The sequence below is a fragment of the Miscanthus floridulus genome, chromosome 10 (assembly GCF_019320115.1).
Source record: "Miscanthus floridulus cultivar M001 chromosome 10, ASM1932011v1, whole genome shotgun sequence".
Taxonomy (NCBI): Eukaryota; Viridiplantae; Streptophyta; class Magnoliopsida; order Poales; family Poaceae; genus Miscanthus; species Miscanthus floridulus.
The window spans coordinates 113288519-113360607 of record NC_089589.1 but is presented as its reverse complement, the minus strand read 5'-3'; the positions used below and the strand labels follow the sequence as shown (position 1 = coordinate 113360607).

General features: G+C 43.0%; 2 protein-coding genes and 1 pseudogene across 2 annotated transcripts; 2 read left to right on the top strand and 1 right to left on the bottom strand.

Moving 5' to 3' along the window:
* Positions 1-487: 487 nt before the first annotated feature.
* On the bottom strand, positions 488-8109 carry LOC136489327 (agamous-like MADS-box protein AGL80; annotated as a pseudogene).
* Positions 8110-16502: 8393 nt separating this feature from the next.
* On the top strand, positions 16503-18028 carry LOC136489326 (probable WRKY transcription factor 70). Its single transcript, XM_066486006.1, has 3 exons — positions 16503-16834; positions 17188-17295; positions 17521-18028. Exons 1-3 carry the CDS (start codon positions 16503-16505, stop codon positions 18026-18028), a joined length of 948 nt encoding a protein of 315 aa, XP_066342103.1.
* A 16143-nt stretch (positions 18029-34171) lies between these two features.
* LOC136489325 (probable WRKY transcription factor 63) lies at positions 34172-35712 on the top strand. Its single transcript, XM_066486005.1, has 3 exons — positions 34172-34503; positions 34870-34977; positions 35205-35712. Exons 1-3 carry the CDS (start codon positions 34172-34174, stop codon positions 35710-35712), a joined length of 948 nt encoding a protein of 315 aa, XP_066342102.1.
* The last annotated feature ends 36377 nt before the right edge of the window (positions 35713-72089 follow it).

Genomic DNA, 72089 nt, shown 5'->3' with positions numbered 1-72089 from the left:
GACCTGATATTTGGACATCCTCCTCACAGAAGATCTGACTTAGCAAGGGGACATCCCATTGTTCAATCATCGGGATAATCAACTCATTTACCTTTGTGATTATATTTTTCATAATGGTAGAGATGTGTATTTTTTGAAAAAAAATATATATCAAATGACAATTATTGGTGATGATAATTACAAGAGCCTATTGAAGGTCAGATGTTTCTCATTTTTTAAGAATCTCTATGATTTATCTGTTTTGTCCACGCATGCGTGTCTAAGGAGGATTAACGTGCAGGCTCCGCCGTCGGATAACTTCAATTACTATTTTAGTAAAATGAACTACAACCCACACTCATTATATTCCCACATGTCTAATCCCAATCCCATAGTTTGTAGGTTGCTTGATACATATCCTAGATATGTGCAAATAGTTCCCAAAAAAAAGATATGTGCAAATAAAGCAACAATACCACGAAATTGAACCACCAGTAGTATCATTTATCTAAACAATCTGAAAGGGAATAGAGGGATGCATGCATACATATTTTTAGACATGAAAAAAAAAACATGAAGGCTAACTCGAACAATTCTGCCACGAAGCACAAGACATGGGATGCAATGGGTGACCCTAGGACAAGACTCTTAAGAGTAACAGATGTAAATGCAAACCGAAAAACATATAAGAGCTGGCCATGCACAATTGGAAAAGTGAGGTCCATGCACTACTGGTGGCCATGGGAGCCCTGAGGAAGAACCCAGATTGTAAGGCTGCATCATTTGACACCCACTGCCGCTGGGATCCTGCTGCTCCCAACAAAGCCATCATAGCACAGCACCGAGCTCCCCATAGTTTGGGGGCCAGCAGGCTTGCAAGCGGCCAGTCCTGCTGCAGCTGGTGTTCCTCTAGTGGCGCCATGATTTGCATCTCACTAACGCCAGATTCTTACAACCAGGAACGAGGTATTTTTACTTTAGGGGCGGCTGGGGTTGGAGGCGCCCCTACAGTGGGCGTCCTCGGGCCCCAGCAACCCAGCCGCCCCCTACAGATGGCACTGTAGGGGCGGCTGGTAACCTAAGCCGCCCCTACAGTTGGGGCTGATCTGTAGGGGCGGCTCAATCACCAGCCAGCCCCCCTGCAGTGCCCACTTATCTTTTTTCAAATTTCAAAATTTGAAATGTTCAAATTTAGTCAAATGACAAGATAACCAAAATAAAAGTTGTAGATCTTGATGAGTTGAACAACTTTTGTATTCATCATTTTACATATGAAATCATTTAGGGTTTGAAAATTTGGTTTGAACTTGTCAAATTTCAAATTTTAAAATGTGTAAAACATTGTCACATCAAGTTTGATCAAAACTTAAATGGTGAAGCATGATTTAGAAATTTTTAGAACAAAAACCCATCACATTTGGAGTTAGTATGAGGGAGAACAACTAGTTACAAAGTTTACCCACAGATTAAAAAAAAAATCACACTGTTCTAGATGATCCTTACATGATCATAGTGAACAGTGTGATTTCTTTTTTAATCTTTGGGTCAACTTTGTAACTAGTTTTTCTTCCTCATACTAACTCCAAATCTGATGATTTTTTTCTAAAATTTTCTAAAATCATTCTCTATCAATTTATTTTGTTGGTTTTGTCAATATATACATATGAAAAGTTTGAGCAATTTAAATTTTGAATTTCAAAAAGTGCAACTTCAGACAAAGATTTTGGTTCCCCAAATGATTTCAGTTGAAAAAGTGATAAATACCAAATTTGAATAACTCATCAAGATCTATAACTTTTGTATTGGTCATTTCTTCATATGACAAAGTGGTAATGACATTGTTCATAAATGTAACACATCTCTTATAAGATTTTATAAACTATATGAGACATGTGTAAGATTAGTAAATAATGTGTGCCAAGAATTTGTCAAATGAAGAAATGACCAAAATAAAAAGTTGTAGATATTCATGAGTTGAACAACTTTGGTATTAATTGCTTTTTATGTTGAAATCAATTTGGGTCTCAAATTTTGGTTCGAACTTGTCCGTTTTTTAAAATTTTCAATTTGAAAGGTTCAAATTTTGTCAAATGACAAGATGACTAAAATAAAAGTTGTAGATATTAATGAGTTGAACAACTTTGGTATTCATCACTTTTTATGTTGAAATCATTTTGGGTCTCAAAGTTTGGTTCGAACTCGTCATTTTTTAAAATTTCAAATTTGAAAGGTTCAAATTTTGTCAAATGACAAGATGAGCAAAATAAAAGTTGTAGATCCTGATGAGTTGAACAACTTTTGTATTCATCACTTTTACATATGAAATCATTAGGGTTTGAAAATTTGGTTTGAACTTGTCAAATTTCAAATTTTAAATTTTAAAATGTGTAAAAACATTGTCACATCCAAGTTTGATCAAACTTAAATGCTGAAGCATGATTTTAGAAATTTTTAGGAAAAAAACCATCACATTTGGAGTTAGTATGAGGGAGAACAACTAGTTATAAAGTTTACCCACAGATTAAAAAGAGAAATCACACTGTTCTAGATGATCCTTACATAATCATAGTGAACAGTGTGATTTCTTTTTTTAATCCGTGGGTCAACTTTGTAACTAGTTTTTCTTCCTCATACTAACTCCAAATCTGATGATTTTTTTCCTAATTTTTTTAAAATCATTCTCTATCAATTATTTTGTTGGTTTGTCAATATATACATATGAAAAGTTTGAGCAATTTAAATTTTGAATTTTAAAAAATGCAACTTCAGACAAGATTTTGGTTCCCCAAATGATTTCAGCTAAAAAAGTGATAAATAACAAAGTTGAATAACTCATCAGGATCTACAACTTTTGTATTGGTCATTTCTTTATATGACAAAGTGGTAATGACATTGTTCACAAATGTAACACATCTCTCATAAGATTTTATAAACTATATGAGATATGTGTAAGATTAGTAAATAATGTGTGCTAAGAATTTGTCAAATGAAGAAATGACCAAAATAAAAGCTGTAGATATTCATGAGTTGAACAACTTGATATTCAACGCTTTTTATGTTGAAATCAATTTGGGTCTCAAATTTTGGTTCGAACTTGTCGTTTTTCAAAATTTCCAATTTGAAATGTTCAAATTTTGTCAAATTACAAGATGACTAAAATAAAAGCTGTAGATATTAATGAGTTGAACAACTTTGGTATTCATCACTTTTATGTTGAAATCATGTTGGGGTCTCAAATTTTAGTTCGAACTTGTTATTTTTTAAAATTTCAAATTTGAAAGGTTCAAATTTGTCAAATGATAAGATGACCAAAATAAAAGTTGTAGATCTTCATGACCTCTACAACTTTGATGTTTATCAAATTTTTATTTGAGATCATTTGGTGTCTCGAAATTATTTTAGTAGTTTTGATTTTAATTTTTTAAATTTAAATTTTTTTCCCAAATTATTTCGACCGTTCGATCTCCACAACCGACGACACAGATCTCTTGGATCGGATTCTACCAGAAGCTGATTCTCCTGCTTCGCCTTACCTTATCCGTCTTCTGCTCAGCTTCTTTCTTGCTTCTCCCGCTTCTCGTTGGAATCCACCCAAACAAATATATACTCAGCTCGTCTTCTCCTTCACGAAGCTTCTCTTCCCCTCCTCTCTCTCTCGTGTTTGCTCTCTCTCGCTCTCCCTCTCCGACACAGGTAGGGCACCACGGCGGGCGCAAGCATCCACGCCGGCGGCTGGTGCAACGACGGCGGCCACCATCCTCCTCCTCCGTAGCCCTCCCTCGCTGCGAGGCGGCCCCCTCCCTCTCCCACATCCTGCGCGTGCAGCTCGTCAACGCTAGGTTCATCCACCACCGTTTCACTGCCTCCTCCACCGTCTCCCTGACCCCAATCGCCACCCCCCACCCCATCCACCGCCGTTCACCAGGCCACGACGGTGGCTAGGGTTTAGGATCGCTCGCCCGCGGCCGGCAGCCCGTCTCGGACCTCGACCTCGACCTCCGTCCTTGCCGGGCTAGCTAGGGTTTGGGAGCGCTCCTCGGCGTGGCCCATCCGTTTGCTCCCCCGGCGCGCAGCTAGGGTTCATCGTGCAGCTACCCCCCCGCCCCATCCTCACCATCCTCTCCGACCTCGACGCCATCTCTCTAGGGTTACTGCTCTGTTTTGCGCCATTCACCGCATATATATCCCCATCCCTGCCGTCTCCCTTCTCAGTTGCTCACCATTCGCCTCAGCTCCGGCAGCCGGTGCTCATCCCCTCTGTTCATCTTTTTCCCTTTTCCGGTGTTTGTCATTGATTCAAGCCGGCCTAATCCCCTCCCTCTGTGGTTGTTTTCTAGGCGCTATGGATCTGAGTTCTTGAACAAGCAAGTGAATCTGGTTCTCCCCATCGCCCCCTCCCTCTATTTTGTTCATCTTGTAACCCTAGGTTCTTGGGGAATAGGTCTATCCCTAATTATTTCGTCTCATACTTGATGCAGGCACAACAGATCTGCCATCCCTTGTTTGTTCATCTGCTTTTGATTGTGGTGCTATCACCACATCTGTTCGGTATAAGCAATCCTCCTCTTTTGAACCCTCCCCTCCTCCCTATTCTGATTATTGTAGTAGTACTTGATGGATGATGTCGGTGCTATCTAGATCTGTGAATGAAATATATTTTTGAGCTCATGTCCAAGTCAATGATGTTGCTATTTTTGCTCTGAGCATTTGTCCAATGCCAATGATAATTTGTCCATGCTTTTCATGATTTCTTTCAGTAAATCTGAGCACTGTCCAATGCCAAAGATTTTGTCTATGCCTTGGATGTTTGTTTTTAGTTAATCTGAGCACTTGTTCAATATCAATGATGTCTTTCATATAGTACTAAAGATTGAACAATAAGCATTGGTTGTTGTTTACCTTGTCCAGGAAATAAAACACACCCTTATTTTCATAGCTTTGTTGTGTTGTTGTGCTCATTGCACCTATGTTGCTTTGGTAGATGGCTTTGGAGGACCACAGCGACGACTGTTGATTGCTTAGGCCGCTGCTCTTATCACTACTATGTATGCACTCTTGTTTAGTAGGCTTAGAATGCAACATGATTCAAGGCCTCATATCACTTACGGTCCTTTGAGAATCATGGATGAGGAAAAGGCAAAAAAACTTGGATTTAATTTACAACTGCAATGATATAGAGTGTGTCAACATGCTTCGTATGAGAAGAGCACCTTTTTTTAAGCTGTGCCAACTGCTTAGAGAAAGGAACTTGCTCACAGATGCTACCTTCCTTGCTGATGCTACCTTCCTTGCTGATGCACTAGAGAGGGAGGATGGGTTAAGGGTTTGCACCAGGTAATCAACTACAATGGCTAACTACATAAAATCTACAAATGTATAACATTGAGGCATTGGACTTACGCTGTGATGATTTTCATGTGAAAGCAACTGCTACTATTCCAATAATGTTGAACTATGTTTTTCATGTGAATTGAGGCATTGAACAATGTGCAATGATGATTTATTTTTTATGCTACACTTGACCTGAGGCTTTGGACTTATGCTATGATGATTTTTTATGATACTACACTTGAACCGAGGCATTGGACAAATGCAATGATGATTTTTTGTGATACTACATTTGACCTGAGGCTTTGGACATGAGCAATGATGATTATTTGTTTATGTGATACTTTAACTGAGGCTGCAGGCATGTGCTATGATGTTTATTTGTTACTGTCTTAATTTACCTGAGGTTGCAGGCATGTACTATGATGTTTATTTGTTACTCTCTTAATTTACCTGAGGTTAGAGACATGTGCAATGATGTTTATTTGATCTTATTACAATCTGAGTGGGTGTGCCAACTAAATTAGGGGATGGCTGAGGAGATGAATGTTGACATGCTTGCACCCAATGAGCTTGTGTTCCCTAGGATTGGTGCTCCTACTAGGTTTGCTGCTGTTGGGCTGGTTTGCCTGCTGGGGCTGTGATGTTATTTGTTCAACCAAGGTTGAGGATTCCCACCTAGAGTTGTATGGGGCTATGATGTTCATGCTTGGATTTGCTGATGAGGCCACCTTCTTGACAACAAGCCCCAGGGTACTGCTTTTATGAACGTGAATGCAGATCATCATGTGCTGTGCTTGAGAACTTTCTTGGCCAAGCACTATTACAACTAAGCTGCTTGCTGGTCCGTTGGTTGATCCATCTTTTGTGCAGTGCCTGCCCTCTCCTGGTGGTATTTTGTATGCATGGTTTGGTGCAGTGGCTGCTCTCCTCCTAGTGGATGCATTTGGTCTTCTCTAGTGGCTTCTTTTGTGCATAACTCACTCCTGCTAGGCTTGGTTGTGCAGTCGGCTTACCCATCTCTGTGCAGTTGACATGTTCCTGCATTCTTTTGTGTAGTTAACATGCTACCCTCTACTAACTATGGCTAACTGTGGCTTATAGTTAGTGACTATATGCCACTACAAACCCTTGCATTCTTCTTTGGGTCAACCTACCTGATGCTAGTGTGTGTATTTGCCTTGGCAGTTTGATCATGTGACCTAGCCATTCATTTGAACATCTTATTGTTAACTCTTCTAAGCATATTACCTGAATTCTTCTGAGGACATGTCTGTTGCTTGTGATATATTTTCATATAACTGAGCACATGTTTGTTGCCTGTGATGTGTTTTTCATGTAACTGAGCACATGTCTGTTGCCTGTGATGTGTTTTTCATAGAACTAAGCACATGCCTCTTTGCCAATGATGCTTACACATGCCTCCTAGTGGTATTTTTGTTACTACACTTTACTTTTTGTTACTACACTTTACTTTTTCTGCAGCTATGGCATGATATGTTGTTCATCGTAGGAAGGACCTGGTGTGTACTCTAGCTGGGACAAAGCACATGCTCAAGTCGATGGCTTCCAAGGGTAATTGCTACAAAAAAATCAACTCAAGAGAGGAAGCTTTTCAAGCATTCTATGGCCAAGGACAACATGTGAATCCACCTCAGCTCGATCCTGCTGGACATGATCAGTTTCCTCTGCGGCACAATTCATTTGAAGTTAAAGATGTAATAATCGTAGTCCACTTTCATCCCCTCTTATCTTCTTTACTACCAATAATGATGGACTTTTGTGAATTATGACTTGTGATGATGTTCTAAATAATGGTCTTGTGTTTGTGGATGTATATATGTATATTTGTGGCGGTCAGATTCGAATTTGAATTATATATATATGTGGTTAGATTTGAATTTGAATTATTTATTTTTTGCTGGAAAATCCACTGTAGGGGCGGTTCTTGATTGAACCGCCCTTACAAATACACACAGCAGGGGTGGCTGGTGATACAGCCGCCCTTACAGAAGTCCACTACAGGGGCGGCTGATATTACCAGCCACCCCTACAGAGGGCACTGTAGGGGCGGCTGAAAATACTAGCTGCCCCTATAGAGGGCACTGCAGGGGCGGTCAGGAAACAGCCCCTACAGAGGCACCCTCTGTAGGAACACCCTGGGAAGGGCGGCTGGCGCAGCCGCCCCTACAAAAGCTCTAGAGCCGCCCCTACAGTTAACTTCTGTAGTAGTGTCTCGTTGTAGGTGTAGGAAGAAGCTTGTGTCTGCGACAAGGTTGGAACTGGTAGCATCACCTGCAATGGATCCGGGAGGGCTCCCTGCCCACCGACAAGCTGCTGGATCCGTGCTTTGGCTTTGCTCATCTTCATCTCCACCATCTCCCTAAGGCTAATGAGCTCGTCCTTGGTGGTGCCAACCAGGCCTGGATGATGTATATCCAAGCTTTCATGCAAGGGGACCAAGGTCTCACGCTCACGATTCTCGTGGTCCAACTTGCTCACCTGCTCATGGAGCCTCACTGTGCGACTTTGGAGGAACTCCTCTTGGCTCTGTGTCTTCTTGTAGCTGCCAACATTTGGCATGTCCTTGAATTTCTTGAGAAATTTCTTGGCCTCTGCATCAGAGGGCCACACCTCCGGCAGGGCCTTACCGTCACCATACACCACCACACACATCTTAATGCCACAAAGTGTGGTGAGCTCACTAGCCTTTTTTTCCAGGGACTGGTAGCGTCTCTTGTACATTGCACGCCGAGTAGCATTGTTGGAGATCCACTGAAGATTCACCTTCCTGCGTGCCATAGCACTGGCACCTAGTAATAACCTAGCTTGCAAGCTACTACAATTCTACAGCCTAGATGTACTGGATGCTTTGGTGTTGAGGTGAAATGAGAAGAGGGGTGGGGTTGTATATATAGATCAAAGAGGTGCTTAGAGAAACTTATACTGGTGATGATAAATCGCCTAGTCATACCACAATATTTTGGTTAGCATTTACTTACTACAAAAATATGGTGTACATATTTTGCTTCATAAATAATGCATAGACCTCAAGAAAAACATTTCATGCATACATCATGAGCATTGTGCGATAGGTTAGACAGTAGTCACATTTTTTGTTAATCACAATGGCGATAAGTTGCCTAATCATACCATGATATTATGGCTAGCATTAATTGTTACATAAATATAGTAATGATTCTTGTGTATATAGCTAATCATAGTTTTACTTATTAAATGCATCGATCACAAGGAAAACATTCCATGGGTATATATACATCATGGGCATTGCGTGATGGGCTAGCTAGACATTGGTCAAATATTGGTTCATTGCTTCCATAGAACCATAAGGAATTACCTAATATAGAATTTAATCATGACATTGTAGAAGGTTGAGCATTGCGTGATAGGCTAGCCGTTGGTCAAAATTTGTTTACTTCCTGCTATAGAACCAATATAGGGCCTGTTTGGATTGGCTAGAGCTAATTTTTAGCCAGCTAGAAGTAGAGCTAATAAATAGCTGGCTAATAATGAGCTAGTCCAAATTAGCCCATCCAAACAGTCCGACAATTTAATCATGACATTGTAGAAGGCCCATTCCTTGTAGAATGAGGCCTGTGACTTCAAAACAATGTATAGGACAATATGGGATCCGTGAGTTTGATCACAGGACTAGATCCATGTTTCAAAATACGATCACATGACCCAATCTGTGTGTTTCCAAACTCTACAGTGCATTTGTGTTTCTCAAGGAGGAAAGTATTTGAAGATATATCTTTTGAATTTGTTAGTAGCAACTTTGTTATATATCAGCGTGTTTCCAAACTCCATTTTTTCACTCTCCCACTCACTCACATGCTCCCAAATTTCTTCCAAGCATTTTCCAACAAAGTTCTAGTGCAAGAAACCTCTGAAATTTTTTAGCTCAAGCTAGTCAAACAAGTTCTCGGGTGCAAAGATTTTTCTTACTAACTTCTCCACGCCCGAGAAATTGTTTGCTGTTCGTGTTATTCTTGTTTTCACCATGGGCAGGTTCAGGAAAAGGATCGCTAGCGCCATCAAGAAGATCACGGGCTCAAGCTCAAGTTGCTCCCATGGAAGCTCAAGCGCACACTACACCGAGCCTGAGGAGAGCCCGATGCATGAAGATGAAGAAACGGTGCCAATGGAAGAAGAAGAGCAAGAGCAAGAAGAACCGATGGAGGAAGGTGATGACGATCCCCACCTTGATTTGGAGGGAGAACGGGAGATGTAGGCATACAACCTCATCAAGGACCGTGAGTTCATCCACACGCCGGCATACGACCCCAACCTCCTCGAAAAGATAGGTATGGACACCGAATTCACCACCATCTAGAAAGCCGAATGGGAGAACGTTGCTCCCATCGAGGAGCAAGGTTCTTGCCTCCTAACAATTTAGTTTTTATGCTCTTTGCGAGAAGTTGAGAATGGGATTACTTTTTGTCTTTTTGAGCAAGAATATTATCTTACATGGAGAAATCTCAGTTCTCACTTAGGCTTTAGTACAAAATACTCAATTGACTTAGATCATGCTCTCAAAGGTTTTAATCGTCATGAATTTTGGAGAGTAATTTCAGGTCAAAACGTAGTTGGCAAGTTTCAACCTCGAAATGTGAATATTCACCATCCTACTTTGAGGTTCATGCATCGATGGATTACCATGACTTTGTTTGCTAGATAAGACATAAGATCTGTTTATCATGTTGAAATGCAACTGCTCTATGCCATGCTTAAAAAGATTAAAATTACTCCTGTGAAAGAAATATTTAAATGTTGGTTAGAAACATTCAAGGCTTCCACGTCTATCTCTTGCACGTCTCTTGTAACACGTATTGCCACTAGTATTGGTGCTTTGGATGGACAAGATGTGACATACATCTCTACTCCACACATAAGTATTAATGAGCATTACTTGATGCAAGGGCATCACTTGAAAACTGATGATACAGGGAACCTTGTATTTTTCTTCCCGAGATATACAAATGAGATTCCGTTACCTAACCCGGAACTCTCTTTGTATAAGTCCTCGGAGCTAACCGTCACTCTTGCTGAGCAAGAGGAAGCACGTAGGAGTTCTGTTTCTCGTAGGTCAACACGGAGCAGGACTAGGAATGAAGCAGGCAGCTCTCAACAGCCACCGCCAACACTGACACCACTTGTGCCTCAGGCGTACCATATGGAGTGGTTTCCGGCATGCAGGTGCCTGGGTTCACACCTGGGTACCATCCGGGCTAGGATCACACCCCCGCAACAACACAAGGCAGGAGGGTCGGGATGGCAGGAGGCTGACGACGCAGCATGGCACCAAGCTCACTCCTCCGACTCTAAGGAGCTACCACCACCTGTCCATCCACGACAGTTTGTTTCAAACCATCAAGGATGGGAAGATGTCAACACCCGCCTCGGAGGATTAGAAATCCGCACAGGTGAAATACAAAATACATTTAACACTCATGTGCAGGATACGACCGAGTGGCAACTTCAGCAGCAGCAACAAATAGCACAAATGAACGCACTGCTAAAGCAACAGCACGACGCGCAGGTGGCCTATATTGACGGTCCATGGGATACAATCCCGGACAATAGGCCATGACCTAGCTTGGGGAGGACCCCCACGGAGGTACCTTGTATCCTTTTCGCATTTTTAAATTTTTGCATTTATTTTTTAAATTTATTAGCATTTAAAAAATCACAAAATTAAAAATACCAAAAAAATAAAATATGATAAAAATATGAATTCCACTCTCATATGTGTTTTAAGAATGTTTAGTTTCTCATATGTTGAAATAATGAATAGTTGCTCTGTCTATAATTCATCTGTGCCTAGGCTGTAACTTAGTATTCCCTAATATTTAAGTTTGTTGGCTAAAAAATGTCTCATCCTAAACACACGAAAACTTGTGGGTTGCAAATGCAGGCTCCTTTTCTAATTTGTTGTGAGTTATGATATGGTACAAATAGAATTTACTATGACTTTGTTCTAAGAGAAACTAGACATCCTGAGTTTTTAATTTCAAAAATGCTAAAATTCAAAGTTCCTCAATGATTATGAATACCTACCGAGGCCATATGACAAGATATACATGCAAAACCTTAGTCATATGCTACTTGTTGTTGCATTGAGCTTTGTCAAATTATTGTGACCCTTGTTGAGATTCTCGCCATGCACCCATGATCAAAAACACACGTACACCTACAAATAAACAGCTGACTCTTACACTGAGTGTTACGCAAAAACATGCTTATTTCATCCACCAAATAATTACTCCATCAATGTTTCGTGAGTCTCTCTCTCTAAAGTTTCATGCGCCAAAAGAAAATATGGGCTATGCTAAAAAAAGAGAGAGAAGAAAAATATCCATGCCAAAAGACATGAGAGAAAAAAGAAGAAGAAAGAATGCATGCCAAAGAGCACGAAGAAAAGAAAAAGAAAAAGAAAGAAAGAAATAAGATAGCCCATACTTTCAAAATAAAAGGCCATCCTACAAAAGAGAGAGAGTCATGATTTAAAGGAGTACCAAAAATACTTAGAATTAGGAAATTATAAAAATTCCACACACTAGCACGTCTTGATCAAAGTGTATGACCTGCATCACCTTGAGGTCCGGTTTTTGACTTAGCAAAATATGTGATGCAAGTATGCCTCAATTTTATACCTACCCAAAACTTCAGCAAAAAACCTTTAGAGGCAGGATGAAAAGAAGGCAAATATCAAATGTCTTGGTGAGGTTTCATACACATTGAGAGATCGAGAGAATCATTTGAGAAACTTACATTTATTTTGCAAAACTCCTAAAACCTCCAGATAAACAGTTGATCAAAGAATGAATGATTGGTGATTCTATTATAACCGTTCTATCTTGCAACCACCCAAGAACTTAGAAAAGCTATACGCCCAACAGGGATCAAGGTTAAGGGTGGATAAAAATGCTGACTTATTTGAATTGCAGAAGGATACTTTATTATAGGCATGACACTATGAAATATATTCTGCATAGTACCAACTCCTGATCAACAACCAAGTACTTAGCTATTTGCTCGGGACGAGCAAAGGTTAAGCTTGGGGGATTTGTTGGCGGTCCTTAACGACAATATCCGACAGCCAATTAATATCCAAAACAGGAGAAATAAACAAACTTTTGACACATATGTTTTTACTATTGACATATTTCCACATGTATTGGAGATTTAGTGTTTTGCATGACTTATTCATGAAATACATGGGAATATGACCAAAAGGCGCAACTTAGAAAAATGTAAAGCAGAAATGTGCAAAAGAATAAAAGGAGAAAGCCCACCTACATGCCAAACCTAGGCCGAGCACCAATGTGGAAGCTACCTAGGCCTAGCCAGAAGCCCATAAGAGCAAGGCAGTGGCAAGTGGACCAGGCTAGGGTGCGGCCGCACCCAGGTGTGGCCGCACCGCCCCCAGCGCGCCTCGGCCCCACCTCGCTCTGGCGGTTGCATGGCGGCATGCTTAGGCGGTTTTAGGTGGTTTTCTATTCCCCCCCAAACCGACCATCAACAAGTATAAATAGGGGGGTGGTGCTGTAATATAAGACACACCTCATTTGGATCCTCTGCCTCACTACCACCTCTTGTACTTTTACACTTTTTAGTAGTATTTGTGAGCAAGGCAAAGCTATCAAGGAGAGCTTGGCTCCTTGGAAGAGAGAAAGCTTGGTACAAATACAATGAGAATTTCTTCCAAAGTCTTGTTCTCACATTATCACTATAGTTGTGTTTATGAATTAGAGTATAGTCTACATGTTATAATCTTGACATATGAACTCGCATAAAGTTTGTATGTTATGAGCTCAACATGTAGAACTTTATGCTTAATCATTCATATAACTTGTATGATTAGAAGTAGAGCTAACTTGAGGTGACCGTTCGTTGTTCCTTCGGGGTTGCCCATGTCCTTGCTTGTCGATCCATAGGGTCGGAGTCCCGGGGGGATATGGGTAGTTTCCTTGTACACGAGCGTGGTGTCCGGGTGCACGGGAACCTTCGGATATGACAGTACTCCACGGTTGAGGGGTAGGCGGCAGGTGGTGATAGCCTTGTCCGTCCTTTGTAATCCCCCATGTTCGGGTATTGTGTAGGAGTCTTAAAGTCTCTCGCGCTTGCTGGCAGACCAGTGCTTGGAGATCTCCCCGTCCATCTTACACTTAGGTCTAATTCTAACCATGTAATTTGTATGATCATCAGTTGTTCTTTGCACGGCTATATTAGAACATGCCTGCTCCACTTAGGAATTTTTTTTTATTCTTTGTTTCTCTTTTATCCTTGAGGTTGGCCCAGATGTGTGTCCACTATCCTAAAAATACCAATTTTACCCCTATCATGAACTTCGGTTCACTATGCAAGTATGTAGTCTTGTTCATATCCATGCTAGACTCTTACACCATGCCTTCCTTTGGGAAAATATAAATATCGATACCCTAAATACTTCCGGGTGAAATGCTACAACGATAGATCCATGCGCTTGCGGATATCTTCTGTAATCGTTAAGAACATCGTGTGGTGTTCCTTGGCGGCGTCGCTAAAGATTTATCCAAACCTTAGTGATGGTGTTAAGAAATACCAACAGACATTTCTAGTGCCGTTGCCAGGAATGGATTCCATCTCCATACTTAGTGATTGCGCTAAGAAATGCCAATGGTGGCGGTGCATCTGGAGGAAACTCATAGATGTTGACGGTGAATGCAGACCATGGAGGAGGACCCTCATCATCATCATCAGCCAGGCATGGTGTTGCTGGCGAGAATGCACATTTCATCGCAATGTGGGGTGGTGGGACAAATGAGTGTGGACAAGAATTTGAGTTTGCCTAGGTCATGAGGACCGCGGAAGTCCAGGATTCCTAGGATCCGACGACATTGGAGGCTAGTCTCCTGCCGGAGGTGAAGCCACCCCCAACCTGGGTGTCGCCATGCTGCTTCCATCGATGGCACTCATGCCCACACGTGAGCCTAGCACGTCGCTAGTGGAGGGGTGTGCGTCCTTGGTGGCCCTTTGACATCGCCAGGTTGCTGAACATGGGCTTGACCGTGGGTCGGTGTTGATACCTGCCGAGCTATCTCTGTCTTCCAACGTTGGGCCACCCTCGTTAGACGGTTCTGAGTGGGATGTGGACCGTGATTGCACGGAATGCTCTGATAAGAAGCGTATTCACCAACCCATGGGCTCCCTTGCGCTGAATGTCGTTCAAGACTTGGTCAACACCCTCAAGCTCCCGCTTGAGCACTAAATCGCTTCACCTCCCTGGCCGCACGTCACTCTGATGTATGAGGCGAACATGGATAACCACCTTGTTCCAAGAAGTGGGCGACTCGCAGCAAAAAGAAAATACAAAGCACCAAAGCCCAAGCTTCAAGCTAGAATGGTACTAATGAAGAAGTTGGGCCTCTGGGCAGAGACTGCAGTGCTTGTTGAGGTGTCGTTCAAGGAGTTCTAGACGTCTTTTTTGGAATATTTGGAGATGCTCTTAGCTACTAGTGGAGCCAAATAGGGCTTTAATCACAGTTAGTGCCGTAATCGAAGTGGGCTTTAGAAGTAGGAGGCGATGTGGGCTGTTTTCCCATGGAGGTCGCGCTGGCATAGGTTGTCCATGCATGACGCATTAGACGATTTTGGGTGTCGTCGCTCTCTTGTGGTTCCACGGAAATGGCCAATATCTTCGTGTGGAATGTGCGTGGGCTCATTGCGCTTGCACATCGAAATGTCGCCCATGAGTGTGCGCATGCTCCTATCAGAGAGCTCCTTAGCACAAAATCGTTCTTTCATAAATCACATTGTAGCTCTCTTTCTATGGGTACACGTTTAGGTGACTTGACTGGTTGCTACTTGTTACCTATTCGATAAACACTCACACATGTTGTTGTAACACTCCTTATAAACGTGCTAATGCACGCTCTCGAAAAAGTAATAATGACAGATATGGGTAACTTAGATCCAAATCAGGGCCAGGGCTTACCCTATGTATTTTTCATAATGTATATCAAATGACTGTTGTTGGTGATGTTAATTACTAGCTACAGACGCCTATAAGGTCAGATGTTTCTCGATTTTTTAAGAATCTTTACAATTTATCCTTTTTTTTCATGCATGCGCGTCTCATATGAATTAACGTGAAGGCTCTGTTAGTCTGTAGGATACCTTCAATTGGTATTTTAATAAAACGAACTAAATCCACATTCATTATATTCCCACATGTCTAATCCCAGTCCCAAAACTTGTTCCAAACTCCATAGCCATAGTTCGTGACCGTGACCTGCAGCCCTATTCAGTAGTGTCTGGTCCTCAAATAAAAATTGCTAACCTTGTGGAGTAGGTGAAACAAGAAAATGATTAGAGTGTTTTTTTTTTGTGAAAGTTCATTTCAGTTTTCGTCCCCCTATTCCTAGCGCAATGTGTTGAGGGAGGAATGGTTGACCACTTTTCTTTTCACCAAATGCTAAGACTCCTAAGTCATAACGTGACACAACTGAAGAACCTGCTATATAATAGTACAAGTAAATAAAGTCAGAAGCAGCAAGTTGTTCTTGTTAACGGATCACACGTTCGACGACGATGTTCGCACGTGTTTTCAATCGCTTGAACTAATTAAGGATTTCAGCCTGAGATAAACAGAATTATTTCAAGCTGTTAGACTACTCATCCAGCTGCTTCTGAATTTTTATTAGACTTAGCTGGATGGGCCTAGCAGCCAATGTATGACCCTGAATGTGCTTCCTACGCTGGATCACCAGCCACTTTTGCCTGGACGTAACTATACTATATGTTTGTTTCCGCGTTTTGATGAACGATTCATAAAATTGCCTGGTAGGTAGGAGCTCCGGTCAGCCTTCAGCCGTCCATATGTTACATGTCAGCAGCTCCAACCAAAACCTTTAGCTATATGATCACTATTCACTACTGAAACCTACGAACGTAGCAACAACAGAAATCCTCATAGCTTCCAAGCATCTTCATGGTCCCATTTTAATTTCCCCACCATTAGCTATATATAGTATTAGCGCACTCACCTGCATCATTTTGTTCCAGGAGTCCATATAAATAGCCATATCAGCGGATGCATTAGAGACACCAGCAGCTTCTCTTGCCTCTCAAGTCTAGCATCCAGCTTCTGAAGATATTCCGCAGCTTGCTAGGCGAAGTAGCCACACCACATGGATTGTGTGCCGGATCACGAGTTTGCCATGAGAGAAGTAGCACAGGCATACGAGCTCATCAAGAGCCAGCAGCCTCTCCTGCAGTTCTGCGACGAGCAGCCATCTTCGGCTGCGACCACCAATCTGTTGCAGAGGCTCCTCAACGAGGCGCTGCAAGGGTTGCGCCTTGCCTTGTCAGTCATGGACCCACAGCTTCCTGCTGCTGTAACAGGTCATCATTCAAGCTCAACCACAGCCAACAGGCCTCATCTCTTACGGCAGAAGAGCTCTGCAGGAGCAGGCGATTCGGAAGGAGTGATGAGCACCATGACAAGGGGTAAAAGGAGAAGGTACGTCGTGTACACGTGTGGAGCTGGTATCACTTGATAATATAATCATTGGTTTAAATCAGAGTTGTCTCCATGTTAGTTATATATAATTCTTCCGTTATCCTCCTTTCCTACATTTAACCTTAGCTATTATATCTATCTAGTACACCCTCCGTTGCAAATTCTAGCTTTTCTAGATACATACTTTTTATTATGCATCTGGACATAATGTAAGGCATGTAACAAAAGCAATTTATCTAGAAAAAAGCCAGAAATACTTACAATTTTAAATGGAGAGAGTATAATATATATGCTCTTCATCAATTCTGGTGCTGGTTTATGGGAAATAATGACAATTCTTGATTGGAATTCAGGTCAAATGATGCCAGTTCACGTATTCTCTTGACTTCCATGCCTCATGAAGATGGATATCGCTGGAGAAAATATGGCGAGAAACAGATCAATGGAACCCATTTCACAAGGTACACCTTTTCCTTAGAAACAAAAGTGCAGTCTGCTCCAGCAGGTCTTTTTTTTTAAAAAAAAAGAAATGCCAGCACCTTTTCAACTTTCAGTTCCAATATATGCTGCTCTTTTGTTCCCATTATTGTATAGTTTGCCTCGTTTTTGTGATCACCTTGACACTATAATAAAAATAATTAATGTTATGACAAGTACTGAAGTCTTTGCAATGCATTATTATACAGGAACTACTTCAGGTGCAGCTACAAATATGACAGAGGTTGCCAGGCCACAAAGCAAATACAACAGCACAATAACAGCGATCCGCCAATGTTTCAGGTGACCTACAACAGTGAGCACACCTGCAACCACACCACAACTTCCAACAAATACAACGACGACAACGATCTTCCACATCTAAGCTACAGCAACGCCGAGGGAGTAGTGACCATTCCAACTAGCCATGCCATGAAAGAGCAAGAACAGGGACCACTGTCGTCTCTTGTCGAAGTTTCTACCCTTTTTTTGGATTCGATGCCTACTGAAGACCCATTTTGTTTCAGTAGCCACTACACTCTAAATCCTTATCAAAATGATGACCTAGTGATGGAAATGTCCAACATACCATGTGTGCGTAGTGATGGATATTTAGACATTGGGCCAATGGCGCTGCCTGTGGAAACATTAGAAGATACCCCTTTCAACGATCTTGAGCTTGACGAACTATTTGACAGCAGCTGGATTGACAATTAGGAGATACAAAATGGGCATTTTTAGAGGAGCTGAGGCATGTGTCCAAAGAGATAAAATCCATGAGATAATGGTTGCATGTATCTATATCTATATCTATATCTATATTTATATCTATACCTAGCTAATACTCTCTCCATAGGAATGCTAAGCTGCATATGGCATGGTCGGTCATCGCTGCATTTCGTAGCCCCTCCGGCCTGCTTCTAGCCCAATGTCTCCATCACTTGGTATATATAGGTTGGTACAAATGGCCAAAATTGTAAATTATATGACTTATCTATACTATAAAGGAGTGAATCTATACCAGTGGCGAATCTAGAAAAAATTGTGATCGGGGTCAGCCCAGACTCATGATAGAAATTTATAGCACTGCGATACATGCAAAACATAGTCATAATTATTTATAATGATGGAATACTGCAAAAATCAAGGATTCATATAGAGGAGCGAAATTAACAATGTTATAATAAGACAAAAAAAAACTCTTTACAATAGTGGTTACCTCTTATAATTTCACACTACGAGTACGGTTATCCATATTCTGAAAGTTTGTAATGAGGATCTTTTACTTGTTGTGTTATGAAAACTATTAAGTTGGGTGCCTACATGATCTCAAAGCATGTCCTTTTTGTTAAAGCCATCCCAACCATTTTTCACAAATGCATCATTTCCACCTTGGCCCTCATTAGAATCTCTAAATAAGTAGCAATATAAACAGAAACATTTATCCACCTTTTTACTGTACTCTAGCCAATCATGTTCTGTGAACCATTCAGGGTGAAATCGACATGGATGACCTATTATAATCTTTTTCTGGATACCTAAAACCAGGTGGTTGTCTAAAAGGACCTCTAATCAAATACTTGCATCTTATCTCATCTTGTAGATTTTGGCCTATGTAATATGAAATTCTCCTTCTATCTGCTGGATCATATATGGAAGCTCATCAAAATTTATCTCCCACCATGAGACTCGCGAAGAACGAAGAGTAGTATGATTGGTGTTTGTTACAGCTACACTTCCATCTCTTCTTGAAGTGCCTGCATCAGGATCCTTGTCACCATCTCCTCTTGAAGCACTTCCATCAGGATTTAGGATTCTGACCATCACTAGGTGGATTTTTTCTTTTCAAGAATCGTTCCAATGTTCTTTGGAGTGAACACAATTAAACACTAAAGTAGATATTCAGGATCGTCACCGGACATGTTGAATAGTGTTCACTAATTTGATAGGCAACCAAAGAACATTGGAACGATTCTTGAATAGAAAAAATCCCCCTAGTGATGGTCAGAATCCTGAATCCTGATGGAGGTGCTTCAAGAGGAGATGGCGACGAGAATCCTAATGGAGGCACTTCAAGAAGAGATGGAAGTGTAGCTGTAACAAACACCAATCATACTACTCTTCGTTCTTAGTCTCACGGTGGGAGGTAAATTTTGATGAGCTTCCATATAATCCAGCAGATAGAAGGAGAATTTCATATTACATAGGCCAAAATCTACAAGATGAGATAAGACGCAAGTATTTGATTAGAGGTCCTTTTAGACCACCACCTAGTTTTAGGTATCCAGAAAAGATTATAACAGGTCATCCACGTCGATTTCACCCTGAATGGTTCACAGAACATGATTGGCTAGAGTACAGTGAAAAGGTGGATAAATGTTTCTGTTTATATTGCTACTTCTTTAGAGATTCTAATGAGGGCCAAGGTGGAAATGATGCATTTGTGAAAAATGGTTGGGATGGCTTTAACAAAAAGGACATGCTTCGAGATCATGTAGGCACCCAACCTAATAGTTTTCATAACATAGCAGGTAAAAGATCCTCATTACAAACTCAGAATATGGATGACCGTACTCGTAGTGTGAAATTATAAGAGGTAACCACTATTGTAAAGAGTTTTTTTTGTCTTATTATAAGATTGTTAATTTCGCTCCTCTATATGAATCCTTGATTTTTGCAGTATTTCATCATTATAAATAATTATGACTATGTTTTGCATGTATTGCAGTGTTATAAATTTCTATCATGAGTCTGGGCTGACCCCGATCACAATTTTTTCTAGATTCGCCACTGTTCACCGGACATGTTGATATTGCTCCAATAGTCCAATCAGACAAGAGGATTAGAGGCAAGAGGCTTCAACATCAGTATGTCACGTTGGCGCCCAGTCATCGGCAAGCAGGCAGCAACGGCAAGATGCAGCGAGTCGGTGATGCTTGCCATTGCAGGCTGCAGCGCCGCCGTGAGGGGGGCGAGGGCAAAAGAAGAAGACAATGAGTTGAATTGCCAGATCGGAAAGACCAAGAGTCAGGCCGATGTGCCTATAGGAAGAGCGATCGACGGCAAGTAGCAAGCAGGCGATTTCTGGGCTTCTTAGCTTGTGCTGCTTATTGGACGCTTCATCCACGAAGTGGGCTTTACGGCCTGCTGCCCTTTGCTCTTTACCAATACGTATTTCCTTGGACTGGGCAGCGTAGTTGCCGGGGTCAACATTTGATTTCACTGGGGTCCATCACGATGAGATTACATGGGGTATCATAGGCTCTACGGAAGTCATCGGGGTTGGTGGACCCCGATGCTTCACTGTAGATCCGCCCGTGATCTATACTATAAAGGAGTGAAAGAATTGAAAAACCATTGTCACCTAAAAAAATTCCTACCCACCTTAGATTGATAGGTGGACCCACGAGGGAAGGATGTTAGGAACGTATGAAACAAGCGTGTTTCACGTTATGGACAACTCCTTCTCGACGTTTTTGTTACCCGCGAAAATTTTACCGACCCGCGTGTACCCGCACCCGCCCTCACGCACCTTTCTGCGGTTTCTTTCCCCTCCCGATGCCTTCGCAAAGCCATGCCACCAACCGCTGTCTCCCCGCATGTCGATCCCCTCCCCATCCGCTCGCCCCCCCTCGCCTCCCCGATCCAAATCCGATCCCCATCCGCTCGCACCTACCCCCACCCCCAATGCGTCGTCGTCTTCCCCACCACGCAAGCCCGATGTGCCGCCGCCCACTTCGTGCGAACACGGCCGGATGAAGGATGTTGAGGTGTGTGGCGACGTGTCGGTGGAGGTCCCATAGGAGACGCAACTTGAGCTCATGGCATGCCGCCGGCGACGATCCTTGCTGTCATCTAGATCCCCGCCGCCACTGCACCAACGCAGAGCCCCACTGCCATCTCGATCCCCGCCGAGGCCGGGCAGGAATCAGCCGAAGCCGGCAAGATGCACGGGGCCCTCCCTCCCGATCCGGCTTCCGAGCCCCGCCGCCATCTTGCGTTTGCTAGGTTGCTCCTGGTCGTGGACATCGGGCGGGAGGCAGCAGAAGCCGGCAGGGCACACGTGGCCCTTCCCCATTTGGCTCGCTCACATCCGCATCGGATCTCCTGCATCGACGGTGAGATACGCTGCTCCAGTTACTGCAACACCATATTGTCTCTGGTATGATCTTTCTCTTGCTTGATCTTAATGCATTGTTTTTTCAATGGTTTCATTACCTATCAAATTCTAAATACCTAGTACTCCTTGTTTCTGGGCTTGGTTCTATAGTCATTGTAAGGAAAATGGACCCTAGGCCCATTTACATTGAATTTTGGTGTTTGATGACCAACACAACCAAATTGGACTAATTAATTTGCAAGTGATTGTTTTGTAGTCCAATAGGGTGCAAGACGTGACTTGGACGAAGGCGACATGATGATCCGATAATCAACACCATAAACAAGACCTTAGAAGCACAAGAGAAGATCCAAGATATCAAGCAAAGTCCAAGCACGAAGATAGAAACCAAGCCGGACACAAGATCACGAAGAAACGAGCTCACAGAGGTGACCAGACGCTGGCGGAAAGCGATGGGACGCTGCGATCAAGAGGATCGGCAACAGCAGGTGCGACTGGACGCTAGCGACAAATCGACCGGACACAAGACTGCAGCGTCCGATCGAGTGCAGAAAGGTTCCAGAGCGGTGAAATTGCGACCAGACGCGTCCGATGGCATATGACTGAACGCTGGCAGCGTCCAATCAGTTGATCGTGCCTGTAACGGTCAGGACGACCGGACGCGTCCGGTCAGGACATGATCAACGTCCGGTCAGTAGCAGAAAAGCGGGATTTCGACCCCAACGGCTACTTTCTCAGTGGGGCTTATAAATAGAGCCCCCAACCGGCCATTTGAAGAGTGTGGAGCTGAGAAAACATATCAAGGGTGTTGATATACCATTTTAGTGATCTCCACTTGCATAGTGCTTAGTGATTCATTAGGTGATTAGCGTAGGTTCTTTGCGAAGTGCTTAGGTTGATTAGACCACTGTTTATGCACTTGCTCTAGGTTTAGGCCTAGTGTTTAGTGAGGTTTGCATACCTCTTACCACTCGGTGCTTGCGCGCACCATTGTTGTACATCGGAGGGGCTTGTAGTCTTACGAGATCACACCAACCGCGGTTGTGGTGTGGCCGCCACTGTGTATCGGAGGGAACAAGGCCCGCGGCATTTCGGTTGAAAGCTTGATAGTGAAGACGGCGGGGAGCATCCGGGAAAAGGCTTGCCGGAAGGCACGTCGGAGTCCCACTTGCGCGTGGGGAAGGCCCGAGGCTATCCACGGAGTTACCCGACCGGGAGCTTGGCCCTTGCGAGGGATTCCTTGCGAGGGGCTCCAACGAGGACTAGGGGGAATCTTGCGTGCTTCTTGATACCACGGTAAAAATACCGGAGTCGTCAACGAGAGTTTACATATCTCTACCTTACTCTTTAGCTTCCGCATTTACATTGATTGTATTACTCCTTTTGCGGTAGAGATAGCAACACACTAGCAAAACCATAGTTGCACATTTAGATAGTTTATCTTTTGCATAGGTTTTGCTAAGGTTAGAAAAAGAGGTCATAGTTTAGAGTTAGATTTTTTAAGTCACCTAATTCACCCTCCTCCTTAGGCGTCACGGTCCCCTACAGTCATACGTGGATATTCCTAGAAGAGTTTCTCTTGATGTTCACACGTTCCCTGGTTGACGTGTGGCTCATTTGTGCAGTAACCTTCACCCAGCCTATTTTTGGATTGCTTTTGTACCAAGACATTTATGATTTGGAGATTACTGGAATCGAAGCATCGCACTGACTCTAGTGGTTGATTGGGTGTTAGATGGGAGGCAAATTAAACAACATAAGTGACAGAACATGAATCTAAGAGACTAAGATACATATACATTTATAGAAAAAAATTTGGATATATCTTTCAGATGCTCTGTAAACTGTTATATATAGCTGCACATGAAACTGGAACAAATTGGATGGTGTATTGCTCCAAATTAACTGAAAAAAAGTTCCTCAAACTATTCTTCTAAGTTCTTCATACAATTCATACTGGCTTACTGTACTTGGAGATAAGATGTACAATAATGTTTTTAACAAGAACAAAAGAATTTGACTCCCATATCCAAGAGTTAAGATATGTCCTCTTAAACTTTCTTGTGTCCGCATACTTGGAACTCATGACCCATCAAAGTCATGGTGAGTCTCAAACCATCTCAATACATTTTCAGTCCAGTGGGTTAGTTTGATCTCACTTAGCAAAGTTAGAAAAACATGGTTTCAGTTTTCAAATATGATTGTTACCAATTTGTTCTCACTTGTGACTAATAAAATCACAGGAAGTTACTCTCAGTTTCAGTGTTACATCATATTAAACATTTTCTATGAAAACATGGGATGCTATGTCTAAAATCTAATATTTTGATCAGTAATCTTTATTTAATCATTTTGTATTCGGACAATCTTGACATAGCTCCCACAGCTGGAAAAATGGGTAATATTTGTTTTATTTGTCATAGAATAGTATGGATCCTGATGTATATATTTAACCTTGACAGTCAACAAGAAAACATGAAGCAGAGAGGAGCGCCTCACTGAGGTTTGTTCAGGTTCCAATTTATAAAACGATTGTTGTTCTTCATCCTTTGTCGCTGTCTTATGGTCATTGACAAAAAGTTTCTGGAAGTGACTTTGTAGTTGCATTGCTAATGCTTTGCTTTTGTGTCTATATCAACTTTTCCAGGCCAGAAAGAAACTTGAAGAGGCTTTCCAGCATGGGAAGCATGCTATTGATGATTTAGTAAATGTTGCAAAGGTATTAACTGCAGTTATCTTTCTTCTGCTGTCTCTTTTTTTGCTGCTGTTATTCTGGCTTCTAAATTTTTTAATTTGATTTATGGCTAATTTTTGAGTTACTACAGGCTTTGTGTTATGTGCCTGTTGTTTATCTACATATTCCAATATAAGGGGCAGAGGGCTTCATGCGTTGGGTCCACTTTATTAGACCGATGCAAGTAGAGGCCACTTTCTTCTGCAGAGGAAGGACAAAGAAAGGACATGGAAAGACAGGTAGCAGGATGAACGATTGTTCTTGTGAAAGAAAGTTACCCTTCTAGTTATGGGATTGGATTTTGGTATGAATGTAAATATGGTGTTGGTGCTTAGCAACCAACTCTTGTTGTAAATACATAATTTATTTCTACCTGAATTCTTGTCATCTATTACATGAATTGAGCAGCCAACTCTGCAAATACACATTTCTATTACTATCTGAATTCTTATTATCTATTATATGAATTCTCTTAAATGTGCATTATTATTTCTTCAAATTTTTACTGTAATTCCTCCTTTATGAATGAACTTTTCTATGAACACATGCGTGCCGCACATACCTATCCACTAGTTTTATTAAACTTGCTTTAGAATTCATGCAGTTTTTAGAAAGAAAAGGGTACCACACTGGACCATTTCTCTCTAAGCAAACATTATGCATCGTTCTGGTGTCTGTCACTGCTAGCTTGCAAAAGATGAAACTGGTGGCAGGCTTAAAAGGAGAAGAAAACAATAAACGCGCTATGATTGACAGCGGGCAGGAGCATGTGCTGTGGTTTGCAATTGGTTGTTCCTGACACGACGAATAAGCTCAATTCAAAAAACATGGCACCAGTGGCTGGCTTCTGTTGGATCTGTTTCTCCTACACTAGATACGGGCTCGGATTACTGGACGGGCCTGGAAAGGTACAAACAATAAATAATTTAAATAATTTGACTTACTCCCTCCATTTCAAATTATAAGAGCATCTCTAAGAGCCTTTCTAAAATTCACTCTCTGAATCATCGTTTCGAAAGCCATTTGAGTGAAAAATCATTTTCTGTAACTTTAAACTCGCCAATAGACTTTTTTATATACTAGCGGGTAACCCCATGCTTCGCGCACTGACAATGTAAACGATATGCAACGCAACGGACTTACATGCAGTGGCAAACGCAGTATAGTTGAGTCGATTACAACGCAAACATAACATTCAGTTGTCTCGCAGGATGGGGTAAATTATGTAGCACTTAAAGACCAAAAGAAATGTCAAATGTAACAGTATTTAAACAGTTTACAAATAGTGGCATGCTTTATGCATGGGGAACAGGGCTACAAAAGTTATAAGAATCTGTGGTGCTTGATGGTACTAAGCTTGCATTTGTGGTGGAAAAAAGAACAGAAATCTGCTGTAGTTTCCACTCCAAGCAAGTGATCCCTGTGTACATATCCAAAGCAGGTTTAAAACCTGATGTTAAAAGTAAAGGAGGGTAACAAATAGAGTATTCTATGATGACGTGGTAGAAGGTTTTTTGGGGGGGGGTGGGATGGGGATTATTACTTGATAACATAAGGGCGGTGCAGTGCCATGGATCGCGGAGGCAATTGGGTTGTATGTACAGGGCACAAAACCTGTGCGGTCTTTACTATGATGATGGCGTCTAAAACAGGAGTGGAGTTCCATTTGGACACCGGAAATTACTTTAGCTTCTACTTAATTTATGTGTTTCAGAACTATGATGACGTGGTTCCAGGCTTTGTAACATTCTCACGTTTGGAAACTGAGAAGAAGCGATTTCGACATTCGAAAGGCATGGCAAAAAATAGTTACCTGTCGCCTTGTAGGTTGAGTGTTCGTGGTAGTCCTATAGAACCAAATAGACCGAGGCCCTAGTGAAAATATCTTAGAAACAGGTAAGGTCTCTCAGCCGTAGTGATAATATATTATATGACAATAACAATCATACAAATTAGAACATGTAAATCAACAAAATTAATAAACATATAAACACAAAGTGTAAGGAACAGATTTAAATGGTAACAATGGTAATAGCTGAGCATTTTTTTTGAAATTCGATGGCTCCATAAATAAGAACATGCATATAAGCAAGCTGAAATTGAACATAAGCATAACCCAATGGAAGGCTTAAAATGTTGGTACAAAATTATACATTTTATCAGGAGTGCATCTATCAAGGTAACAAACCTTGGAGGTAGAGTCAGAGAGCCAATATGCAGGCACACCTAATTGTTTATTAATCTTTGAAAGGAAATAACAGATATTACGATCCGTAGCTGCCGAATCATTCTGATGGATCACAACAAACATATTACATGTTGATTATTCTAGTGTCTCAAAGAAACATTACCCAGCAATTTGGCTAACTGAGCACATCAATCCATTGAGCCAATTTCATCTTCGGCTGGACCAATTTGAGTCCATAGGCACTGTGGATATGGTGCAAAGCACTGAACTCATCACAGAGTCCATAGGCATTGTGGAGAGATATTCACATGTAGTGACATTATCTGACAAAGAAGTGCAAAGTAGCAGTGCACGAATAGTGGCGAATCAGCAAAATAAAACAAAAGGATTTGCTCTGAAACATAGGTGTACCCAGCTGTAGTAGCACCTTTCTCTTATCAGTGTCCCAATGTATGGCAGGGCTACATGATGTTCAGTAAAAGAAAAGGAATTTTACTTTCTTGCAGCAGCAGTGTACTTCAAAAATAGAAGAAGCCTATCCAAACTAATGAGTCCAAATTAAAGGCGCTCTGTAAATTTAGGCATACTTCATAAGATGGACTGAATATAACTTGAGAATCAGATAATTTGACCCCAATATGATGTAATGATGAATTATTTCCTGATGACATATTTTTCCGGCATAACTGGAAACGGAAGCATCAATAAAGGCAGCAACAGCGCCACTACAATCTCATCTCGTCCGGGATAGAATCTAATTTTCATCATACTGAATTCCACTTACTGGTATTAAGCAAGCGAACACGATCGAGCAAAGTATCATAAACTCATATAATTTGTATCATCAATATAGGAAGAGGTTCTCATAACTGTGAACCCAATGTAAGACACACCATATGCAAGCAATGAAGAGAACTAATTTGACTGTGATATATGTGCATCTTTTAACCTTAAAAGTAACATATTCATTGAAACATGTTTGGCTGTGGCAAAGTGGAAACAAATATTATGGAATAGATCAAAGAAGCAAAACCGAAAAGCCTAACACTGTTTTTTGACAACCGTGGTAGTTGCTTGCACACACGCATCATCTCCCTTTTGTGTTCTTCATCAGGAAATGAGCACATAAAATTTAATGAAAGCGAGAGGAAAATCTGAAGAAGAATATACAACATGAGGGGAACTGTAGACCATAACTCCATCTAAGGTAAACAATACCTGCATCTGGTCACATCGGAGGCATCACGCGCGCCGGTGGCAGGGTCGCCGGCTCCTGGGCTACGCGGCTAGGTCACGCGTGCCGCTGCCGGGACGCCTGCGCCTAGGCTGGGCCGCTAGAGGTTGACCCGGCCGTCATCGCGCTTGAAGACGCCCGGGCTGCGCCGTTAGGGTTTGCCCGCATCGGGCCTCCCATGCTGGCGCGGCACAGCATCGGGCCGCTGGAGCCGTTAAGAGGGAGCGGTGGAGCGAACCTGCTAGGAGAGGCGAAGCGCGTTGGCAAGTCGAGGCGGGCGGAGAGGGCGGAGCAGCGGCATCCCGGTGTCGTGGCGACCAGCGTCGGCGCCACAGCAACCCGGAGGGGGAGGGGAGGGGTACGGCGGCGCTGCTGCAGGGCAGGGCGGCCACGGCGTGCGCCGGCCGGATTCGGAGCAGCGGCGGGGTTTCTCGGTGGCGTCGCCGCGGTGAGGCAGAATTTTTTTTCTCATGCTGCGTTGTTGTGGCCTCTCTACTTCTTTAGGTGCGGCGGCAATGCGGGGGAGGGGCTGCCGCGGTGGGCATCGTGGAGCAGGCGTGGCGGGCATCAGATGCCTGGAGGGACGATCGGACGGTAAGGGGAGGTGCACTGTGGATGAATGGGAATCTGGGTGTGTAAAACGGGAGGTGAATAGTGCGCAATCACCAGGATTAGAGGTCGGTCTTTTTATATAATAATAATATAATTATATTATATTATATATATATATAAATAAATTATTATTATTATTATTATTTATTATTTATAGATTAATTAATTATATATATATGCTTTAACTACTGACGTGAAGTTCTGAGAGTGTATGCAGACTAACTTTTTTTATCCAAATGTATTTATTGCAGTGCTTGTCCTGCATATACGTAGTTCTTGACTACTGCTACTGGTGGATGGTTGCTCTCGGTTGGCTTCTGGCCGGTTGCCCATGCTGGCCATCAGATATTGCCTTCCCGGTTGCTGAATAGTACATCTAGGAGGTTACAGGCGGTGTTCATGGTTTCAAATCTAAGAAAAACACAAGCAGCACTTCTCAATCCAGAACAGACTTGAGAGAAAGTAGGTAGCACCACAATCACAAAAGTTCTCGGTATGTAGGTATGAGGAACGGGTACGTGGGACGTGGATTGACAAATTTAAGGTCCTGGTCCGTAGAGGGGTATACATCTTCGGGACGATTGGTTCATGGAGTGGATCATAATCCCTAGATAATTGAAACGACGTACCCGGAACGCAACTATGGAACATGACATATATGGTTTCTTATCACAGTGGTATTCTACTCGCTTCTTATATATTATTATATTACTGTATTATACAAGAGGCCTGACCTATCAATCTCTCACTTGCTTGTCTTCAATCTCACGTATGGCACTGCAGGGGACGGGTCGCCGGGAGGCCGTGCCGCCGTCGAGCAGCACTACAAGGGAGGGGCCACGCCACTGGAGGGAGGGAGGAGGCCGCGCTAGGGCTCCGGCACGTGGAGGGAGGGAGAAGGCCGAGCTCGCATCCATGGAGAAGGGAAGGTCACGCCGCCTGCTCGACCTCATCTTCCCCAGATCTGGCAAGGAGAGGCCGAGCTCGCGTCCATGGAGAAGGGAAGATCGCGCCGCCTACTCAACCTCATCTTCCCCAGATCCGGCAAGGAGAGGCCGCGCCGCGCGCCGGGGAGAGGATCGCGCCATCCGCCAGGGGCTCTTCGGCCTGGCACGCGGCGGCCAGAGAGGAAGGGCTGGCGTGGGGATGTCCGGCTGGGGGCACGATGCCTAGCCGGCCGGGGAAGAGCGTCGCCACTGCGCCATCGCGTTTCCTCGCGAGCCTCCAATGGGAACAGGAACAGTAGCGGACGGGGAAAGAAAAGAAAAAACAAACCGGTACCTATCATAACCAGTGGCAGGTGGGTAAATATTTAGCCCAAAAGCAGCTGAAAAACAGGGGGAATCCTGCTTTTAGTTTTGTACTAGAACAAAAGTTGCTTTTGGGCAAAAGCATATGTGGCTTTTGGGCCCTTAATTTGGTTGGCTTTTGGCTTTTGTAAAAGCAAAAGTAGGTTAAAAGCCTAATCAAACAGGGCCAAAGTGTTTTCTTGTGTCTCCCTGAGCCACTGTGCCTCTGATGACCACTGAAGCAAACCGGACAAACAATGGTTTTTGAATTGAGACTTCCCACTAATTATATTAAACCCGATCCATTTTAGATTATGTATGTACATAAATCAAACTCCGTTGCCTTTATTTGTATGTTTCAAACTCTTTTGTACTTAAAACTAAGCATTCCTGAAATTTGTACTTTTTTTTTCAAATTCTTCCTGAAGTATAAGTGAATTGCCACATTTGCTTAACAGCTCAAGCTTTTGAGTTAACTGGTTAGTGCATGAAACTCAATACACAGAGGTCTCGAGTTCAAATTCTAGTAGGCACAATTTAATTAAATAATTCCAGCCAACTCTTAATTCCCCATTCGACGCTCGAGGGAGCTTGCACATTTTCTTTTCTTACCTTGACACCAACGATTGTGTTACAAATTAAACGGCGTGGCTAGCATCCGGACGTACATGGGACCGCCTCTGTCTGTGCTCGCTTTCTGTGCCCGCTAATGAAAACACTTGCGACATGAAGCAAGTGGAAACATACGCTTGCAACATATGTGTATAGCCACTGCAACACATACAACATCGAGATAAAACACTTGCAACAAATTTCTGAAAACAACTGAAATATTTGAAACATACAGTTGCAATATACGTGTATAGCTATTGCAATATATGCAACTTCCACTTCCGGATAAACACTTACAACTTGCAATATGAAAACACTTGTTGCAACATAAGACCACAACATTTGAAACATACTCTTGCAATATATGTGTGAAACATATCCAACATCCAGATCAAAAAGCTTTTAAACATACGTCTGAAACAAATTAAATATTTTGAACAAACACTTGCAACATTCATCTGAAACACTTATAATAGATGCAACATGCACAACATCCTAATCTACTTTCGCAACATACATATATATGAAGCAATTGCAACATACCTCTAAAACATATGAAACACTTAAAACATATGCTTTCAGCACAGCGCAACATCTCCATGCTGCTTGGGAGAATGGATGCTCGTCGATGTGTGGAGTTCACCGGAGGCAGCGGCCCGGCGGCGGCAGCCGCGCAACGCGGCAAGAAGGCAGTGCCCACACGACTAGGAGAGGGATTCAGATCCGCCAGGGAGCCACTCATGCCAGCCCTGCTGTGTTGGTCCGCCCGTGACTGGAGACGCCAGTGCCATTGCGCCGCCGTGTCGAGGGCCGCTCAGGCCTCCTCGTCGTGGCTCGCTCACGTCGAGGCCGCTGTTCATGACAAAGCCACTACGTCGCTGTGTCGAGACGCTCACCTGCGCTGCAGAGGGAGGGAGGGAGTAGTGCTGGAGGCATGAGAGAGAGGAGCGGTGGCTGGTAAGGCATGCATGCAGGTGTAGGTGTGTCAAGGTCAGGTCCAAGTAAAGGCGCAGGTGGGGTACAGGTATACATGTGCGGCGCGGGTCGGGGTCCGTCCGAACGTCCTCGTCCTATCATTATCGTAAATTAAAACTTGTATATGGGTTGGCACAATTAATTTCTTCAAGATTTCTTGTCAATTATTATATGAGCTTCGTTACTGTGCTTGCAGGAACCATGTCCTCCCTTAGATAATTAATTATTCTTATACGGGTAAGTATTTTTCTCTCTTCCTCCTAGAAGCATCTCCGAAAGTTTTCAATATTTTCTTGCCAAAACCATGGAGTTTTCCAACTTGTCAAAAAGTGTTGTGAGGAATATATAAGATCATCTCCAACAGTTTCTAATAATTCACTCCTAATGTATAGATACAATTTTACATCAGGAATCATATATTATTTATAAATTATCGTAACCACTTTTTTATTTTTTTCTCTTATACTTTTGCACCAGGAACTCTTTCGTACTCTTTATTTTTTTCCCACCCTTCTACCTTTAGATTGGCCGCACCATACCCGTGTTTAGATCGGCGGGAGGGGATACGTGCCACCTCCAGTCCGCACATCTCTATGCACAACAGGTTTTTTTTCCCAAGTGCTAAAAGATTGGGAGGTGGGATTGTGAGTTGTTGAAGATGATTTTTTTCCTATCCTCACAAAAATCCTGGATTGGAAGATTTATTTGGATGCTCTTGGAGATGCTCTAACGTATACTCACAACCACGAAAAGGAAGTCTCGAAAAAAATCTCACCGAGAAGGGTTCGCTGCTACTCGATATGCCCGAGGAGCTCGCTGCTGCTTGCGAGGGAGGAGGGAGCCACGCTGGGCCTCCTGGCGGAGGTGCAAGTAACCCCCAACCTGGGTGTCGCCATGCTGCTTTCATCGATGGCACTCATGCCCACACGTGAGCCTAGCACGTCGCTGGTGGAGGGGTGTGCGTCCTTGGTGGCCCTTTGACATGGCCAGGTTGCTGAACATGGGCTTGACCATGGGTCGGTGTTGATACCTGCCGAGCTATCTCCGTCTTCCAACGTTGGGCCACCCTCGTTAGACGGTTCTGAGTGGGATGTGGACCGTGATTGCACTGAATGCTCTGATATATTCACCAACCCATGGGCTCCCATGCGCTTGATGTCGTTCAAGACTTGGTCAACACCCTCAAGCTCCCGCTTGAGCACTGAATCGCTTCACCTCCCTGGCCGCACGTCTCTCTGATGTATGAGGCGAACATGGATAACGACCTTGTTCCAAGAAGAAGTGGGCGACTCGCAGCGAAAAGAAAATACAAAGCACCAAAGCCCAAGCTTCAAGCTAGAATGGTACTAATGAAGAAGTTGGGCCTCTCGGCAGAGATTGCAGTGCTTGTTGAGGTGTCGTTCAAGGAGTTCTAGACGTCTTTTTTGGAATATTTGGAGATGCTCTTAGCTACTAGCGGAGCCAAATAGGGCTTTAATCACAGTTGGTGCCGTAATCTAAGTGGGCTTTAGAAATAGGAGGCGATGTGGGCTGTTTTCCCATGGAGGTCGCGCTGGCATAGGTTGGCCATGCATGACGCATTGGACGATTTTGGGTGTCGTCGCTCTCTTGTGGTTCCACGGAAATGGCCAATATCTTCGTGTGGAATGTGCGTGCACATCGAAATGTCGCCCATGAGTGTGCGTGCGCTCCTATCCGAGTGCTCCTTAGCGCAAAATTGTTCTTTCATAAATCACATTGTAGCTCTCTTTCTATGGGTACACGTTTAGGTGACTTGACTGGTTGCTACTTGTTACCTATTCGATAAACGCTCACACATGTTGTTGTAACACTCCTTATAAACGTGCTATTGCACGCTCTCGAAAAAGTAATAATGACATATGTGGGTAACTTAGATCCAAATCAGGGCCAGGGCTTACCCTATGTATTTTTCATAATGTATATCAAATGACTGTTGTTGGTGATGTTAATTACTAGCCACAGCCGCCTATAAGGCCAGATGTTTCTCGATTTTTTAAGAATCTTTACAATTTATCCTTTTTTTCATGCATGCGTGTCTCATATGAATTAACGTGAAGGCTCTGTTAGTCTGTAGGATACCTTCAATTGGTATTTTAATAAAACGAACTAAATCCACATTCATTATATTCCCACATGTCTAATCCCGGTCCCAAAACTTGTTCCAAACTCCATAGCCATAGTTCATGACCGTGACCTGCAGCCCTATTCAGTAGTGTCTGGTCCTCAAATTAAAATTGCTAACCTTGTGGAGTAGGTGAAACAAGAAAATGATTAGAGTGTTCTTTTTTGGTGAAAGTTCATTTCAGTTTTCGTCCCTATTCCTAGCGCAATGTGTTGAGGGAGGAATGGTTGACCACTTTTCTTTTCACCAAACGCTAAGACTCGTAAGTCATAACGTGACACAACTGAAGAACCTGCTATATAATAGTACAAGTAAATAAAGTCAGAAGCAGCAAGTTGTTCTTGTTAACGGATCGACGATGTCCGCACGTGTTTTCAATCGCTTGAACTAATTAAGGATTTCAGCCTGAGATAAACAGAATTATTTCAAGCTGTTAGACTACTCATCCAGCTGCTTTTGAATTTTTATTAGACCTAGCTGGGCCTAGCAGCCAATGTATGACCCTGAATGTGCTTCGTACGCTGGATCAACGGCCACTTTTGCCTGGACGTAACTATACTATATGTTTGTTTCCGCGTTTTGATGAACGATTCATAAAATTGCCTGGTAGGTAGGAGCTCCGGTCAGCCTTCAGCCGTCCATATGTTACATGTCAGCAGCTCCAACCAAAACCTTTAGCTATATGATCACTATTCACTACTGAAACCTACGAACGTAGCAACAACAGAAATCCTCATAGCTTCCAAGCATCTTCATGGTCCCATTTTAATTTCCCCACCATTAACTATATATAGTATTAGCGCACTCACCTGCATCATTTTGTTCCAGGAGTCCATATAAATAGCCATATCAGCGGATGCATTAGAGACACCAGCAGCTTCTCTTCTCTCTCAAGTCTAGCATCCAGCTTCTGAAGATATTCCGCAGCTTGCTTGGCGAAGTAGCCACACCACATGGATTGTGTGCCGGATCACGAGTTTGCCATGAGAGAAGTTGCACAGGCATACGAGTTCATCAAGAGCCAGCAGCCTCTCCTGCAGTTCTGCGACGAGCAGCCATCTTCGGCTGCGACCAATAATCTGGTGCAGAGGCTCCTCAACGAGGCGCTGCAAGCGTTGCGCCTTGCCTTGTCAGTCATGGACCCACAGCTTCCGGCTGCTGTAACAGGTCATCATTCAAGCTCATCCACAACCAACAGGCCTCATCTCTTACGGCAGAAGAGCTCTGCAGGAGCAGGCGATTCGGAAGGAGTGATGAGCACCATGACAAGGGGTAAAAGTAGAAGGTACGTCGTGTACACGTGTGGAGCTGGTATCACTTGATAATATAATCATTGGTTTAAATCAGAGTTGTCTCCATGTTAATTATATATAATTCTTCCGTTATCCTCCTTTCCTACATTTAACCTTAACTATTATATCTATCTAGTACACCCTCCGTTGTAAATTATAAGTCATTCTAGCTTTTCTAGATACATAATTTTTATTATGTATATGGACATAATGTATCTAGGCATGTAACAAAAGCAATTTATCTAGAAAAAAGCCAGAAATACTTACAATTTTAAATGGAGAGAGTATAATATATATGCTCTTCATCAATTCTCATGCTGGTTTATGGGAAATAATGACAATTCTTGATTGGAATTCAGGTCAAATGATGCCAGTTCACGTATTCTCTTGACTTCCATGCCTCATGAAGATGGATATCACTGGAGAAAATATGGCGAGAAACAGATCAATGGAACCCATTTCACAAGGTACACCTTTTCCTTAGAAACAAAAGTGTTGTCTGCTCCAGCAGGTCTTTTTTTTAAAAAAAAAAAAGAAATGCCAGCACCTTTTCAACTTTCAGTTCCTATATATGCTGCTCTTTTGTTCCCATTATTGTATAGTTTGCCTCGTTTTTGTGATCACCTTGACGCTATAATAAAAATAATTAATGTTATGACAAGTACTGAAGTCTTTGCAATGCATTATTATACAGGAACTACTTCAGGTGCAGCTACAAATATGACAGAGGTTGCCAGGCCACAAAGCAAATACAACAGCACAATAACAGCGATCCGCCAATGTTTCAGGTGACCTACAACAGTGAGCACACCTGCAACCACACCCCAACTTCCAACAAATACAACAACGACAACGATCTTCCACATCTAAGCTACAGCAACGCCGAGGGAGCAGTGACCATTCCAACTAGCCATGCCATGAAAGAGCAAGAACAGGGACCACTGTCGTCTCTTGTCGAAGTTTCTACCCTTTGTTTGGATTCGATGCCTAATGAAGACCCATTTTGTTTCAGTAGCCACTACACTCTAAATCCTTATCAAGCTGATGACCTAGTGATGGAAATGTCCAACATACCATGTGTGCGTAGTGATGGATATTTAGACATTGGGCCAATGGCGCTGCCTGTGGAAACATTGGAAGATACCCCTTTCAACGATCTTGAGCTTGACGAACTATTTGACAGCAGCTGGATTGACAATTAGGAGATACAAAATGGGCATTTTTAGAGGAGCTGAGGCATGTGTTCGTAGAGATAAAATCCATGAGATAATGGTTGCATGTATCTATATCTATATCTACATTTATATCTATACCTAGCTAATACTCTCTCCATAGGAATGCTAAGCTGCATATGGCATGGTCGGTCATCGCTGCATTTCGTAGCCCCTCCGGCCTGCTTCTAACCCAATGTCTCCATCACTTGGTATATATAGGTTGGTACAAATGGCCAAAATTGTAAATTATATGACTTATCTATATTATAAAGGAGTGAATCTATACCAGTGGCGAATCTAGAAAAATTGTGATCGGGGTCAGCCCAGACTCATGATAGAAATTTATAGTAATCTAATACTGCGATACATGCAAAACATAGTCATAATTATTTATAATGATGAAATATTGCAAAAATCAAGGATTCATATTGAGGAGGGAAATTAACAATGTTATAATAAGACAAAAAAAACTCTTTACAATAGTGGTTACCTCTTATAATTTCACACTACGAGTACGGTCATCCCTATTCTAAAAGTTTGATCTTTTACCTGTCGTGTTATGAAAACTATTAGGTTGGGTGCCTACATGATCTCGAAGCATGTCCTTTTTGTTAAAGCCATCCCAACCATTTTTCACAAATGCATCATTTCCACCTTGACCCTCATTGGAATCTCTAAATAAGTAGCAATATAAACAGAAACATTTATCCACCTTTTCACTGTACTGTAGCCAATCATGTTCTGTGAACCATTCAGGGTGAAATCGACGTGGATGACCTGTTATAATCTTTTCTGGATACCTAAAACCAGGTGGTGGCCTAAAAGGACCTCTAATCAAATACTTGCGTCTTATCTCATCTTGTAGATTTTGGTCTATGTAATATGAAATTCTCCTTCTATCTGCTAGATCATATATGGAAGCTCATCAAAATTTATCTCCCACCATGAGACTCGCGAAGAACGAAGAGTAGTATGATTGGTGTTTGTTACAGCTACACTTCCATCTCTTCTTGAAGTGCCTGCATCAGGATCCTTGTCACCATCTCCTCTTGAAGCACCTCCATCAGGATTTAGGATTCTGACCATCACTAGGGGGATTTTTTCTTTTCAAGAATCGTTCCAATGTTCTTTGGAGTGAACACAATTAAACACTAAAGTAGATACTCAGGATCGTCACCAGACATGTTGAATTGTGTTCACTAATTTGATAGGCAACCAAAGAGCAATGGAACCATTCTTGAAAAGAAAAAATCCCCCTAGTGATGGTCAAAATCCTGAATCCCGATGGAGGTGCTTCAAGAGGAGATGGCGATGAGAATCCTGATGCAGACACTTCAAGAAGAGATGGAAGTGTAGCTGTAACAAACACCAATCATACTACTCTTCGTTCTTCACGAGTCTCATGGTGGGAGGTAAATTTTGATGAGCTTCCATATGATCCAGCAGATAGAAGGAGAATTTCAGATTACATAGGCCAAAATCTACAAGATGAGATAAGACGCAAGTATTTGATTAGAGGTCCTTTTAGACCACCACATTGTTTTAGGTATCCAGAAAATATTATAACAGGTCATCCACGTCGATTTCACCCTGAATGGTTCACAGAACATGATTGGCTCACTAGTGCAGCAAGGCTTTTTGCTCCCGGTTGGGAAACCCCTTTAGTCCCGGTTTCCCAACCGGGAGCACCAATCCGGGACTAAAGACCATCCTTTAGTCCCGGCTTGATGCCTGGGACTAAAGGGGGACCTTTAGTCCTGGTTGAAAACACCAACCGGGAGTAAAGGGGGCCTCCAGGCCTGGCCAGGGACCGCCACGAGGCAGGACCTTTAGTCCCGGTTGGAAACACCAACCGGGACTAAATGTCCCTCTTTTTTTTCCTTTTTCTGGTTTCTATTTTTGGTTTCTTTTTTCATTTAATGATTAGTTTTGATATTAAAATATATTTTCAAATACGCTGCTAATAGTAATATATATGTGTACTTCGCATGCGTAAGTTTTCGTTCGAACTTTGTACATAAATAACAAACGAATATACGCGTACATGCATATATATATATGATGATCATATATATACACACGTTATTTTATGTACATATATATATATATATATATATATATATATATATATATATATTACAAAGGTATGATATATAAATTGTTTATGTCCTTAGCAATTCACTCCTCCAGATTTGGCATCCACGTTTTGTTCGGATCATTGTAGAACTCGCCGTTGGGGTTGATGACCTGGTCATTTAGAAATCCTGCTATAGTCTCTCGAATTGATTTAAGTTAGTCAAGTCATATGACTCTTTCCCTCAACCATTCAGTCTTCAATAATAGTTAAAGGAAAAAGTATTAATATATATATGTATGTGTATTGCTCATGTAATTACTTATACAAATGAGAGCAATAAAGAAATTGTAAATATACGATCGAAATAATATAAAGGAAAAAAGTATTTATATACGTACTTTGAGTTGCTCTTCAGGAGTTCTCTTTGAGTACGCCATGATAAACTCACAAACATAGTATCCGCAGTAGTTGTTACCCTGCTCCTGCCTTAGAACCCACTTTTACGACAAAAAAATCAATTAGGGTGAATTGAAATCATCATATGGTGTTAATTGAATATAAAGTTGTAGTTATAATACTTACTTTGTGTGCAATTACACCCAGTGGCACTTTGCAATGTTTCATTTTTTGTTCCTCAATGAACCTTTTCCAAACCCTGCTCCCAATAAAATAAAAAAATAATTTAACCTTTAATAATTGTTGAGAGATCGGCGCCATTATATATATATGTTGTTATAGAGAAACTAAATTAATTACCCTTGTATAATATCTATCATGTCTTGATACTCCGTTTGCGGTTTTCTCAACGAGTCTAAGATTTTCAATCTACTATTGGCCATATCGATGACCATCAATATCCAGTGATTGCTGCATAAACATATATATATGTGTGTGTGTGTGAGGTAACTAGCTAGTAAGGAAATATTGATGTCCCATATATATGATCGACATTAATTACTTATAATAACACTCACTTGAAGTTGTAGGGGAAGAGTATCTCCTTCTGGTCACGTTGGTTCACTAAGAAATTCATGAGATTTCTCTCAGGTTGAGGCTTATAATCCTTCGGGGGGGGGGGGGTTAGGGTGTTTGTATATGACATACGGATCAACGAACCCAACATCATTATCCTTTCTCTTTCTAAGTTCTGTCATCTCATATCTGCATACATGAAAATTGTGAATATATATATTGTGAATATATAATAAAGAAATTGTGAATATAGTAGAAAATAATCACACTTATAGACAATAGCAGCTAATGAGACTTTTGTCGAGAGAGTCCAGGTGGCATAGTTGGTGTAATTCTAGAAGCTCGACATAGATAATGTCATTGCCACGGAAGTAAAGGTGGTTTCTAATTCCGATAGAAAGATAGATTTGTCCTGCATCAGACGCCGACATGTACCACCCGTTTAGCAGGTACATTTGCGTACCCAGTTCACCTAATTTCTCTAGATTGTATAGACTCTGGCCTGATACAAATTTCTTGTAAGGATCCACTTCCAGAGCAGATGGTCCTTCAGCGAGCACTTTGGCAAGGTTCAAACCAGTTTCCTCATAAAACCGAAGAAACGACTCATAGCCGCCTACCTCCGCCACTAAGTTTAAGATTGAACCATATTCGTTAGGAACGACAAAGGGGGGATTGATTGTTGTGTTTGTTGTTCGAGTTGTGCAACACCTTTCCCTACTCTCTTCTTTTTTTGCGCCGCCTCATATCACTTGGTGAGAGAGCGGTCATAGTCCGATATCGGTTGTTTCGTGGCGCTCTTAAGAGAATCCCGTTTTTTTGTTCCAACTTCTTTCTTAGCCGATATGGAGGTAGGAAGAAGTATGATTGCTTCGGGTTCTCCCTCGCTCGTCGTGCCTATTTTGCACCTTCAAAGAAATCTGTCACTTCTTTTTGTACTGCATCCTTTAATTCCTGTTCACTTTTCTCATAAGATAGTTTTTGGGGAATAACTGGATGAGTATTTGCCTTCTGCTTCTTTGCTGACGGGTAGGGCAATGGCTTCATTTGTGGGGTGGACCTCTTAGGGGCTGGCTTTCTTGGAGGCAGGGGAGGCGTTGGAGACCTCCTTGGAGGCAGTGCAGACTTTAGAGGCGGCAGAGGCGTTGGAGACCTCGGTGGAGGAGTTGTGGACTTCCTTGGAGGCGACGGAGGAGTTGGAGATGGTGGGGATGCAGTAGTGCCTTCGAAGGCGTCATCATTGCCCTGAGCACTATGATGGTTGGGAGAAGCAATAGCTGGACTTTGGTTGGTGGGGCCCTGCTTTATGAGTACAAAAAATAATGAGATATAAGTAAATGCTTATTATTAGTCATGCCCATAGAAAATTATCAAAAAATTGTTTTGTTAACTGTTGTCTGCACCTAATGTCTGCTGGCGGTGGAGCAGACGCCCTAGGGATAATGATGTAGCGCTTGCGCCATAGTATATATGCCTTCTCTGCTTCTCCAAGAGTCTTCTCTCCATCACCTCCAGGAATGTCAAGAGCTAGATCCTAATAACCTTTGCTCACTTTATCCACTGCGACCCTAGCATATCTAGGTTGTATTAGTGCTCCATGGATTCTTGGTGTCTTGGTAGGGTCTGGAGGAGTAAAAACACCGACAGCAACCTTAATTGTGTCATTCCCCCTTGAAACCTGTAGCTCAACTGATGTCATTAGAGTAGTGACATCATCCACGGGGAAGCGCAGCGCTGCGTCATCTTGCTTTGGTAGCTCAGTGGAAGCGCAACTGCTTTTCAACTGACTAGGGGGCTAATATTAACATTCATTCCTGGCTCTGATGCCTGCCTCTGGGCACTCATTGCTATCTGCACTTGCTTTCTGATTTCTTCTTGCATTCTTCCTTCCATTGCTTTTTCTCGCTCCTTTGCTTCAAGCACCATTTCCTCCAACATTGTCACCCGCGCTGCTTGCTCCTCCTTGCTTCTTTGGCGGCTTCAATAGGTTTCCCTGTCATTAGGGAAACCATGAACCCATGGAGTGTTGCATCCTAAGCCTCTGGTTCGGCCAGTGTGTTCAGCAGTCTCGATGGCATATGTCAGCTCATCCTTCTCTCTATTGGGCTTGAACACACCAATCTCTTTAGCTTCTATAGCAAAAGCCAATCGGCGTGCTGCTGTTTCAAGTTTTTGCCCATACACTACCAGGCCAGTCTGTGGGTTGAGTCTTGCCCCGAAAAACCAATTCTTCGAGCGTGGGGGCCACTTGGCTGATTCTAGTTTGATCCCCTTGGCAATAATGTCCGCTTCAATTTTTTGCCACTTCGGAATGGTAGTATCGTAGCCACCTGATCCCATGTCATGGTGGTATAGCTTTTTTCAGGCATTCTCTTGGTTCCTTCTCACCCATGCCTCACCCTCTGCTGATGTCTTGTACTCTACAAAATCATTCCAATAGGGCCTCTATTTCGAGATCGGGCCCGTAGCAGTATTGAAATTCGGCGTTTCGTTCTTCTTGATGTATGTGTTGTATAAGTGTTTCTTCCAAGTCTAGAATTGTGTGACCATCTTCTTCATAGCCCATGATCAAACTAGCTCCTTCAATTCATCATCATTGATATCATCATAATCATCCGCTTGCAACGTGAAATGGTCAAGGATATCATTCCAGAGCAAATTCTTGTCAACATCAGAGACAAAACTAACATCAGGCTCGTTGATCTTTTTCTTCCATTCATGGATACTGATCGGAATTATGTCCCTTACAAGGTACCCATAGTGTTCCATGAATTTCCTTTTATGTGGACCAAGTGGTTCGCCTGTCTCGATGTTGAATTCCGATATTATGTACCGGCCCTCCAGTGGTTTCTTTGGTCCTCAAACATTTTTGCTCTTCACCATTGTGGTCGCCGATCCAGAGGGCTACATATAAAAAAATAATAAATAAATATCTTTTGTACACAGAAATATAGATAATATTCACATATAATATATATTTAGTATATATACCTCGCCTGTATTTTCTTGCAAAACATTTTCTTGCTCATTTTCAAGAGCTAGGTATTGACTTCCATCATCAACATCCTGCTCACCAGCATTGGCAATAATATTCATCATTTCTTCCTCCATGTTGTCTCCCGGAGCAGCCATATCTAACAAATTTAACAAAATTTAAGTCACATATATAAACAAGTCATATATATACAATAAGTCATATACAAATTTATCTAAGTCACATATATATAAACAAGTCATATATGTAAACAAGTCATATATGTACAATAAGTCATAAACAAAATAAATCTAAGTCACATATATAAACAAGTCATATAAACAAGTCATTTATATAAACAATTCATATATGTAAACAATCATATATGTCAACAAGTCATATATGTAAACAAGTCATATAAACAACGAATTCGCCCTAGCGAGAATGACGAATTCGCCCTAGCGAGAACGACAATTCGCTCTAGCGAGAACGACAGGGCGAATTCGTCGTCGTTCTCGCTAGAGCGAACTATTGTTCTCGCTAGGGCGAATTCGTCGTTCTCGCTAGGGCGAATCATCGTTCTCGCTAGGGTATACAACAACGGGGCGGCGTTGCTCCACATATACAACAACAAGGCGGCGTTGCTCCGCATATACAACAACAGGGCGGCGTTGCTCTACATATACAACAATGGGGCGACGTTGCTCCGCATACAACACAACGAGGCTGCGTTGCTCCACATACAACACAACGAGGCGGCGTTGCTCCGCATACAACACAACGAAGCGGCGTTGCTCTGCATACAACACAACGATGGCGTTGCTCCACATACAACACAACGAGGCAGCGTTGCTCCGCATATACAACAACGGGGCGGCGTTGCTCCGCATATACAACAATAGGGCAACGTTGCTCCGCATACAACACAACGAGGCGGCGTTGCTCCGTATACAACACAACGAGGTGGCGTTGCTCTGCATACAACACAATGACGGTGTTGCTCCGCATACAACACAACGAGCCATTCCTCTGCATATATCACATACAAACACATATCGACATACGTAGGGGTCGGCGGTGATGGGCGTCCAGAGGCGGTGATGACAAGGCAGCGAGGGGCGTGGCCGGTGGCCGAGGCTGCTCCTCCTCCCTTCTCCTTCCTCCTCCCTTCTCCTTCTTCCTTCTCCCTTCTCCTTCTTCCTTCTCCCTTCTCTCCTCCACCTCCCTTCTCTCCTCTACTACCCTACGGCGGAGCGGGGCCAGGGCGGGGCCGGTCACGGTGGAGCGGGGCGGGGCCGGTTGTGGCAGAGCAGGGCCGACCGCAGCGGAGTAGGGCTAGGGCAGGGATGACCGTGGCGGAGCGGGGCCAGGGCGGGGACGGCCACGGCGGAGCGGGGCGGGGATGGCCGCGGCGGAGCGGGGCCGGGATGGCCACGGCAGAGCGGGGCTGGCCGCGACAGAGTGGGGCCGGGGCGAGGATGGCCCGCGGCGGAGCTGGGATGGGCCGGGGTGGTCGGGGGGTGGCGTGTCGGCGAGCGCATGACGTCGGGGCGGTGGGGCGCCGGTGCGCGTGCGGGCGCTCACGAGGTGCGGCGTCGGCGGCAGATCGAACAAGCGGCGACGATCTGTTAGGGCTTGGCTCGACAGTGGGGAGGAGGAAGAAGAGGGGCCGGGGCGGGCACAGAGGCTATATAAGGTTTAGGACCTTTAGTCCTAGGCGCCACCACCAGCCGGGACTAAAGGCTCTTTAGTCCCGTGCCCTTTTAACACCCGGGACTAAGGGTCACACCTTTAGTCCCGGCTGGTGGTGGCGCCCGGGACTAAAGGTTTTTGGCGGGCAGCCAAAATGCAGTTTCGCTGTCCACCAATTCATTAGGATTTTAATATATTTCTTTCTACACAAATGATAAAAGGATATTTAAAAAAAAATATAGATTCTATTTTGCTTTATTGCACACAGGAAAATTATGTGACCTAAAGTTTTAATTTTTTTAACAAGTTTTAAAACACAATATAGTGTTTAAATTACTATTTCGATAATGCAAAAATATAGTGTTTAATTAAATTCAGAAAAACTCTTGTGTTTTGACTGGAAATTTGTTTTCACGTCATTTGAACGTGACATAATCCCACCATCAAACATAAATTTGTTTTCACATCATTTCAACGTGACATAATCCCAACATCAAACATAAATTTGTTTTCACATCATTTCAACATGACATAATTCAACATCAAACATAAATTCACAATTATTAAATAATATCTCTAATACACACTATTGAACATCAATATATATATATCAAGCGGGCACAGTAATGAACTTCTTCTTGACGTATGTCCCTTGGTTATGATCACGCCGTAACCATGGAGTGTCCTCATCGTTTAGCTAGATGCTAGGGTCTTTGTTCACTGTGAAGGGTGAAATTCGGTCATCCTTTTCGTAATCTTCTGACATGTCTGACTTGTCTTTGATTCCAACGATGTTTCTTTTTCCTGAAAGAACTATGTGGCGCTTTGGCTCATCATTGATTGGGTGGTTGTCGTTTTTCCCTCTCTTCGGTTTTGTAGACATGTCCTTGACATAGAACACCTGAGTCACATCCTTCGCAAGGACAAACGGTTCGCCTTTGTACCCAATATTGTTGAGGTCCATTGTTGTCATTCCATACTGGTTGTCGACTGCTACGTCGCCTCCAGTTGTCTTTACCCACTGGCACTTGAACAAAGGTACCTTAAAATGAGATGCATAGTCTAGTTCCCATATCTCCTCTATGCGGCCATAGTATGTTTGCTTGTTCCCACTAGGGGCGGTGGCATCTATGCGGACACCACTGTTCTGGTTGGTGCTCCTTTTATCTTGTGCTACTGTGTAAAATGTATTCCCATTTATCTCGTACCCTTTGTATGTGAGGATATGCCACGATGGCTACCTAGCCAACAAATACAGCTCCTCATCAATACTCTCATCACCCTGACATTCTTTTCGCAACCAATCGCTGAAAGTTTCCATGTGCTAACGCGTAATCCATGCTTCAGACTTCCCTAAGAACTCAGATCAGAGGAGGTTCTTGTGTATCTTGATATACGGATCTACCAAGGAGGAGTTCTATAGAACTGTGTAGTGTGCTTTATTGAAATAATCATCACCCTTACCAATATATGTTTTCATCCCTAGTGTCCCCTTTCCACTTAGTCTCCCCTCATGTCGCAATTTAGGAACACCAATCGGGTTAATATTGGGAATGAAGTCAACATAGAACTCAATAACCTCCTCTGTTCCGTAGCCCTTGGCGATGCTTCCTTCTGGCCGAGCACGGTTGTGAATATATTTCTTCAGGATTCCCATAAACCTCTCAAAGGGGAACATGTTGTGTAGGAACACAGGATCGAGAATAGTAATCTCCTTGACCAGATGAACTAGGAGGTGTGTCATGATATCAAAGAAGGAAGGAGGGAACACCAACTCAAAGCTGACAAGACATTGAACCACATCATTCTGTAGTTTCGCTAGATCCGTTGGATCGATTGCCTTTTGAGAAATTGCATTGAGGAATGCACATAGCTTCACGGTGGCTAGACATACATTTGGCGGTAGAATTCCTCTTAATGCAACTGGAAGCAATTGAGTCATGAGCACGTGGCAGTCATGGGACTTTAAGTGTCCAAATTTCTTCTCTGGCACATTTATTATACCCTTTATATTCAAGGAGAATCCAGACGGTACCTTAATGCTATCTAGGCATTCAAACAAGTTGTCCTTCTCTTCTTTGCTAAGAGTGTAGCTGGTAGGACTTAAGTACTGGCGTCCATCATCTGTCTTCTCTAGATGCAGGTTGTCTCGTTCTTTCAAACACCGCAGGTCCTTGTCATGCTTCAATTGTGTCCTTAGGCTTCCCATACACGTCCATGAAGCCTAGCAGGTTCACACAAAGATTCTTCGTTAGGTGCATCACGTCGATCATGCTGCGGACCTCTAGGACTTGCCAATAGGGTAGCTCCCAAAATATGGACTTCTTCTTCCACATGGGTGCGTGACCGTTGGCGTCCTTCGAAATAGGTTGGCTGCTAGGATCCCTTTCCAAATATTACTTTCACATCATTGACCATATCGAGGACGTCCTCACCAGTTCGGTTGTGAGGCTTGGTCTGGTGGTCTGCCTTACCTTTAAAATGCTTGCCTTTCTTTCTTACGGGGTGATTTGCAGGAAGAAATCGTCGATGCCCAAGGTACATGACCTTATGACACTTTTTCAAGAATATACCTTTCATGTCACCGAAATAGTGCGTGCATGCATTATATCCCTTGTTTGATTGTCCTGAAAGATTACTTAGAGCTTGCCAATCATTGATTGTTACGAACAACAATGCTCGCAGGTCAAAGTGCTCCTGCTTGTGCTCATCCCACATGTGTACACCTGGCTTGTTCCACAAAAGTAGAAGTTCTTCAACTAGTGGCCTTAGGTACACATCGATGTCGTTGCCAGGTTGCTGTTGGGCCTTGGATGAGCACCAGCATCATAATAAACTTACGCTTCATGCATAACCAGGGAGGAAGATTGTAGATACATAGAGTAACAGGCCAAGTGTTGTGACTACTGCTCTGCTCCCCGAAAGGATTCATACCATTCGTACTTAAAGCAAACCTTAAGTTTCTTGCGTCACTTGCAAACTCGGGGAATTCTCTATCGATTGCTCTCCACTAGGACCCATCAGCAGGGTGTCTCAACATATTGTCTACCTTATGGTCTTCTTTGTGCCATCGCAACAACTTTGCATGGTCTCTGTTTCTAAAAAGATGTTTCAAGCTGTGGTATTATAGGAGCATACCACATAACCTTGGTAGGGATTTTCTTCTTGGGACGTTCGCCCTCAACATCACCAGGGTCATCTCGCCTGATCTTATACCGCGACGCGTGACATACAGGGCATGCATCCAACTTCTCGTACTCTATGCCACGGTAGAGGATGCAGTCATTAGGACATGCATGTATCTTCTGGACTTTCTAATCCTAAAGGGCAGACTACCTGTTTTGCTTCGTACGTAGTGCTGGGCAATTCGTTATCCTTCGGAAGCATCTTCTTTTGGATTTTTAGTAACTCACGAATCCCTTGTCAGATACACCATTCTTTGTCTTCCATTGCAGCAATTCCAATGTGGTACCTAACTTTTTCTGCCCCGCATCACAAGTTGGGTATAGCAATTTCTTGTGATCCTCTAGCATGCGGTCGAACTTGATCTTCTCCTTTTCACTTTCGCATTCTCTTTGTGCGTCACGAATGGCCTGACCAAGATCGTCAGCGGGCTCCTCCTCTGCCCCTACCTCTTCTTCAGCGGGCTTCTCCTCTGCCCCCACCTCTTCTTCAGCAGGGCTTCTCCTTTGCCCCCACCTCTTCTTCAGCTTCCCCCATTGCAGTATCATTGAAGGCACCATATTCAGCAAAAATGTCATCATCGCCCCATTGTTCTTCTTCACCTTCTTCCATTACAACTTCGGTTTCTCCGTGCTTCGTCCAACAAATATAGTTTGGCATGAAACCCGACTTGAACAAGTGTGAATGAAGAGTCTTTGAGTTAGCATATTCCATCGTATTCTTACATACGGCACATGGGCAGCACATGAAACCTATCGCGTTTGTTTGCCTCGGCCGCACGTAACAAAGAATGCACGCCGTCCATGAACTCTTGGGAGCGACGATCAGCATTGTACATCCAATGCCGACTCATCTGCATTACATGACATAAATACCGTATTAAAACCTAGAACATAATTAGTTAATTATACAACATGCATACCACCACAAAAGCTATAAATTTAAGAAAGCCTCGCTACAATGTAGACAATCCCAACTACCACTAAAAACACTAAAGCTAAAATGCACTTCAGCAGCACAAGGATTTCGCGACCAATCCCAACTAAAACAGACAGATCCCCCATTTGTTCAACATCTTTGGGCTTCTTCGGCTGGATCACTGCCTCATTAGCCGCCATATCTGCCTAGTTGTGCAAGATATTTTTGCACGAGTTCAACATACTCTTCCTCCCAGTAGAAGCCTGAACATCCAGTGCCATCCCACTGAAATTAAAACAGAAAATTAGAACTTTAATCACAACCATCATGAAAATAGGTATAAACTAACCATAGTCATTAAATACGATAAAATAACTCACATTGCGATCCGGACACTTGTAGAAAATGCGACCCTTGTTGGGACCCTCCTTCTTCACTCGGTACTCCATCACAATCTTCGTCTCATCACAACACTTGCCGCATGCAATGAGTGGGAGGCCCGGCCTAAGTCGCTTTGGAAACCCATGAGAGGCCGAGGACCCGGAAGCAGTTGCCATCTACTCTCTATACTCATTTTTTAATACACTATAAATTTCTCATTTTATAAACAAATAAAATTAAAAAAACTCTAAAATTCTCTATATCTCTAAACAATGAAGTGTGCTATGCATGCTACAAATGAACGGTGAATACTAGTTTTTAATAGCTACTTTAACCTTCCTTCATGTAAATATGCAAGCTTGAAGTGATTTTGAGCTCAAATTGCTTACAAATGAAAAAAACCACAATAAAGAACCATATATATAGTGAACAAAATGAGATAAGACAATGGTGAAACATGAGAGTATGAAGTTGGTAACCTTTAGAACCGAAGAATCGACGGAGGAATCAAAGAAATCGATGGAGGAATCGAAGAATGGATGGAGAAAGAGCAAGAACACTGCTTAAATTTGAACTTAAGCTCTCGGGCGGGCTCGGGGAGGAAGAAGACGGCCAGCAGGATTTATAGCTCAAAAACATGTTTCAATAAATAACCATCCGTACTAGTTGACCTTGCTTACGTGATCATCTCGGCGAGCATTTCTCCACCGGACGGCACCGTACTTGGTCAAGGAAGAGCTCCGATTCTACGAGGAAGGGAACACGGTCTTCCACGACCGTTGCCGCTCTCCCTCGTAGAATCAAAGCTCCTCCTTGATGTCCGTTACCGCTCGGCAGAGAACATGCTCGCCGAGCTGAACACGGTCCGCAAGTTCAACTAGTACGGATTTTCTATAATTTTCTAACTATTTTCTAAGTTTTTCATTTCATAAAAAGTTAAAATAAAATGTTTAGTCACGGAGTCCATAGAAATGACCATATTTTGACCTAGCAACGCATTGTCAATTGTCATTGCGTTGCATTGCACCCCTGGACCGGACTCCGGACAATAAAATACTATGGTCGATCGATGCCGTTCTTTGTTGTACAGTCGCACGGCGACGGCCGACGGACCCGTTCAACCACCAAATCTGTCAGGCCCGGCTGTTCGGGCATATCATCAAAAGAGAACAGATTTGCTTCCTATTGCACGGCCTTGCATTGCATCTGTCATACCAGTCGGAGGCACTAGTCCCTATACTCATTTTTAATACACTATAAATTTCTCATTTTATAAACAAATAAAATTAAAAAAACTCTAAAATTCTCTATATCTCTAAACAATGAAGTGTGCTATGCATGCTACAAATGAACGGTGAATACTAGTTTTTAATAGCTACTTTAACCTTCCTTCATGTAAATATGCAAGCTTGAAGTGATTTTGAGCTCAAATTGCTTACAAATGAAAAAAACCACAATAAAGAACCATATATATATAGTGAACAAAATGAGATAAGACAATGGTGAAACATGAGAGTATGAAGTTGGTAACCTTTAGAACCGAAGAATCGACGGAGGAATCGAAGAAATCGATGGAGGAATCGAAGAATGGATGGAGAAAGAGCAAGAACACTGCTTAAATTTGAACTGAAGCTCTCGGGCGGGCTCGGGGAGGAAGAAGACGGCCAGCAGGATTTATAGGGGGGACCTTTAGTCCCTGGTTGGTGGATCCAACTAGGACTAAAGGTCACTTTCTAGTCCCGGGCCACGCCACTAGCCGGGACAAGAGATTTACTCCCGGTTGGAGCCACCAACCGGGAAGTAAAGGTCGACCTTTAGTCCCGGTTGGTGGCTCCAACCGGGACTAAAGGTCCCCTGCCACAATGGCCTGGTGCAGGAGCCATTGGGCAGGGACCTTTAGTCCCGATTGGAGCCACCAACCGGGACTAAAGGTCTCTCTAGTCCCGGGCGCAATATTTCCCGGGACTAGAGCCTGGTTTGGCCCCTGGATCAAAGGTCTATTCTCTACTAGTGGCTAGAGTACAGTGAAAAGGTGGATAAATGTTTCTGTTTATATTGCTACTTATTTAGAGATTCTAATGAGGGCCAAGGTGGAAATGATGCATTTGTGAAAAATGGTTGGGATGGCTTTAACAAAAAGGACATGCTTCGAGATCATGTAGGCACCCAACCTAATAGTTTTCATAACACAGCAAGTAAAAGATCCTCATTACAAACTTTCAGAATATGGATGACCGTACTCATAGTGTGAAATTATAAGAGGTAACCACTATTGTAAAGAGTTTTTTTGTCTTATTATAACATTGTTAATTTCACTCCTCTATATGAATCCTTGATTTTTGTAGTATTTCATCATTATAAATAATTATGACTATGTTTTGCATGTATCGCAGTGTTATAAATTTCTATCATGAGTCTGGGCTGACCCCGATCACAATTTTTTCTAGATTCGCCACTGCTCACCGGACATGTTGATATTGCTCCAATAGTCCAATGAGCCAAGAGGATTAGAGGCAAGAGGCTTGAACATCAGTACGTCATGTCGGTGCCCAGTCACCGGCAAGCAGGCAGCAACAGCAAGATGCGGCGAGCCGGCGATGCTTGCCATTGCAGGCTGCAGCGCCGCCGTGAGGGGGGGCAAGGGCAAAAGAAGAAGACGATGAGTTGAATTGCCAGATCGGAAAGACCAAGAGTCAGGCCGGTGTGCCTATAGGAAGAGTGATCGACGGCAAGTAGCCAGCAGGTGATTTCTGGGCTTCTTAGCTTGTGCTGTTTATTGGGCGCTTCATCCACGAAGTGGGCTTTACGGCTTGCTGCCCTTTGCTCTTTACCAATATGTATTTCCTTGGACTGGGCTGATTAGTTGCTGGGGTCAACATTTGATTTCACTGGGGTCCATCACGGTGAGATTACATGGGGTATCACAGGCTCTACTAGCCCTGGGCAAATTTAACCGAGAACCAAGAACCGTAACCGAAACTGAAAGAACCGGAACTGAAAAATTCGGTTCCTTATTCGGTTCCTGATATTGAGAAACCGAAATAACCGAAGAAAATTTGGTTCCTACTCTTGGTTAACCGAATTAACTAAAAGAACCGAATTACATGAATTATACTTCACTTACTTGTATTTTGTAGTATTATGTTTGGTTTATGTGTAGTGTTTTATATTTGAACTTGTGTTACTATATTGCTATTGTTTTCTTATATATTATTATTATTAATAATGAATATAGTGTTGCATAAATTTGCCTTAGAACAAGTATATTTATTATTGTCTTGAGGTCTTCGGAAAAATTTCGGTTAGTTCGATTAGAACCGGAACCGAACCGAAATGACCGAGAACCAAAATGCTCGGTTCCTAAAATTTTTTGGAACCGATCGGTTCCTGTTTTCTAGGAACCGAATTTCATCAATAACCAAGGGAACCAAACCGAAACTGAACCGAGAACCGAACGCCCACCCTGAGGCTCTACGGAAGTCTTCGGGGTCGGTGGACCCCGACGCTTCACTATAGATCCGCCCGTGATCTATACTATAAAGGAGTGAAAGAATTGAAAAATCATTGTCACCTAAAAAATTTCCTACCCACCTTAGATTGATAGGTGGACCCGCGAGGGAAGGATGTTAGGAACGTATGAAACAAGTGTGTTTCACGTTGTGGACAACTCCTTCTCGATGTTTTTGTTACCCACGAAAATTTTACCCACCCGCGTGTACCCGCACCCGCCCCCACGCACCTTTCTACGGTTTCTTTCCCCTCCCGATGCCTCCACAAAGCCACGCCACCAACCGCTGCCTCCCCGCATGTCGATCCCCTCCCTGTCCGCTCGCTCCCTCTCGCCTCCCCGGTCCAAATCCGATCCCCGTCCGCTCGCACCTACACCCACCCCCAATGCGCCGTCGTCTTCCCCACCACGCAAGCCCGATGTGCTACCGCCCACTTCACGCGAACGCAGGCGGACGAAGGATGTTGAGGCGTGTGGCGACGTGCCGGTGGAGGTCCCATAGGAGACGCAACTTGCACTCATGGCATGCCGCCGGCGATGATCCTTGCCGTCATCTCGATCCTCACCGCCACTACGCCAACGCAGAGCCCCGCTGCCATCTCAATCCTCGCCGAGGCCGGGCAAGAGTCAGCCGAAGCTAGCAAGACACACGGGGCCCTCCCCCCCCCAGATCCGGCTTCCGAGCCCCGCTGCCATCTTGCGTTTGCTAGGTTGCTCCTGGTCATGGACATTGGGTGGGAGGCAGCGGAAGCCGGTAGGGCACACGTGGCCCTTCCCTATTTGGCTCACTCACATCTGCGTCGGATCTGCCTGCATCGGTGTCGCTATGACGGCCTGTGGGTCGCCCGCATCGGTGTTTCTATGATGGCGAGATATGCATCTCTAGTTACTGCAACACCATATTGTCTCTAGTATGATCTTTCTCTTGCTTGATCTTAATGCACTATTTTTTCAATGGTTTCAATACCTCTCAAATTCTAAATACCCAGTACTCCTTGTTTTTTGGGCTTGGTTCTATAGTCATTGTAAGGAAAATAGACCCTAGGCCCATTTACATTGGATTTTGGTGTTTGATGACCAACACAACCAAATTGGACTAATGAATTTGCAAGTGATTGTTTTGTAGTCCAATAGGGTGCAAGACGTGACTTGGATGAAGGCGACATGATGATACGATGATCAACACCACAAACAAGACCTTAGAAGCACAAGAGAAGACCCAAGATATCAAGCAAAGTCCGAGCACGAAGATAGAAACCAAGCTGGATGCAAGATCACGAAGAAACGAGCTCATAGAGGTGACCAGACGCTGGACCGGATGCTGGGAGAAAGCGACCGGATGCTCCGATCAAGAGGCTCGGCAACTACAGGGGCGACCGGACGCTGGCGACAAATCGACTAGATGTAGGACTGCAGCGTCCGATCGAGTACAGAAAGGTTCCAGGGTGGTGAAATTGCGACCAGACGCGTCCGGTGGCATATGACCGGATGCTAGCAGCGTCCGATCAATTGTTCCTGGCTCTAACGGTCGGGACGACTGGACGCGTCCGGTCAGGACGTGATCAACGTCCGGTCAGTAGTAGAAAAGTAGGATTTCGACCCCAACGGCTACTTTCTTAGTGGGGCTTATAAATAGAGCCCCCAACCGGCCATTTGAAGAGAGTGGAGCTGAGGAAACATATCAAGGGTGTTGATATATCATTTTAGTGATCTCCACTTGCATAGTGCTTAGTGATTCATTAGGTGATTAGCGTAGGTTCTTTGCGAAGTGCTTAGGTTGATTAGACCGCCGCTTATGCGCTTGCTCTAGGTTTAGGCCTAGTGTTTAGTGAGGTTTGCATACCTCTTACCGCTCGGTGCTTGCACGCACCATTGTTGTACATTGGAGGGGCTTGTAGTCTTACGAGATCACACCAATCGCGGTTGTGGTGTGGCCGCCACTGTGTATCGGAGGGAACAAGGCCGGCAGTGTTTCGGCCAAAAGCTTGATAGTGAAGACGACGAGAAGCATCCGGGAAAGGCTTGCCGGAAGGCACGTCTGAGTCCCACTTGCGCATGGGGAAGGCCTGAGGCTATCCACGGAGTTACCCGACCGGGAGCTTGGCCCTTGCGAGGGATTCCTTGCGAGGGGCTCCAACGAGGACTAGAGGGAAGCTTGCGTGCTTCTCGATACCTCGGTAAAAATACTGGAGTCGTTAACGGGAATTTACATATCTCTACCTTGCTCTTTAGCTTCCGCATTTACATTGATTGTATTACTCCTTTTGCGGTAGAGATGACAACACACTAGCAAAACCGTAGTTGCACATTTAGATAGTTTATCTTTTGCGTAGGTTTTGCTAAGGTTAGAAAAAGAGGTCATAGTTTAGAGTTAGATTTTTTAAGTCACCTAATTCACCCCCCCCCCCCCCCCCCCCCGCTTCTTAGGCGTCACGGTCCCCTACAGTCATACGTGGATATTCCCAGAAGAGTTTCTCTTGATGTTCACACGTTCCCTGGTTGACGTGCGGCTCATTTGTGCAGTAACCTTCACCAAGCCTATTTTTGGTTTGCTTTTGTACCAAGACATTTATGATTTGGAGATTACTGGAATTGAAGCATCGCACTGACTTTGGTGGTTGATTGGGTGTTAGATGGGAGGCAAATTAAACAACATAAGTGACAGAACATGAACCTAAGAGACTAAGATACATATACATTTGTAGAAAAAATTGGATATATCTTTCAGATGCTTGGTAAACTGTTATATATAGCTGCACATGAAACTGGAACAAAATAGATGGTGTCTTGCTCCAAATTAACTGAAAAAGAAGTTCCTCAAACTATTCTTCTAAGTTCTTCGTACAATTCATACTGGCTTACTGTACTTGGAGATAAGATGTACAATAATGTTTTTAACAAGAACAAAAGAATCTGACTCCCATATCCAAGAGTTAAGATATGTCCTCTGAAACTTTCTTGTGTCCGCCTACTTGGAACTCATGACCCATCAAAGTCATGCTAAGTCTCAAACCATCTCAATACATTTTCAGTCTAGTGGGTTAGTTTCATCTCACTTTGCAAAGTTAGAAAAACATGGTTTCAGTTTTCAAATATGATTGTTACTAATTTGTTCTCACTTGTGACTAATAAAATCACAGGAAGTTACTCTCAGTTTCAGTGTTACATCATATTAAACATTTTCTATGAAAACATGGGATGCTATGTCTAAAATCTAATATTTTGATCAGTAATCTTTATTTAATCATTTTGTATTTGGACAATCTTGACATAGCTCCCACAGCTGGAAAAAATGGGTAATATTTGTTTTATTTGTCATAGAATTGTATGGATCCTGATGTATATATTTAACCTTGACAGTCAACAAGAAAACATGAAGTAGAGAGGAGCGCCTCACTGAGGATTGTTCAGGTTCCAATTTATAAAACGATTGTTGTTCTTCATCCTTTGTCGTTGTCTTATGGTCATTGACAAAAAGTTTCTGGAAGTGACTTTGTAGTTGCATTGCTAATGCTTTGCTTTTGTGTCTATATCAACTTTTCCAGGCCAGAAAGAAACTTGAAGAGGCTTTCCTGCAGTTATCTTTCTTCTGCTGTCTCTTTTTTTGCTGCTGTTATTCAGGCTTCTAAATTTTTTAATTTGATTTATGGCTAATTTTTGAGTTACTACAGGCTTTGTGTTATGTGCCTGTTGTTTATCTACATATTCCAATATAAGGGGCAGAGGGCTTCATGCGTTGGGTCCACTTTATTAGACCGATGCAAGTAGAGGCCACTTTCTTCTGCAGAGGAAGGACAAAGAAAGGACATGGAAAGACAGGTAGCAGGATGAAGCATAGTTCTTGTGAAAGAAAGTTACCCTTCTAGTTATGGGATTGGATTTTGGTATGAATGTAAATATGGTGTTGGTGCTTAGCAACCAACTCTTGTTGTAAATGCATAATTTATTTCTACCTGAATTCTTGTCGTCTATTACATGAATTGAGCAGCCAACTCTGCAAATACACATTTCTATTACTATCTGAATTCTTATTATCTATTATATGAATTCTCTTAAATGTGCATTATTATTTCTTCAAATTTTTACTGTAATTCCTCCTTTATGAATGAACTTTTCTATGAACACGTGCGTGCAGCATGTACCTATCCATTAGTTTTATTAAACTTGCTTTAGAATTCATGCAGTTTTTAGAAAGAAAAGAGTACCACACTGGACCATTTCTCTCTAAGCAAACATTATGCATCGTTCTGCTGTCTGTCACTGCTAGCTTGCAAAAGATGAAACTGGTGGCAGGCTTAAAAGGAGAAGAAAACAATAAACGTGCTATGATTGACAGCGGGCAGGAGCATGTGCTGTGGTTTGCAATTGGTTGTTCCTGACACGACGAATAAGCTCAATTCAAAAAACATGGCACCAGTGGCTGGCTTCTGTTGGATCGGTTTCTCCTACACTAGATACGGGCTCGGATGACTGGACGGGCCTGAAAAGGTACAAACACTAAATATTTTAAATAATTTGACTTACTCCCTCCATTTCAAATTATAAGAGCATCTCTGAGAGTCTTTCTAAATTCACTCTCTGAATCATCGTTTCGAAAGCCATTTGAGTGAAAAATCGTTTTCTGTAACATTATACTCTCCAATAGCCTTTTCTATATACTAGCGGGTAACCCCACGCTTCGCGCACTGACAATCTATACGATATGCAACGCAACGGACTTACATGCAGTGGCAAACGCGGTATATAGTTGAGTCGATTACAACGCAAACATAACATTCAGTTGTCTCGCAGGATGGGGTAAATTATGTAGCACTTAAAGACCAAAAGAAATGTCAAATGTAACAGTATTTAAACAGTTTACAAATAGTGGCATGCTTTATTCATGGGGAACTGGGCTACAAAAGTTATAAGAATCTGTGGTGCTTGATGGTACTAAGCTTGCATATGTGGTGGAAAAAAGAACAGAAATCTGCTGTAGTTTCCACTCCAAGCAAGTAATCCCTGTGTACATATCCAAAGCAGGTTTAAAACCTGATGTTAAAAGTAAAGGAGGGTAACAAATAGAGTATTCTATTGGTAGAAGGGTTTTTGGGTGCGGGTGGGATGGGGATTATTACTTGATAACATAAGGGCGGTGCAGTGCCATGGATCGTGGAGGCAATTGGGTTGTATGTACAGGGCACAAAACCTGTGCGGCCTTTACTATGATGATGGCGTCTAAAACAGGAGTGGAGTTCCATTTGGACACTGGAAATTACTTTAGCTTCTACTTAATTTATGTGTTTCAGAACTATGATGTCGTGGTTCCAGGCTTTGTAACATTCTCACGTTTGGAAACTGAGAAGAAGCGATTTCGACATTCGAAAGGCATGGCAAAAAATAGTTACCTGTCGCCTTGTAGGTTGAGTGTTCGTGGTAGTCCTATAGAACCAAATAGACTGAGGCCCTAGTGAAAATATCTTAGAAACAGGTAAGGTCTTTCAGCCGTAGTGATAATATATTATATGACAATAACAATCATACAAATTAGAACATGCAAATCAACAAAATTAATAAACATATAAACACAAAGTGTAAGGAACAGATTTAAATGGTAACTATGGTAATAGCTGAGCATTTTTTTATTATTTTTTGAAATTCGATGGCTCCATAAATAAGAACATGCATATAAGCAAGCTCAAATTGAACATAAGCATAACCCAATGGAAGGCTGAAAATGTTGGGACAAAATTATACATTTTATCAGGAGTGCATCTATCAAGGTAACAAACCTTGGACCCAATGGAAGGCTGAAAATGTTGGGACAAAATTATACATTTTATCAGGAGTGCATCTATCAAGGTAACAAACCTTGGAGGTAGAGTCAGAGAGGCAATATGCAGGCACACCTAATTGTTTATTAATCTTTGAAAGGAAATAACAGATTTTACGATCCGTAGCTGCTGAATCGTTCTGATGGATCACAACAAACATATTACATGTTGATTATTCTAGTGTCTCAAAGAAAAATTACCCAGCAATTTGGCTAACTGAGCACATCAATCCATTGAGCCAATTTCATCTTCGGCTGGACCAATTTGAGTCCATAGGCACTGTGGATATGGTGCAAAGCACTGAACTCATCATAGAGTCCATAGGCATTATAGAGAGATATTCACATGTAGTGACATTATCTGACAAAGAAGTGCAAAGTAGCAGTGCACGAATAGTGGCGAATCGGCAAAATAAAACAAAAGGATTTGCTCTGAAACATAGGTGTACGCAGCTGTAGTAGCACCTTTCTCTTATCAGTGTCCCAATGTATGGCAGGGCTACATGATGTTCAGTAAAAGAAAAGGAATTTTACTTTCTTGCAGCAGCAGTGTACTTCAAAAATAGAAGAAGCCTATCCAAACTAATGAGTCCAAATTAAAGGCACTCTGTAAATTTAGGCATACTTCATAAGATGGACTGAATATAACTTGAGAATCAGATAATTGACCCCAATATGATGTAATGATGAATTATTTCCTGATGACATATTTTTCGGCATAACTGGAAACGAAAGCATCAATAAAGGCAGCAACAGCGCCACTACAATCTCATCTTGTCCGGGATAGAATCTAATTTTCATCGTACTGAATTCCACTTACTGGTATTAAGCAAGCGACACTAGTAGAGAACAGACCTTTGATCCAAGGGCCAAACCCGGCTCTAGTCTCGGGAAATATTGCACCCTAGACTAGAGAAACCTTTAGTCCCGGTTGGTGGCTCCAACCGGGACTAAAGGTCCCTGCCCAACGGATCCTGCGCCAGGCCGTTGTGGCAGGGGACCTTTAGTCCCGGTTGGAGCCACCAACCGGGACTAAAGGTCGACCTTTACTCCCGGTTGGTGGCTCCAACCGGGAGTAAATCTCTTGTCCCGCCTAGTGGCGTGGCCCGGGACTGGAAAGTGACCTTTAGTCCTGGTTGGATCACCAACCGGGACTAAAGGCCCCCCTATAAATCCTGTTGGCCATCTTCTTCCTCCCCGTGCCCGCCCGAGAGCTTCAGTTCAAATTTAAGCAGTGTTCTTGCTCTTTCTCCATCCATTCTTTGATTCCTCCATCTATTTCTTCGATTCCTCCATCGATTCTTCGGTTCTAAAGGTTACCAACTTCATACTCTCATGTTTCACCATTGTCTTATCTCATTTTGTTCACTATATATATATGGTTCTTTATTGTGGTTTTTTTCATTTGTAAGCAATTTGAGCTCAAAATCACTTCAAGCTTGCATATTTACATGAAGGAAGGTTAAAGTAGCTATTAAAAACTAGTATTCACCGTTCATTTGTAGCATGCATAGCACACTTCATTGTTTAGAGATATAGAGAATTTTAGAGTTTTTTTAATTTTATTTGTTTATAAAATGAGAAATTTATAGTGTATTAAAAAATGAGTATAGGGACTAGTGCTTCCGACTGGTATGACAGATGCAATGCAAGGCCGTGCAATAGGAAGCAAATCCGTTCTCTTTTGATGATACGCCTGAACAGCCGGGCCTGACAGATTTGGTGGTTGAACGGGTCCAGAACAGAGGAGGTCATTGAGTTCTGTGTTGACTTCATTCCCGATATTAACCCGATTGGTGTTCCTGAATCGCGACACGAGGGGAGACTAAGTGGAAAGGGGACACTAGGGAAGAAAATTAATATTAGTAAGGGTGATGATTATTTCAATAAAGCACACTACACAGTTCTACAGAACTCCTCCTTGGTAGATTTGTATATCGAGACACACAAGAACCTCCTCCGATCTGAGTTCTCAGGGAAGTCTGAAGCATGGATTACGCGTTAGCACATGGAAACATTCAGCGACTGGTTGCGAAAAGAATGTCAGGGTGATGAGAGTATTGATGAGGAGCTGTATTTGTTGGCTAGGCAGCCATCGTGGCATATCCTCACATACAAAGGGTATGAGATAAATGGGAATACATTTTACACAGTAGCACAAGATAAAAGGAGCACCAACCAGAACAGTGGTGTCCGCATAGATGCCACCGACCCTAGTGGGAACAAGCAAACACACTATGGCCGCATAGAGGAGATATGGGAACTAAACTATGCATCTCATTTTAAGGTACCTTTGTTCAAGTGCCAGTGGGTAAAGACGACTAGAGGCGGCGTAGCAGTTGACAACCAGTATGGAATCACAACAGTGGACCTCAACAATATTGGGTACAAAGGCGAACCGTTTGTCCTTGCGAAGGATATGACTCAGGTGTTCTATGTCAAGGACATGTCTACAAAACCGAAGAGAGGAAAAAACGACAACCACCCAATCAATGATGAGCCAAAGCGCCACATAGTTCTTTCAGGAAAAAGAAACATCGTCGGAATCGAAGACAAGTCAGACATGTCAGAAGATTATGAAAAGGACGACCGAATTTCACCCTTCACAGTGAACAAAGACCCTAGCATCCAGCTAAACAATGAGGACACTCCATGGTTATGGCGCGATCATAACCAAGGGACATACATCAAGAAGAAGTTCATTACTGTGCCCGCTTAATATATATATTGATGTTCAATAGTGTGTATTAGAGATATTATGTAATAATTGTGAATTTATGTTTGATGTTGAATTATGTCACGTTGAAATGATGTGAAAACAAATTTATGTTTGATGTTGAGATTATGTCACGTTGAAATGATGTGAAAACAAATTTATGTTTGATGGTGGGATTATGTCACGTTCAAATGATGTGAAAACAGATTTCCACTCGAAACACAAGAGTTTTTCTGAATTTAATTAAACACTATATTTTTGCATTATCAAAATAGTAATTTAAACACTATATTGTGTTTTAAAACTTGTTAAAAAAATTAAAACTTTAGGTCACATAATTTTCCTGTGTGCAATAAAGCAAAATAGAATCTTTTTTAAAAATATTTTTATGTCTTTTATTTAATTTTCTGTGCAATTAACTATCCTATCATTTGTGTAAAAAGAAATATATTAAAATCTTAATGAATTGGCAGGCAGCGAAACTGTAGTTCGGCTGCCCGCCAAAAACCTTTAGTCCCGGACGCCACCACCAGCAGGGACTAAAGGTTACCTTTAGTCCCAGGCGCCACCACCAGCCGGGACTAAAGGTGTGACCTTTAGTCCCGGGCGTTAAAAGGGCTTGGGACTAAAGGGCCTTTAGTCCCGGCTGGTGGTGGCGCCCGGGACTAAAGGTCCTCTCCCTTATATAGCCTCTGCGCCCGCCTCGGTCCCTCTTCTTCCTCCTCCCCACTATCGAGCCAAGCCCTAACAAACTGCCGCCGCTCGTCCGATCCGCCGCCGACGCCGCACCTCGCGAGCGCCCGCACGCGCACCGGTGCACCACCGCCCCGACGTCGCGCGCTCGCCGACGCGCCGCCCCCCGACCACCCTGGCCCGTCCCCGCTCCGCTATGGGCTATCCCCGCTACGCCGCGGCCGTCCCCGCCCTAGCCCCGCTCCGCCGCGGCCGGCCCCAACCCGGCCCCGCTCCGCCGCGGCCGGCCCCACTCTGCCGTGACCGTCCCGGCCCCGCTCCGCCGCGGCAGTCCCCACCCCGGCCCCGCTCTGCCATAGGGCAGTAGAGGAGAGAAGGGAGGTGGAGGAGAGAAGGGAGAAGGAAGAAGGAGAAGGGAGGAGAAGGAGAAGGGAGAAGGAAGAAGGAGAAGGGAGGAGGAAGGAGAAGGGAGGAGGAGGAGCCTCAGCCGCCGGCCACTCGCCTCGCCGCCTCGTCATCACCGCCTCTGGACACCCATCACCGCCGACCCCTATGTATGTCGATCGTCTTCACCGACCCCTACGTACGTCGATATGTGTTTGTATGAGATATATGCAGAAGAACGCCTCGTTGTGTTGTATGCGGAGCAACGTCGTCGTTGTGTTGTATGCGGAGCAATGCCGCTTTGTTGTGTTGTATGCGGAGCAACGCCGCCTCATTGTGTTGTATGTGGAGCAACACCGCCTTGTTCTGTTGTATGCGGAGCAACGCTGCCTCATTGTGTTGTATGCGGAGCAACGTCGCCCCGTTGTTGTATATGCGGAGCAACGCCGCCCCAATGTTGTATATGCGGAGCAACGCCGCCTCGTTGTGTTGTATGCGGAGCAACGCCGTCGTTGTGTTTTATGCGGAGCAACGCCGCTTCGTTGTGTTGTATGCGGAGCAACGCTGCCTCGTTGTGTTGTATGCGGAGCAACGCTGCCTCATTGTGTTTTATGCGGAGCAACGTCGCCCCGTTGTTGTATATGCAGAGCAACGCCGCCCTGTTGTTGTATATGCGGAGCAACGCCGCCCCGTTGTTGTATATGCAGAGCAACACCGCCCCATTGTTGTATACCCTAGCGAGAACAACGATTCACCCTAGCGAGAATGACGATTCGCCCTAGCGAGAATGATGATTCGCCCTAGCGAGAATGACAATTCGCTCTAGCAAGAACGATGAATTCGCCCTAGCGTTGTCGTTCTCGCTAGGGCGAAGCAATGCCGTCATTGGGTTGTATGCGGAGCAATGCCGCCTCATTGTGTTGTATGCGGAGCAACGCCGCCTTGTTGTGTTGTATGCGGAGCAATGTCGCCCCGTTGTTGTATATGCAGAGCAACGCCGCCTCGTTGTTGTATATGTGGAGCAACGCCGCCTCGTTGTGTTGTATGCAGAGCAACGCCGTCGTTGTGTTGTATGCGGAGCAACGCCGCTTCGTTGTGTTGTATGCGGAGCAACGCTGCCTTGTTGTGTTGTATGCGGAGCAACGTTGCCTCGTTGTGTTGTATGCGGAGCAACGCCGCCCCGTTGTTGTATATGCAGAGCAACGCCGCCCCGTTGTTGTATATGTGGAGCAACACCGCCCCGTTGTTGTATATGCGGAGCAACGCCGCCCCGTTGTTGTATACCCTAGCGAGAACGACGATTTGCCCTAGCGAGAACGACGAATTCGCCCTAGCGAGAACGACAATTCGCTCTAGCGAGAACGACGACGAATTCGCCCTGTCGTTCTCGCTAGAGCGAATTGTCGTTCTCGCTAGGGCGAATTCATCGTTCTCGCTAGGGCGAATTCGTCGTTGATATGACTTGTTTACATATATGACTTGTTCATATATATGACTTGTTTATATGACTTGTTTACATATATGACTTGTTTACATATATGACTTGTTGACACATATGATTGTTTACATATATGAATTGTTTATATATATGACTTGTTTATATATGTGACTTAGATTTATTTTGTTTATGACTTATTGTACATATATGACTTGTTTATATATATATATGACTTAGATAAATTTGTATATGACTTATTGTATATATATGACTTGTTTATATATGTGACTTAAATTTTGTTAAATTTGTTAGATATGGCTGCCCCGGGAGACAACATGGAGGAAGAAATGATGAATATTATTGCCAATGCTGGTGAGCAGGATGTTGATGACGGAAGTTAATACCTAGCTCTTGAAAATGAGCAAGAAAATGTTTTGCAAGAAAATACAGGCGAGGTATATATACTAAATATATATTATATGTGAATATTGTATATATTTTTGTGTACAAAATATATTTATTTATTATTTTTTATATGTAGCCCTCTGGATCGGCGACCACAACGGTGAAGGCACGGGTGAGAAGGAACCAATAGAATGCCCAAAAAAAGGTATACCACCATGACATGGGATCAGGTGGCTACGATACTGCCATTCCGAAGTGGCAAAAAATGGAAGCGGACATTATTGCCAAGGGAATTGAACCAGAATCAGCCAAGTGGCCCCCACGCTCGAAGAATTGGTTTTTTGGTCATTGGGGAAGACTCGGCCCACAGACCGGCCTGGCAGTGTATGGGCAAAAACTTGAAACAGCAGCACATCGATTGGCTTTTGCTATAGAAGCTAAAGAGATTGGTGTGTTCAAGCCCAATAGAAAGAAGGATGAGCTGATGTATGCCATCAGGACTGCTAAACACACTGGCCAAACCAGAGGCTTAGGATGCAACACTCCATGGGTTCATGGTTTTCCTAATGACAGGGAAACCTACCAAAGCCGCCAGAGAAGCAAGGAGGAGCAAGCAGCGCGGGTGACAATGTTGGAGGAAATGGTGCTTGAAGCAAAGGAGCGAGAAAAAGCAATGGAAGCAAGAATGCAGGAAGAAATTAGAAAGCAAGTGCAAATAGCAATGAGTGCCCAGAGGCAGGCATCAGAGCCAGGAATGAATGTTAATATCATCCCCCCTGGTTAGTTGAAAAGCAGTTGCGCTTCCACTGAGCTGTCAAAGCAAGATGACGCAGCGCTGCGCTTCCCCGTGGATGATGTCACTACTCCAATGACATCAATTGAGCTACATGTTCCAAGGGGGAATGACACAATCAAGGTCGTTGTCGGTGTTTTTACTCCTCCAAACCCTACCAAGCCACCAAGAATCCATGGGGCACCAATACAACCTGGATTTGCTAGGGTCGCAGTGGATAAAGTGAGCAAAGGTTATGAGGATCTAGCTCTTGACATTCCTGGAGGTGATGGAGAGAAGACTCTAGGAGAAGCAGAGAAGGCATATATACTATGGCGCAAGCGCTACATCATTATCCCTGGGGCGTCTGCTCCACCGCCAGTAGACATTAGGTGCGGACAAAAGTTAACAAAACAATTTTTTGATAATTTTCTATGGGCATGACTAATAATAAGCATTTACTTATATCTCATTATTTTTTGTACTCACAAAACAGGGCCTCCGCCAACCAAAGTCCAGTTGTTGCTTCTCCCGACCATCATAGTGCTCAGGGCAATGATGACACCTTCGAAGGCACTGCTGCATCCCCACCATCTCCAACTCCTCCGCCGCCTCCAAGGAAGTCCACAACTCCTCCACCGAGGTCTCCAACGCCTCCGCCGCCTCCAAAGTCTGCACTGCCTCCAAGGCGGTCTCCAACACCTCCCCCGCCTCCAAGGAAGTCAGCCCCTAAGAGGTCCGCCCCGCAAATGAAGCCGTTGCCCTACCCGCTGGCAAAGAAGCAAAAAGCAAATACTCATCCAGTTATTCCCCAAAAACTATCTTATGAGAAAAGTGAACTGGAATTAAAGGATGCAGTACAAAAAGAGGCGACGGATTTCTTTGAAGGTGCAAAACAGGCATGCCGAGCGAGGGAGAACCCGGAGCCATCATACTTCTTCCTACCTCCAGATCAGCTAAGAAAGAAGTTGGAACAAAAAAACAGGATTCTCTTAAGAGCGCCGCGAAACAACCGATATCGGACTATGACCGCTCTCTCACCAAGTCATATGAGGCGGCACAAAAAAAGAAGAGAGTAGGGAAAGGTGTTGCACAACTCAGACAACAAACACAACAATCAATCCCCCCCTTGTCGTTCCTAATGAATATGGTTCAAACTTAAACTTAGTGGCGGAGGTAGGCGGCTATGAGTCGTTTCTTCGGTTTTATGAGGAAACTGCTTTGAACCTTGCTAACGTGCTCGCTGAAGGACCATCTGCTCCGAAAGTGGATCCTTACAAGAAATTTGTACCAGGCCAGAGTCTATACAACACAGAGAAATTAGGTGAACTGGGTACACAAACGTACCTGCTAAACGGGTGGTACATGTCGACGTCTGATGCGGGACAAATCTATCTTTCTGTCGGAATTAAAAACCACCATTACTTCCGTGGCAATGACATTATCTATGTCGAGCTTCCAGAATTACACAAACTATGCCACCTGGACTCTCTCGACAAAAGTCTCATTAGCTGCTATTGTCTGTAAGTGTGATTATTTTCTACTATATTCACAATTTCTTTATTATATATTCACAATATATATATTCACAATTTTCATGTATGCAGATATGAGATGACAGAACTTAGAAAGAGAAAGGATAATGATGTTGGGTTCGTTGATCCATATGTCGTATACAAACACCCTAACCCCCCCGAAGGATTATAAGCCTCAACCTGAGAGAAATCTCATGAATTTCTTAGTGAACCAACGCGACAAGAAGGAGATACTCTTCCCCTACAACTTCAAGTGAGTGTTATTATAAGTAATTAATGTCGATCATATATATGGGACATCAACATTTCCTTACTAGCTAGTTACCTCTCTCTCTCTCACACACACACACACACACACACACACACATATATATATATATATATATATGTGTGTGTGTGTGTGTGTGTGTGTGTGTTTATGCAGCAATCACTGGATATTGATGGTCATCGATATGGCCAATAGTAGATTGAAAATCTTAGACTCGTTGAGAAAACCGCAAACGGAGTATCAAGACATGATAGATATTATACAAGGGTAATTAATTTAGTTTCTCTATAACAACATATATATATATATAATGGCGCCGATCTCTCAACAATTATTAAAGGTTAAATTATTTTTTTATTTTATTGGGAGCAGGGTTTGGAAAAGGTTCATTAAGGAACAAAAAATGAAACATTGCAAAGCACCACTGGGTGTAATCGCACACAAAGTAAGTACTATAACTACATATTTATATTCAATTAACACCATATGATGATTTCAATTCACCCTAATTGATTTTTTTTGTTGTAAAAGTGGGTTCTAAGGCAGGAGCAGGGTAACAACTACTGCGGATACTATGTTTGAGAGTTCATCATGGCGTACTCAAAGAGAACTCCTGAAGAGCAACTCAAAGTACGTATATAAATACTTTTTTCCTTTATATTATTTCGATCGTATATTTACAATTTCTTTATTGCTCTCATTTGTATAAGTAATTACATGAGCAATACACACACACACACACACATATATATATATATATATATATATATACTTTTTCCTTTAACTTTTATTGAAGACTGAATGGTTGAGGGAAAGAGTCATATGACTTGACCAACTTAAAGCAATTCGAGAGACTATAGCAGGATTTCTAAATGACCAGGTCATCAACCCCAATGGCGAGTTCTACAATGACCCGAACGAAACGTGGATGCCAAATCTGGAGGAGTGAATTGTTAAGGACATAAACAATTTATATATCAAACCTTTGTAATATATATATATATATGCACATATTATATGTACATAAAATAACATGTGTATATATATGATCATCATATATATATATGCATGTACGCGTATATTCGTTTGTTATTTATGTACAAAGTTCGAACAAAAACTTACGCGTGCGAAGTACACATATATATTACTATTAGCAGCGTATTCGAAAATTAATTTTAATATCAAAACTAATCACTAAATGAAAAAAGAAACAAAAAATAGAAACCAGAAAAAGGAAAAAAAAAGAGAGACATTTAGTCCCAGTTGGTGTTTTCAACCGGGACTAAAGGTCCTGCCCCGTAGCGGTCCCTGACCAGGCCTAGAGGCCCCCTTTACTCCCGGTTGGTGTTTCCAACCAGGACTAAAGGTCCCCTTTAGTCTCGGGCGTCAAGCCGGGACTAAAGGAGGGTACCTTTAGTCCCGGATTGGTGCTCCCGGTTGGGAAACCGGGACTAAAGGGGTTTCCCAACCGGGAGCAAAAAGCCTTGCTGCACCAGTGAAGCTAACACCAACAGGAATCACATGAACTGAGCAACAACTTTTATTAACAGTAAGCAAAATTATGGCAGTACATTGAATCCGTAATGCACCTAGATAATTTACCTTTGCAAGTTGCAACGCTATTTGATGATCACACTTTGCCATAACTGGATATGAAACCTTGAATAAGTACACCTCTGAAAATGAAGCAAAACTGTAAGCATTACGATAAAGTTAATTTGTTTAAGAACGTGTAAAACTGAGTCATGTGATCCTCGTTGGAGGACATGTACGTAGACACACCATATGCAAGCAATGAAGAGAACTAATTTGATTGTGATATATGTGCATCTTTTAACCTTAAAAGTAACATATTCATCGAAACATGTTTGGCTGTAGCAAAGTGGAAACAAATATTATGGAATAGATCAAAGAAGCAAAACCCAAAAGCCTAACACTGTTTTTTTGACAACCGTGGTAGTAGCTTGCACACACGCATCATCTCCCTTTTGTCTTCTTCATTAGGAAATGAGCAAATAAAATTTAATGAAAGCGAGAGGAAAATCTGAAGAAGAATATACAACATGAGGGGGAACCGTAGACCATAGCTCCATCTAAGGTAAACAATACCTGCATCTGGTCGCATCGGAGGCATCGTGCGCGCCGGTGGTAGGGTCGCCGGCTCCTGGGCTCACTGGTAGAGAACCGAGCTTTACTCCCGGTGGGGAACCCCCTCTAGTCCCGGTTCCCCACCCTGGGAGCAAGCATCCGGGACTAAAGGGGGGTCCTTTAGTCCCGGGTCAGGAACCGGGACTAAAGGAGGACCTTTAGTCCCGGTGGGTAACACCAACCGAGACTAAAGGTGCCTCCTGACATGCCACGATGGCCGGCACCTTTAGTCCCAGTTGGTAATACGAACCGGGACTAAAGGTTTTTTTCTTTTTTCTTTTCTTTTCATTTTTTTGTTTTTCTTTTCAAAATAGGTTTTTGAAGTCGTATTGTACGCTGCTAATTATACATTTATACGCGCATATAGTATGTTTCGGTTCAAGCACAATGAACGTATTAAATCACACAATTCAAGCATAGAAATATATATATATATATATATATATATATATATGCATGCATGCATCATATATATATTTACATGCATGCATGCATATGTGTATTTTACATTATATTATTTCATGTGCATATATTACAAAAGATTGCATTATAGTTGTTGTGACATAACAAGTTTTCTCTCATCCTCTAGCTTGGCTTCAATGGCAGTGTTGGGTCGAAGTAGAACTCGCCCTTGGAATCGATGACCTGCTCATTAAAAAATCCGGCTATAGACTCTTGAATTGCTTTGATTTGGTCTTGCCGTATGACCTTTTCCTCCAACCATCGAGTCTACAGGTTTGAATTAAAGGAAAATAAATTAATATATGTATATATATATATATAAAGACATAGTAACACAATCAATAATAATAATTAAATGAATATATAGTGTATTTTTAACGTACTTTGAGTCTCTCTGTAGGAGTTCTTTGGGAGAGCACCTTGATAAACTTGCAAACATAGTAACCACAGTAGTTGTTCCCCTGTTCCTGCCTCAGACACCACTTTACGAGAAAAAGATTTGTCATCCAATCTGGTGATCCGGTGAAAGCTATATGTTTAATTAATAAAGATGATGCGATTCAGGGGACTTACTTTCAAAGGGATTACATTCAGTGGCGCTTTGCATTTTTCCATGTGTTGCTTCTCAATAAAGGTTTTCCAAACACTGCCCAATAAAAAATTTGCCACGTCATCAGATATAGTTAATCATCATGTTTGTGTGTATATATAGTTGCTAGAGATCCCGAAATTACCTCTGGATAATATCTATCATATCTTGGTAGTCTTGTTGTGGTTTTCTCATCGAGTCATAGATTATCAAGTGACTTTTCACCAGATCGATGTCCATCAATATCCAGTGATTGCTGCATGTGTTTATAGGATATAACGCATAACACTCATTAATTAACTAGAATCAACATATGAGCCATTAAGGCTATGATCGACAGTGATTAACACTCACTTGAAGTTATAGGGAAAGAGTATATCCTTCTTGTGGCGTTGGTTCACTAAGAAGTTCATGAAGTTACTCTCTGACTCAGACTTCCAATTAGTCTTTGGAGTAATTGGGTCTTTGAATACTATATGGGGATCAACAAAACCAATTTCATTGCAGCCTTCCTTTCTGAGCTCTGTCATTGTAAATCTGCATATATATATAGTACTTGTTAGGATAATTTATATGCATATACACACATATGATGAGTTTAATAATAGATCGAAAGAATTATTACTTACAGGCAATAGCAGCTAATGATAACTTTGTCCAGAGAGGTCAGGTGGCATAGTTGATGAAATTCTGCAAAGTCAACATACATAACATCATCGCCATGGAACCAATGTTCGTCTCTAATTCTGACACCAACGTAGAAGTCTCCACTGGTAGACGCCTGCATGTACCACTTGTTTAGCAGGTACATTTGCGTCCCCAGATCAGATAAGGCTTGAGGGTTGTATAGACTCTGGCCTGGTACAAATTTTTTCTTCCAAATATCAACCTCCGCCGCACTCTCAATGTTTCTATCACCAAACATCTGGTAAAGGTCGAGACCAGTCTCATCAAGAAATTCACCAAGGTGATCCAAATCAACATCCGGAGGTATGTTTGCCTGATGCATTAATCCTAAATTCGAACCATATTCATTACCAACAACTAGCGGGGGGATTGATTGGTGCGCTTGTTGTCCGAGTTGGGCAACTCCTTTCCCTGCCCGCTTCTTTTTCTGTGCCGCCTCAATTGACTTGGTGAGAGTGCGGTCATAGTCTGATAACGTTGATTTGGACGGCTTACGAGATTCCCGCTGTTGTTGCTGGTAAGAAGTCACCTTTTTTCTTAGAATATCCGGAGCTACGAAGAAGTACTGGTTTCTCCGGGTTTCTCCTTGCTTCTTGATTCATTTTAAGTTTGTCATAGAATCTAGACATGTCTTTTTTATATGCATCAGTTCCTTCTTCCTTCTCTTCAGATATTATTTTGGGAATAGCCCTTGGTTTCACGGTGGCTTTCTTTGCAGGCGGGGACTAGGTTCTTCGTTTGAGGGGCTGGCCTCTTGCTAGGCTTCTTGGTAGGCGGGGGTGGGGGAGGCTGTTGGAGACCTCCTTGGAGGTGTTGGCAGCGGCGTTGGAGACCTCCTTGGAGGTGGCGGCTGCGGCGTTGGAGACCTCCTTGGAGATGGTGTGGATGCAGCCTCGTCTTCCAACACAATGTCATCGTACAGAGCACTATGATGATCTGGCGATTGAACAATTGGATTTAGGTTGGGGGAGGATCTGCTACAAAAAAAGGAATGACATATTATTATGAGCAGATTGTTAATTATTTAAGCCAATACAAATTAATGACTGTAGTGTTTTCATCCGCACGTACCTATGGTGAGGTAGTTTAGGAGGAGGTGGAGCCGACATCCCTGGAATGATGATGTAGCGCTTGCACCATAGAATGAATGTCTTCTCCGCTTCTCCTAGAGTCTTCTCGCCATCACCTCCAGGAATGTCAAGAGGCAAATCACTAAAACCTTTTTTAGCTTTATCTACCGAGATGGTAGCATATCCTTCTTGGATTATATTCCCATGGATCCTTGGTGTCTTGGTTCGGTCGATAGGATTAACAAGACCGATAGCCACCTTGATTGTGGAATTCTCCTTCGGAATGTGTAGCTCACACGTTGTACAAGGTTCAGTGACGTCATCCACAGGGAAGCGCAGTCCTGTGTCCCCTTGATTTGGTATCTCCGTGGAAGCGCAGCTGCTTTTCAACTGAACAGATTGGCTAATGTTGATTCCTGGCTCTGATGCCTGCTTGCTTGCACTCACTGCTATTTGCACTTGCCTTTTGATTTCCTCCTGCATTCTCGCTTCAAGGTTTTTTTCCCGCTCCTGTGCTTCACGCACCGCTTCCTCCAACCTCTGGAGCCGCTGTGCCTCTTCTTCCTTCTTTCTCTGGCGACTTCTGTAGGAAGGTCTGTCCTGAGGGAATCCATGCTCCCACGAGACACTTCCTTTGCCTCTAGTTCGGCCACCATGTTCAATAGTCCCGATGGCGTATGTCAGCTCATCCTTCTCTCTGTTGGGCCTGAACGCACCACTAGCTAGTAGCTCTCTGAGCATAAAACAATCTTTCTGCTGCTTCTTGCAGTCTTGCGCCATAAACGCACTTCCCTGTCTCCTGGTCTAGTGTTCCCCCATGAGCGAAAAACCAATTCTTTGCACGTTCTCCCCACTCGAGTGATTCTGGTCTGATACCCTTGACAAGAAGGTCTGCTTCCATTTTGTTCCACTTCTTAATGGCAGTCAGGGTAGCCACCTGATCCCAAGGTATGGTGGTATGTCTTCTGTTGGGCATTACGTTGGTTCTTTATCACCCGACTCACACCCTCTTCCGAAGTCTTGTACTGTACAAACTCATCCCAATAGGGCCTCTGCTTTGAGATCGGGCCTGGGACAGTAAAATCTGGTGCTATGTTCTTCTTGACATACGTCGTGTATAGGTGTTTCTTCCAAGTCTGAAACTGGGTGGCCATCTTCTTCATTGCCCAATCCCTAACTCGCTCCTTCAATTCATCACCATCTATTATATCATCATAACCATCTGTTTGGAGCGTGAAATGTACCAAGACATCATTCCAAATTAACGCCTTGTCACGATCAGAGACAAAACTGATATGAGGAGCATTGGTCTTCTTCTTCCATTCACGGGTACTAATCGGGAGCCGGTCCCGTACAAGGTAACCACAGTGGTGCACAAATTTCATTTTATTCGGCCCCCCCGGTTCTCCTGTATCCACATTGAACTCCGAGATGATGAAGCGACCCTCCAATGGCTTTTTGGGACCTCGAACATTTTTACTCTTCGTTGTAGTTGTTGATGTCGATCCAGAGGGCTACAAAACATAAACATTATTTTTAATGTCATGAGCACACATAAGACATATTATAATATATATAGCTAATAATAAAAAATATATACTTGGCCAATATGTTGTTGCTCATTTTGTTCAAGAGCTAAGTACTGACTCCCGTCATCTGCATCCTCTTGCACGTTATTTTT

Excerpts from the sequence above, each read along its gene's own strand:
- LOC136489326 (XM_066486006.1), top strand. The coding sequence starts at position 16,503 with ATGGATTGTGTGCCGGATCACGAGTTTGCCATGAGAGAAGTAGCACAG. Across the intron at positions 16,835-17,187 it reads ACAAGGGGTAAAAGGAGAAG|GTCAAATGATGCCAGTTCAC; the intron begins GTACGTCGTGTA and ends ATTGGAATTCAG. Across the intron at positions 17,296-17,520 it reads AATGGAACCCATTTCACAAG|GAACTACTTCAGGTGCAGCT; the intron begins GTACACCTTTTC and ends ATTATTATACAG.
- LOC136489325 (XM_066486005.1), top strand. The coding sequence starts at position 34,172 with ATGGATTGTGTGCCGGATCACGAGTTTGCCATGAGAGAAGTTGCACAG. Across the intron at positions 34,504-34,869 it reads ACAAGGGGTAAAAGTAGAAG|GTCAAATGATGCCAGTTCAC; the intron begins GTACGTCGTGTA and ends ATTGGAATTCAG. Across the intron at positions 34,978-35,204 it reads AATGGAACCCATTTCACAAG|GAACTACTTCAGGTGCAGCT; the intron begins GTACACCTTTTC and ends ATTATTATACAG.